This window comes from Mercenaria mercenaria, chromosome 12 (assembly GCF_021730395.1).
Source record: "Mercenaria mercenaria strain notata chromosome 12, MADL_Memer_1, whole genome shotgun sequence".
Taxonomy (NCBI): domain Eukaryota; kingdom Metazoa; phylum Mollusca; class Bivalvia; order Venerida; family Veneridae; genus Mercenaria; species Mercenaria mercenaria.
This window is the reverse complement of record NC_069372.1, coordinates 63,436,494-63,508,582: the sequence shown is the minus strand read 5'-3', so window position 1 is coordinate 63,508,582 and position 72,089 is coordinate 63,436,494. Positions and strand designations below refer to the sequence as shown.

The window sequence follows — 72,089 nt, the reverse complement described above, 5'->3', positions numbered from 1 at the left end:
TTTCGGATAATCGATTATAACTTGAAAATGCTTGAGCATAGGATCATGAAAATTGTTAGGGAGGTTGATTATGACCAGCAGGTGACCCCTTTTGATGTTGAGGCCATTAGGTCACAGGTCTTTAAAACGGTTTTCCGCTAACAACTTCAGAATGCTTGGGACAAGGATCACAAAATTTAGTACAAGGTTGGTCTTGACCAACAGATGACCCGTAATGATTTTGAGTTCCAAAGGTCAGGATGACCCGGAACATTTAAACCTTTTCCATACAACAACTTGAGAACACTTGGGCAGAGGATCATGAAACTTGATATGGAGATTGATCTGGACCAGCAGATGATCTGTATTGAATTTGAGGTCAGTAGGTCATTTGACATTGGCTTAGTTCTGTGGTAAGGCCATATTGTGGGGGTATAATTCGTTACTCCTGTGACAACTCCAGTTTTTTATTTGTTTTTGTTGCAAGAGAAATGGTGCATTGTACAATTCAGATTAAAGCAAGTCACATTTTCTTTATTTTGATAATACTTATTTCAAGCCTGACAAAAGCATCCAGTACTGTTAGAAAAAGTTGTTATTCACAGGTCAGCTTTATTTCATGTATGGATAAAACAAATTATGTGATCTGTGATCATTACAAATGTGTATATAGATAAAACTTAAACATGTGGACAGTTTATTCAATAAATAAAGTGTGGTGCAAGTCTTTGTAATGTGTATATAAAACGAAATTAGGATTTGTTTTATCAAGCATGATACTAAGAGCAAGTAATTTCAGAATTACAATTAACACAAATAGAAAAAAAAAACAAGCCTGCACAAGAAGGCAAATATGTCTGCCTAGTCTGAGCTCTTAACCTGCCGTGATGCAAATAGATTTGCACATGTGTGACTGTCTATTACAATCGTGTTAGCAGTGAGTTGCAATCTAGGAACTTTTCAGTTTGTATAACTTTTAGCTCACCTGAGCACAATGTGAGCTGTTGTGATCGCCCTAAGTCTGTCATTGTGCTTCTTAATAATTTGCCTAACACCCTAGTAGACAGTTTTTAATGTCCCCGAAGGGAGGCATATTAGTTTTCAACTGTCCGTCCATTCGTCATGTATGTTAACTTTTTGCATGAAGGCAACGTTAACATTTTGCATGAAGGCACTTTACTCGTGAACCACTGCACCCAGGACCTTCATTCTTCACATGCTAATAGTACTTATTGAGTTCACGACCCCTATTGACTTTGGGGTCACCAGATCAAAGGTCACTAGGTCAAAGGTCAAGGCGCTGCGGGGTGGGGGGGGAGCATTTGTCACCATTAGTGACAACTCTTGTCTTTTAAATGTTATAGGGACGAGTTGAAGTCTGATCGATTCCCGATTGAGGCATTGCCTTATTTCATATTATTCTCTGTTTATAATAAACCTATACTTAAAAGAGAATGACTGATTTGTCAGGATACGAGTTATATGACCCAGGGGAGTGCTTACGCCTTTAGCATCTTGAATAATGAGATGGGTCAAATCGTTAAGGTGACTATGTCATAGACTAGCTGACAAACAAAGTTGAATGTCATTTGTTATAACGTATAGCTGGTGAGACCAACTATCTCATATATAGAATTTTCCTCTGGCTACCTTGCCTAAATGATTTGTGTATCAATGATTCGGAAATGATTTCAATTATGAGCTAGACAATTTGAGGGATCATTCAATCACTAAATGTTTCAAACTATCAATCTTCAATAGCTGATAATTAGCTCAAACTCCTATAGGCTAGAGACTCTATACTTTACTGGTCTTTTTGTTGAAGTTTCCGTCAGACAATGTCTTTGAATCAACAACATACCAGTTCTATCGCATAGATACCCGGCTTCTGTCCTCTAAACTGAAGTTGCAACTTTACATGATTGCCTTGACTTCAGGATGCTTAGCGCACATGTAGCATTCAACTACCATATAGGTATATCCCTGATGACTTGGCTGAACTTCGCCAATAACGCTGAACCGTCTATAAGCTGGAACTCTTCTATTGTCTCAATAGATAACCAAAATCTGGGTCTCTGTCTCACTTTTCCGATGCTCAGCCTGCATTTGCTATATTCTATAGCATTCAATTACCATTCAGCTAAAATTTCTATGCGCTGGCAATAAAACTTGAATCCATGAATCGGCCACAAATGACACAAAACCTTTTATTAACAGCAATTCAACAATAATTAAGGCATTACAGCATGAAAGGAGAAGAAACTGATTTGCTCGAAGTCCAAGTGGGAGGAAAAAGTAGATCACTAGGTGGTGTTGATGGGTCTTAAAATTCCTAAAAGGTGTGCGCAGGGTTACATTCAATTTCAGTAAAACGGCAACTTTTGTAAAGAAAATCGGATGAAATTCATGAAAGGGTAAACAAAAATTGAACAACTGAAAATGGCAAAAGTATTATCTGTACCTAGGTTGGAACACATTTAGACCAAAGCAGCCAAGCAAATGGGAGCAACGGCTGTAACTTCTGAAGATACGATATGCTCCAGTTTTTTTTTCAAAATACGCATGTAAGGGATATGGGCCTGTAGTTGGCTGGGTCTGACCTGTCGCCCGTCTTGTAAATGGGGGTTACATTTGCATTTTGCCACTGGGAAGGTATAGAACATACATCAATGGATTTCTGAAAGATGATTTCAATGATTGGTGACAGTTCCTTTGAAAATGTTTCAAGAATGACAGACTTGATCTTATATTTTTGATAAGCCTCTTTTATTCTCTTTCGGACTGTATGTCTGAGGTTCAAGAATTATTTTTATTTCATAATTTTGTTCACGCCTTCTGATTATCCTCTTTATAGATTGAGTTACCCAGGAAAGATGGTTCCTAATAGAGGGCATTTTTGACGGAATGAATTCTTCTGATAGGTGTGGATACGAAATTTCTCCGTAGATTTTCCATTGACAGTGTGGAATATTTGACCTTTAACATTTTCTGATGGTACTTATCAGTTGACAGTTTATATCTTTCCCAGCTTGCTTTTCTTTTGTATACTATTAGCTGGAGTTTTCAAGGCTTTTGATAAAAAAAATTGGCGGAAGTGTTTACTTTGACCTCGGCAATGTTTTGGTCGCTGATGTCAGGACAGATGTTAACCTGATTGACCAGAGTTGGATTTGTCGTTAAAAATAGGTCTAAAATGCTGTTTTAACCCTGCAGTCACCCTGAACATTGTAGATGATAAGACAGAATTGTTTATAAACTGTGATTCGATGCAGCTGTATCGGAAAAGTATGCATGACTAAGTACGGACTGGCGATAGGGGAACACCAATAGACATCAAATCATCATATAAAACCTTTCGTGTGAAAAAAAGCTGTTAATAACGTAATGCTAAACAAATTCTAAACTAATTAGCTGAAAAAAATGTAACGATTTTGTAATAATAAAACCATTGCCTTTTTTATAACATTCTTACATGTGAGACATTCTCAAGAAAAATGGCGACAAAAACTCAGTACTGAAATACATTCTAAAAGTGCTACTTACCATCCCGAAATATTACTACATAGCGATTTGTGTCAGTTTATCGCATATCCCCAATTAAGCTAAATCAGGATCTCTTTAAAATGACTACACTAATTTTGCAAAAATGTGGGCGGTGTTGATTTCAGTTTGATTCCTCTCTGTATAAGAAAATTGTACTTGTTTAAAATGTATATCTGAATTTGTTATAACGCTAACAATCTGCTGTTAATACAAGAAATAATATCTCAGTGAAATCTGTATGCAGACTTGATCTGTAGACGTTCAGTTCACACCTGTAACGTGAAATCTTTATACAGACTTGATCTGTAGACATCAACGTGCAATTATAAACAGTTTGGATAAGACATTATACAAACATAAATGGAAAATGAATAAGTAATTGTATAAACCTTTATAAACATTGTATATGGATATTCGATGGAGATGAACAAATTTAAATTTCAACATTTAGAACATTAGAACGTGCACACAATGCTTCTTTCACAAATAAAGCCAAATTAATAAGTTCGGTTCTGTTGGTACTAGTTAACAATTGGATATATTTAAAAACTGATGGTCTAACATGATATTGTCTATTAACATATTTTCGTCTTAAATCTGAATAGTATGGGCATATACATATAAAATGATACTCGTCTTCTAAATCATTTGTATTACAAACTAAACAATGTCGTTCGTGTCTGGGTATACTAGTACCACTACATCTACCAGTTTGTATTCGTAATGGATGCACAGACATACGTAGTCTACAAAAATAAAACCTGAGGCTTCTTGGTAAAATATCAAGATAACATTCATAACCAAATGAGGCTTTAAATTGTCTATACGTCGTCAGCACAGAACTGTTATCTATGGAACTAAACCATTCTTGTCTAAAAGTGTCAATTACTCTACTTTTAAAAACTTGAACAAATGATTTCATGTTTATGGTATTTATATCATCAAATACATGGGCAAAGCCATAAGTATTCAACATATTCTTTACATTAAATATCCAGTTACGATGCACACTGTCACAATCAGCAACTGCTTGTTTATAAATAGTTTTCAAAATAATACTTTCAGTTGACACAAGTTTCGACCAATATTGTAATATGCGGACATATCGTTGAATATAAAGGGGATATCTACCCAATTCGCCATAGACAGCAGCATTACATGTGTTGAATTTAACTCTTAACAATCGTTTACAGAATTTAAGATGAATTCGCTCTATCTCTTTAGATTTAGTGTAGCCCCACACTTCACATCCATAATTTAAAATTGACCCAACAAATGCGTCAAATAATTGACATAACAGTTTTGGTTTTAAGTCATAGTCTTGACATTTACAAAGTAAAACATTCATTGCCTTAAGGGCTTTACCCACTAAATGTTCTTGGTTAAGATTGAATCAACCTGTGTAGTTGAAGACAGTACCCAAGTAATTGAAATCATTAACAACTTCTAATGGATAGGTCCAACGCTCAGTGTGTAATAATCGGCCCCGTTTTCTAAATACCATAATTTTTGTTTTTTCTGTGTTTACCTGTAATCCCCATGTGTTACAATAATTGTATTAGTTATCTAATTGATTCTGCATTTCGTCAGGCGTTTTACCTATAATGGCCATGTCGTCAATTTGCAAGCCACTGTTTACATCATTTTGGAGATATAGCTCAAGGTCTTCAACAAATAAAGAAAATAATAATGGAGACATTACCTCCCCTTGACGTAGACCGACAGCATAAGTGAAATATTCAGAATACGAAGAAAATGACTTAACACATGATTTAACCTTTCTATACATATCACGTACAATTCTTAATAATTTACCTTGTTTACCAGATTTATACATTTTTAACCATAAGCCATTTCTATAAATAGAATCAAAGCACTTTTTCATATCAACAAAAGTCACATATAAACGCTTATTGTTAAATAAGTAATTTTGTATTAAAGATGAGAGAATGAATATGGCATCTACAGTGGAACGCCCCTTTCGGAAACCAAATTGTGCGTCCGAAATAATGTTATGGTTTTCACATACATTTTCAACACGTTTATTTAAGATAGACAAACAACTCACAAGGGTAATACCACGATAATTATTAACATCGGTAATTGAGCCTTTTTTGTGTAATGGTATGATAATACCCTCTGACCATGTATCCGGGTAATACCCAGAATTCAATATCAAATTAAAGAGGTCACACAAATGAGATGATAAGATATCAATAGTTTCTATAAAATATTCATTTAAGGTTACGAAGAAGGCCTTGAGAAACAAAAATCAAACAACACCAAATCATAGAAAGAAAGATGTGTTTGACATGAAAATTGAACAGCATGTAAAACATGTATATTACTTTACGAAACAAGTGTCAGTATACTGATATAAACATTGAATTCCAGAAAATTACTGCCTATAGGGGCCCCACTTCCGGACAGTCAAACGCCTTTAAAAACTCACCATTTTCAAAGACCTGTTACACATGTTCGTTTTGATGCATTTGCAATAGCGTGCGAGTGGTGAAATTTCACATATTAACAAGGTGGAACACAGTTTTCAGCAATTGTTTATCTTTATTTCTTGACAAATGGCATTCATTTTCAAAGGGAAACAACTTTTTCTCGACGATTACTTAAAATAATTGGAAAAAGTTGTCTCCCTTTGAAAATGAATGCCATTTGCACCTAAAGTATTCCGAAAAAGTTGTCTCCCTTTGAAAATGAATACCATTTGTAAAGAAATAAAGATAAACAATTGCTGAAAACTGTGTTCCACATTGTTATGCGAAATTTCAACACTCGCATGCTATTGCAAATGCATCAAAACGAACATGTGTAACTATTCTTTAAATATGGTGAGTTTTTAAAGGCGTTTAACTGTCCGGAAGTGGAGCCCCTTTAGGCAGTCCTTTTCCGAAATTCAATGTTTTTATTAGTATACTGACACTAGTTTCGTAAAGTAATATATATATTTTACATGCTGTTCAATTTTCATGTCAAACAATTCTTTCTTTCTATGATTTGGTGTTGTTTGAGTTTTGTTTCTCAAGGCCTGATTCTCATCCTTAACAAGTTATCAATGCCATATGCTTTATTGCGTTTTAAACAAGTAACTGCTTTAAAAATGTCATCGACAGTAATTGGCGTGTCAAGCTCAGGATACACATTATTAGGGAAGTCATTATCATTTTGTTCATTAAAGATCTCAGATTCGCCGTTAGTACAATTGAAAATATTTCCTCCTATGACCATAAAAAATTATTTAGTTGAGAAGGATGATCGATTAAATATCTGAGAAATACTTGCTTGATACATGTATAATTTGTTCTGAGTATATTTTAGAATTGTTGTTCAACTTCATTTTACGTAACACGATGTAGCTTTACTTACTCAGTTTGAAGATTGATGCAAAAATGTAGACAATGGCATTCCTTCATTTACATACATTTTCTTTTTAATAATAAGTACTCAAAACTGAACGGATAAAAACTTCGATTAAATGAGTTTTATAGAACTATTTTCCTTTCAACGTGTTTTTGTTTGTTTCAGATTACGAGTCTCCGAAAACGAGAAAAGATGGCAAGAAAACCTGTCAGCAAAAAACGTAATCTTGTATTTATTTCATTGTTGATAGCTATATGATGTCGTTTCGACTTTGTAGGCTAGTAGTAGAGCGCCCGCTCCGAGTGCGGGGGGTCATGTGTTCAATCTCTTATCGCATCATACCAAAAACATAAAAATGGTACCCGTCGATTCCTCGCTAAGATGATAGCGCTAGGACTGTTAAGCCGCTTTGCAATATAATTTGATTTGGTGGGATATCATTTCACGTGTCTGCGGCGTGATATTTTAGTGAGGCAGCACGATCAAGTTGGGCATTTTGCCAACTGCTACAAGTAGACAACGTCGTTTATATTGACTGAAAAATTGTTGAAAAAGACGTTAAACCCGAATACACACACAAGCGCATAAGCAAGCGGACACACACACACACGCACACACGCATATACACACATATTTCGACTTTTGGAACAGATCAACCGCTCTAATTCTATTTTTGTAAACAAACTATCAAATGAACATGAATGAAAACAAAATATTTTTTACATTTTACTTGTAGTCCACATACACCTCGACTTATATATATATAAATCAACATGTACTCAGTTTGTCAAATTTATCAGAGTCATTCGTCATATTGCATAAATATAAGTTTGAATCTGCAAAAATAGTTTTGAATATTTTAACTCAGCTGTTAAGTGTATAAACCATTTTGTAACGGCTACATTTGCGAGTTTTTAGACCAGTTACTTTGAACTCGGTATATATATATTCATATGACTCTGAAACTGTCATATGGGAAAATTAGATTCATCGTGAAAGTCACCACAAAAGCCGATATGTTTTGCCATGTAAATCTGCTGTCGGGACTGTTCGCTAGCTTTCGGCCTACTCCATATTTTAGGTCGATGTCTAACAAGCAATCCCTTCTTCGCCAATGTACTGTTATATTAATACTTTTGATCATATGGATTTAAAGAATATTGTCAAGTCTAATTTACAGTGATTGCAAAGAAAAATTAGAAAATAAATTGGAACTAATCGGAACTTAAAAGGTATTTGGTGGATAATTCAGAATACCTTCATAACGGTGTTCTCAACAAACACATTATTATAGAAAGGAAATATCACTTTGCAAAAATAATATCTTATAATCAGATGGAAGCTCGCTTTTATAATACTTTGTTTGATGATCATGATTATGAAACAAGGTTTAGTTTTTTGAATATTCAAATAACTGCACATTTATTATTATGTCGTGAGCGGTGTCCAACTAGCTTAGAATCTTATGCCAGCTCGAAGATCGAAATTCAACTTCATAACTTGTCGAATTTTGATCCCAAACTACCCCTGAAGATCGAAAAACGTCAATTTTCAAAGAAAGAAAAACATTTAATTTCGGGCCAGCTCAATGATCGAAATTCATAATATTCCAAAATCCAAATTTCGAATCTGTATTGAATGAACAGCCTGTTCAAAGACTGATATTGATTTTTTTTAGTCAAATATCGAGCAAGAAATTAGTGTCGAGGCAGCTCGAAAATCGTACTTCAAATTTGGAAAAGGAGAATTTCAGTATAATACTGAAACTACGATCTGCTCAAGATCATGATTCAAATACTAAAAATCGCGCAAGATCGGATATATCGAAATTCAAGATTTTAAAAATCTAAACAGATTATTCCCGGTATTATATTTCAAGCCTGCTGGAATTTTCAAATCAATCTAATTTAAAACTGGGATCGAATGTGAAACTAACTTTTGAAACAGCTGGATTTCCATCTTGCATCAATTTTATTTGCAAGCTCGCTCGACGTTTCGAAAATCTAGCACTGCATGTCGAACAAGTTTGAAAATCAAAGTCAAATTTTCAATCTGAATATCGAGCAGGTATTGAATTAAGAGCCAGTTTAAAGATCGCAATTTAATATTTTTTAAATGCTTATTGACTAGAAAATTCATGCTAGCTCAAAATCTTTAGTTTAGTTTATACTACTTTATTTTAGCTCGATTGTGATGAAACCTATTGTAACCACTCTTGAGTCCGCTTCCTGGAAAAACCAGAACTGGTGTCATATGAGAAGTCATAGTCGTGCCCCAGTGGGGCTCGAACTCACAACAGACACATTATCCACTAGACCACCACTCCCCTCAAAATATTTGAATGTCTATCTTCCTGCAGACTCTAATTTCAATTCTGCTTCGAAATTCGATCATTTCTTTTTATTTTAATTTCGATTTCCGAGTTTGTGCGAAATTCAATGTAAGCGAGATTCAACGTCATCCTTTCGAAAATTTTAATTTCGATCTTCTTCCAATTTGCCCAAAATATGCTGCCTCAAATTTCATCTTTTTGAAACTTTTAAGTTATTTGTCTTCTTAAACGCTCGAGATTTAATTCAAGCTCGAAATAAGTTCCTAAAGATTTCCATTTTCTACAGACTCGATGTTCAATGCTGGCTCGAATAAAACACAGAATATTTCAGGTTCGAGCTTCGAACAAGATCAAAAGTAAAGGGCTCCTTCTTTGCGCTATGTAAAATATTTTCACTCGTGCGAAAAATCAATGGGTCTAAGTTTCTCATATGTATATGATACATAAAAAATTGTCGGCATTCACTCATAGTTTTACCTAGTTCATCTCTGTTCTATACTATGGTTAAGTTTCGAAGATACATTTGGTTATGACTGGTAGTTTGACACTTATTCTGAAATTTTTATGCATTCGCATGGAATGAGATCCGAACAATTTAGGAAATGTTAGCAGACTCACAAAAACTGATATTACTTTCAATATAATACCAGACTTGTGCAGTATAGATGTTTTTACAGAGAGCTATTTCCGTAGCAACGGGAGAAAATTTTCGCGCATGCACACTCTACGTAGGGCAAAAGGACATGACCGCACAATATAAATTACGTTATATTGCATTTCAATCTATTCGATCAATAGTGAGTCTGTTTGAAAGTAAATGTCCACCGCAAGACAAAGGAAAATATATGTAGAATTTTGCAAAACCACAGCTGATATACTTTAACTAATGCGCATTATCATTGATGATTTTGGATTCATAATGAACGGGTAATAAATTATTTTGCAGCAATTTTTATCTCGACAAATTTAGGTTAAGAAAAATAAAAAAAAAAAGAGATATTTTCCGTGAATTAAAAAGGTTTTTGTTTGTAACTTTATCTCACAAAATTTACCACCTGTCGTAATTATCGCATATATGATACTTGTAATATAATCAAAAGTCGAAGTTGAAAATGAAATGTTTTAATGAACAATTTCCAGCCTTTGATTTTGTTTCCAATTACATCAAATAGAGATTTATTCATTCCGTATCAAAAATAAATAAATAAATAAATAAATAAATAAAAAAAATAAATAAACATCCTTAAACTGTTGTTTTTAATTTCTATCGATTTTTTGAATTCTAAAGTTTTTATTTGGTTTAAACATATTTTATTTATAAGTCATTACATGAATAATATACAACAAAAGAAATAAGGGAATTAGACAGAAAGCTAATTAGCTTACGGTTGTCCTTTCCCTGAATCAAGATGTACATAAATAAGCATTCATGGCACGACTGTTTACAAGTAAGCAATGTAATTACATAATGAAGAAATAAAGAAAATTTAGCGGTAAATCAAAGATGAAGTTAAGTAGCAAAGGAAAAAAGGAAATGAAACAGTTAACTAATTTAACTATTATTAATAACCCTTAAATCTATAAAGTTAAATACAAAGGGTCGTATAGTATTTTTGAAGATAAAACCATTAGAGTTGTGGAATTCATATATATGTATATAAAAAACATATGAGCACTGGATATATTGTAAGGGTAACAAATATACCCGAAAGAGATAAAAAAGCAAAAATCTCAAAATTTAAGTGTACATGTATTCATAAAAAACAAAAAGGAAAAAAAAAGGGATAGAAACAGAAGGATGAACAAAAACGCATAGGTAGATTTTGTCTATTTTTGTAACTAATTGTATACTAATTGAGTTTCTAGGCTGAAGTCATGACACTTTAATAACGCACCGGAATGAAGTCTGTTAACTGGCTTAAAAATTACATCATTACGTAAAACGTTTAGACTCTCTAATTTAAGTTTGAACCGCTCTAAATATAGCAACATTGGGTTCTAAGGAAAGCGAATTATTTCCTCGTAGAATGACATCAAGAGTAGGGTTACAATACTGTGATATAGTATTTAGTAGTTCAACTCTGTAGTCTGTATACCTCCGACAAATGAAAAATAATGATATGAATTTTCTACCTCTCCGCATACACAAGAGGGAGAATCAGTTATGTTTTTATCACATAATTCTGAAGACAAAGAGCTGCAGTGGGTGCGGAGTCTTGCATGAAGTATTTGCAATTTGCGATGCCCTGAAAAGAAAAAAGCAGGGACAGTTGGTATATCACTGTTTTTATTTGACAATATCAAAAAGGTTCGGATGGTGAATGCAGCGGTCAAATTGAAATAGAGAGGGGGCGGTTAGCGGGGGTGTTCTACACTTCCATTCTGTATCTGTTGCTAGTCGATGTTTTATTTTCTTTGCGAAATTCAAGTTTATCGTAACTATTATTTTAATTAACGGGTAATGACGTCTGCGCAGTACACACTTTCGATATGAAAATGATCCAGCATGTAAACGTAAGAGATAAAAAAATAAGAGATTTATATTTCGTATTAAGATACTAGATATCACGTAAAACTTCATTTTTTGATTCACAAAACAGTTCCGCTACGTGATATATCATTCCAGAGTGCGTTCTTATTATCGCATTGACGACCGAAGGGCATAACAGTATTTTCCATCAAAGCCATCCTATATGCTTCAGTAATTTTAATGATCCGCTATAAAAAGGGGACATCCTCGAAATTATGTCGGTGTCTTGATTGCTCAGGTGACCTATGTTTTGTCATGTCATTTGCATAATAGTTATTTAATATTTTCCGGTATATTTACAACGCCAGTGACATTGAGTCGCGTCCCCTAAGACTGTAGATGTCGTTCAAGTCGGAGATAAAGTATATGCAACAACTTTTTGAAGTAGCGGAAAAAACTCGATAAAATGAAAGAAAATATGACATTTTTAAATGTTAGGAATAAGTTTTATACTTGTACGGTGTACGGAAATAAACTGGAAATGCTTGCTCCTTTCTGATGAAAATAAGAATAAAGCTGGCTTTTCAGGTAAGATATGATTAAGTTCATACATGTCTGTCATCATAGTAAATTACTTGATTGAAATCGTCTTTATAAAGGCAAAACTATTCGTTATATGATGATAATTTTATGTAGGTTTACTTATTGTTGAGCGGTCTTTCGTCACGCGTAAAGAGCTCTTGCGCGTTAAAATCAAAACATCCAGGAAAAGCATAGCAACCGATAGCTTTTGTAAAAAGGTCATATTACAGTATTCTGCCATTCTGCTGGAGTTATTCTGCTATTCTGCCATTCTGCTGGATGTATTCTGTTATTCTGCTATTCTGCCATTCTGCTGAGGTTATTCTGCTATTCTACCATTCTGTTGAGTTATTCTGCTATTCTGCTAATCTGCCATTTTGCTGGAGTTATTCTTCTATTCTGTTATTCTGCCATTCTGCTTGCTTTATTCTGTTATTCTGCCATTCTGCTGGAGTTATTCTAGTATTCTGGTATTCTGCCATTCGCTGAAACTATTCTGCTATACTGCTATTCTGTCATTCTGCTGGAGTTATTCTGCTATTGTGGTATTCTGCCATTCTGCTGAATTTATTCTGCTATTCTGTTATTCTGCCGTTCTGCTGACGTTACTCTGCTATTCTGTTATTCTGCCATTCTGCTGGAACTTTTCTGCTATTCTGCCATTCTGCTGGAGTTATCTGCTATTCTGCCATTCTGCTGGAGTTATTCTGTTATTCTGCTATTCTGTAGAAGGTATAATGCTGTTCTGCCATTCTGCTGGAGTTATTCTGTTATTCTGCTTTTCTACCATTCTGCTGCCATTCTGCTAGAGGTATTCCGCTGTTCTGCCATTCTGCTGAGTTTTTCTGCTATTCTGCTATTCTGCCAGAGTTATTCTGCTATTCGCCTATTCTGCCATTCTGCTAGAGTTATTATGCTATTCTGCTATTCTGCCATTCTGCTGGAGTTTTTCCGCTATTCTGCTATTCTACCATTCTGCTGCCATTCTGCTGGAGTTATTCCGCTATTCTGCCATTCTGCTGAGTTTTTCTGCTATTTTGCTATTCTGCCATAGTTATTCTGGTATCCTGCCATTCTGTTGGAGTGTTTCTGCTATTCTGCCATTCTGTCATTCTGCTGGAGTTATTCTGCTATTCTGGTATTCTGCCATTCTGTTGAAGTTATTCTGCTATTCTGTTATTTTGCCATTCTGCTGACGTTATTCTGCTATTCTGGTATTCTGCCATTCTGCCATTCTGCTAGAACTTTTCTTCTACTCTGCCATTCTGTTGGTGTTATCTGCTATTCTGCCACTTTGCTGGAGTTATTATGCTATTCTGCTATTCTACTGTTCTGCTGCCATTCTGCTGGAGTTATTCCGTTATTCTGCCATTCTGTTGAGTTTTTCTGCTATTCTGCCTGAGTTATTCTTCTATACTGTTATTCTGCCATTCTGCTGGAGTTATTCTGCTATTCTGCCATTCTGCTGGAGGTATTCTGCTATTCTGCCATTCTGCCGAAGTTATTCTGCTTTTCAGCTATTATGCCATTCTGCTGAGTTTTTCTGCTTAAAATAAAAAGAAAGTGTTTCAAAATTCAAGCATTTGAAATAGCTTTTGTGATCCGATGCTTTGCTTCAATACATTTTGTGTTTTAGATTTTAAAACAGATATTTGTCTGTGCTTCTAGTTTTGCATGTTTAAATAATTGCACAATATGACACTGTTAGGACTATTATATAACTATGTTGAATGAAATTGAATCTTATGTTTTCACACTTCAGGCCAGAATGATGAACCATTACAACATATTCTCACACCGCCTGCCTCGCCAAAGAAATCTGTCAACAGGACAGAATTCCACGAAATGGTAAGCGTCTTTAAAGAACGCCCTTGTCATTTAACTGACAATACAAACTTCAAAAAACACTACTTATGTTAGATATGCTTGCAGTTAACTGCATTCACTTCTTAAATTCATATGTAGATGTTGAAAGTCATAAACAGCATTCGTTATAAAAACACAAGGTGTCTAGCTTAATGGTAATATTCATATGTATATTGCAAATAGTTTTTCATATGTATATTGCAAATAGTTTTATGTCAGTTTTCATGCCCGGTCTATAATTGCCTTATATATATAAATGAGATATTAAAGAAAAAACCTCAACATCAACATCAACATAAAAGCGCTTGGGTTTATAATTAAACTTTTGACACTGTTTGAACATATATATATATATATATATGTTCTTTTCCAAGATTAATTTATCTAACGAAGTCCACTGCATAACGTTTCAAACAGTTTGGTGGGTTTCAAAACAAGCATTTGCAGTCAGCATCTCAAAAGCAGTATTCACAGGATCCAATCAAATACTTTTTATTACATTAAATGTTATATTCAATATTGTTCTTGTATACCGAAGAATTAACATATATCCCGTTGTTCTAGAATGATCAAGAGGAAGTTCAATTGCCACAAGAACCACAACCAGTACCAATAGAAGGTAAATTATTACTGTAGTTGCATCGGATTATTTTCTTCTGCGAATCATGCATTTGTCAAATTGTCTACACTTTTCGACCGGGCATAAATTATAAAAATAATTATTAAATTGAAACATTTTTTCATCTTAACAAATGAACTAGAAAGTTAATGTCTACAATGATGACAGAAAACGATGAATAGCTTGATTCCCCTGCATTAACTTTATGTCTAAATATTTTGTCCTAATTGTTTTAAATACAATTGGAAATGTTGATACAAAGGAAAAGGCATATAAAGAAAAAAATTGAAAAACATGGCACGGATATCGGATTATAGGTTGCGCAGTTGCAAAGACGAATACTTCCAGTCGGAGTAGCAAGCGAATTTATTGATAATTGTTGGTTACTGGTGATAGAATATAAACGGAAACTCAGGGTGACGCTTGAAATTTTAAGCGTCAGACGTCATACTACGTTACGTTCCGTTAATTTAGCTGTTATACACAATTAAACATGTTTCTTGAAATATTTAAAACTGTTCAACCTGATTAAAGTACATCTCAAATCAACGCTACTCTTTGGATCTAAAGACGTGCTATTAATAGACTCCTTCTGATGACCCTTCCGCTAGCCAATCAGAGCCTTGCTTTCAACATTTTGAACGTGAAAGTAGAGGTTTCAATTTTTTTTATTTAGTCTGTTTTTTTTCTGGCTTAATATGACGACCTAACATGACTGTGCCCTCATGTTTTGAGAGGTGTCATATGTCATGGTACGGACTCACGCAATGGGAGAATGTGTTAGCTCAGTCGGTAGAGTACTTGCCCTGTAAGCGAGGGGTCCCGAGTTCGAGCCACAAAATGACTGCACATTTTTCTCACCCCGTGACATTCGACGCTATTTTGATGGTTCAGCCAAATGCTTATTGAAACGAATTGTCTGATTGGTTTAAATTAGAACTGATATGCGAAAATAAATGTAGCAGTATCGGAAATAGATGAATCTGAATAGGTCATCGTCAGACCTTAGTTTAGAATATCAAGTACTTTAGTCAAATTGTACAAATGTTTTACTACTTAAAGATCCTTGCATGGTGACGAAATTGATATACTCTACAGAAAATGTTTATTTCGGTATTGGAAGCAAGCGAGCTTCAACTTTGAAATTGCGTTTAACTGCAAGTTACAACTCATGTACTTAGAACATTTTAATAGTGTATATGTAGTGTAAACCTTCCCTATTTACATTTGATAATTTTCCATATCATGTTGCAGTTAGTTATGTTATACATGCTTTTCACATGCAAGCTTTTTTACGTTTTAATATTTCTGAAATTTTAAATTAAGAAGTTAAGGAAACTCTTCACGCTTTCCAGGATGGCTAATAACTATATAAACATTTCTTAAATAACTCTTTTAGCCTCAGAAAATACAAGGAATGAAAATTTAATCACCAGACAGGCACTAAATGAACTATGGCGTTCGAATAGGACAGAAGAAGTTTTTGCAGAATGTGATAAGATATGTGCTTTTCTGATGCAGACGTCAAAGTCTATTATTCATGTATATCCAACCTACGGCGGAAAAAATAAAGACAATGTAGAATTTGTAGTACTCACTAACAAGAAACTTCGTCGTCCAAAAAATATCAAATATGCTCTCGATATAAGGAAAGTAAAAGAATGTTCAGGTGAAAGTATAGCTATTATGCGGAGTGAAAAATATAGGCGTAACAAATATAGGCTGAACCCAAAGAAGGCAAAAGTTATCAGGGAAATCATTAATGAAAAGGCTAAAGAGCTGATGTCAGATCATAAATATTTGTCCGTGATTACCGGGAGTGGAATACGATCGAAGAATTACGGCGGAAAAGTACACCTTATAAAATCTGAGCCTTGTATTGCTATGTATGTTTGTATAAAAGGTAAAATACCGTTAGCTGAGGAAGAACTACCAAAAGAGCTAAACGGCATTCCAGTTGATGTGAGAGAGGGCTTCTTTCAAAACAGTACTTCAACTGCCGATAAATTTCAGAAGAAACTACGCCTGGGGTGCCAGATAACATCGAACGCAAATGCGAATGTTTGTGGAACACTCGGTGGATTTGTAGACCGAAAAGAATACGGCTTATGTGGTATAACATGCGCTCATGTTGTTCTGAACGAAAGAGAATTATATGATCACATGAGCGTAAAAAGAAAAACATGGGAAGATGGAAATCGATATATATACCAACCAGCAAAAGTTCGACTGAGAAACTGTGTAGGTTCCTTAAAAGAAACCGTCTTTAATTCCGGCAACAAAGACCGCGAAGCTGGTGTTGACCTTGCTCTTTTTAAGATTGAAGACAGACACCCGGATTCAGGTGAATTTTCCGAAACAAATGGTAAGGTATCAATAATCTTTAGTAGTTCTTTTAATATAATATAATATAATATAATATAATATAATATTACAGGGATTGTAGAATAATTGGGAGTTCAAGATGATACAAAATAAGATTTTACTCGGTCTAAAAGAATTTTAACACCAATAGGAAAAATATAGCAATAAAATTTAGCTCTTTCCAAAAAAAATTACCTTATTATTGGTCTCCCCACCCCCAAAAAAGTAACAATGAAAAAGCTGCAGAATTATTTTTTTTATATTCTTATGGAATTAAGGTCCAGATAAAATAAAAAGGGAAGTAATAACATGGGAAAGTGAAAATGGGGGTTTCCGCGTTAATATTAAAAATTTTAATATAGCATTCAAATTAACATGGTTAAGAAGATTTTATAAAAAAAACTCAAAATATTTTGAACTAGTAAAAGAGATATGCTTCTTTGTATCCAATGTTTGTAAACAAGGAAACGAATATATAAAATAAAAGACTTATTTAATACAAAACGAGTTCTTGAGATGTATGGAAGGGGATATTATCACTTATTGAAAAGAAAAAGCTATGAGTTTTTATCTGAACCAGTATGGAATAAGGCAAAATTCAAATAAGGGGATAAAACTGATGAAAATCAGCATATATTGGACAAAGGAGGCTTTCTTGGTTAACGCTTTTATGAAAGTAAATGGAAACTTATACTCTTCTGAAGAATTTCTAGAGGTATAAAATACAAGGACCAATTTTTTGGATTAAAATAACATAATTTTCTCTATCCACTCATATCTACACAACTGTCCCATTCCGCATCAGGGCAGTAACCAAAAAATCCTCTGCAGCCCTTGCCTTAGCAATAATAAACTATTGAGTTAAAGGCTGTATAAAAATTTATGATTCTTTCAATAGCAAAGCCAGCCTTCCTCTCAACGTAAGTGGATACAGGAATTAAATTTAACAAACCCGATCTGGAAAACGTTTTATTAATTGCCTTTTAAGTGCACAAAGGACTCAAAACTGCTGCGGTTTCAGGTTAGGATAAATCACAGAATTTTAGGTACAATTACAAAAAATGAGTATGGTTAATACCGGTAGCAATTTATATTCTTTCTGTGTTCAAGAAATAGAAACATTAGTATACTTATTTTGGGGTTGTGCCATTACGCATGTTATGTTTTTGACTGAATGTGCAATCGTGGATAAATAGATCCTGTGTAAAAGCGACGTTTTGTTAAGTAACATATCTAATCAACCAGTTTTGAATAGCATTGTTTTAACAATCAAATTGTATATTTATCATTGCAAGTTGAATGCTTGTGTTTCTGAATTAAATGTTCAAAAAGAAAAAATACATCATTGCTTCGAACTAAGAAATTTAACGCGGTAAAACAATTTAGAATGGGCAGATTTAATAAAATGTGGAGACATTTTGCAAGGATTGCCAGTACCAATCTGTAGAAACACAGATTGTAAAACTGAGTTAATTTATTAAAAGTTTCAACTTTCACTTGATATGTTTTTCTAAGAAACCACCACCTTACATGTAGATCTACAATATATTTTTTTTTTGTTTTTCAATCTAAGGCGTTTTTTTCTCTCACCCGGATCACTTTGATCATCCAAATTTCTCCTTTTTAACACAGATGTCTTTTTTAAATGTTCTCTATATTTTAATAAAAGGCATCAAAACATTGTCAATTGGATCAAGACAAGTAACGCAAACATCTATTTTACACATTTCAGGCAGAATTATCTTTCAGTGGCACAGCTGAATCTATGCTTATTCCCGTTCATTTCCTAACTTAGCTTATCTTGACGTGAGCCTGTATTTAGAATTCAGATTCAGTATCAGAATATTGTGGGTTGTTTTCACAACGATCATTTCTCGCCGAGATTTTAATTGACTACTAAATGTACTGATTAACGTCGTGCTGGCATTTTTTTTTCTCTTTTTTGTAAACAGACAGTATTTTATATAGAGATGAGACTGTTAAATATAACAGCCAACAGTATAGAACCGGTTCCGACTGCACAGATAAGGAAAAAATTATTGACCATTCATTGTATGCGCTTAGTAAGTGAAATGTGTGGCAATGTGTATCATCACAACACATTAATGTTTACAGGAGTAACTGATGTCTTGCGAATATTACATACATTGTGAAATATGAGAACTGGTAAAATAACTTATATAATAAAAGTTTCTCCGAGACAGTAAACAAATTTGTGAAGCACACATAATCACACATAGATATAACTTACTAGTTTTCAAAGTTCTCAGATAAAACCACTGAATCGCGAATGTTTAACGGCTTAAGTATTTAAAAAGTGACAAATAATATGTGCATCGCTAACATAGCGCTACCATAGCGTCGTTGTCTTTGATAGTCAGAATATCAAAATACTATTGATGCGCATATATCTACTAGTACTTAGTTTTTAATTTCATCAATATAGTATTTTAATGTTACATTTTGACAGTTTCCTATTGTTTGGTTTTCTTTTCTAATTAGAAATTCACATCTTAGACCTCATTACATTTTTTCGGGATTAAGTTAATAAGGCAGGGTCGCCGAAAAAAAAACAACATCCGACGATGTTCTAAAGGTCTTACATAATTTCAGTGAAGAACCGAGTAAATTAAAGTTCAGAATTGCAGTAACTTAATGTTCTTCTTATCCTGCCTCTTCATTTAAAATCATTTATTTTTTAATACTTACACTTTTAACGCGTACGCTCAATGTCATTAATAATAAAAACAGTTTATAAAAGTCTCTGTTTTACCAAAATGTAATTTTTTTTCCATTTAGAAAACGTGCGCTACGATACCGGACGCTTTGTCAGAGAATCTCAGATGAATCTTTACAACAGAAAAGTTCTAAAGTATGGACAAACTACTGGCCGAACAGACGGTTACATAGAGTTTATTGGCACTGCTCTAAAAAGGATTAAATTTAGTCCGAAGAGCACTGTAGAAAGCAATGACTTCGACTATATTCTTTTAGACCAGCTTGAAATACGGCCAGATTTTGCACACGATCGTTTCTCTGACGCTGGAGATTCTGGAGCCTTAGTGTTTTCTGAAACCGTAAATAAAGAGCTTGCTTGCGTTGGAATGATTGTTGGAAACTTAACTTTTAATGATGGGACTACACGTAGAGGAAACAGTATTGTTACGCCCGTGTCAGCAATCATGGATACACTTGGTATTTCTGAACTAAAAAGTTTTGTTTGGAACAGGATTGACAGTATGAAAAAAAGCATTAGCACTATCGACAGGCTTGACAGTATGGAAAAAAGCATTAGCAGTATCGACAGGCGTCTTGGGTTGTTAGAAGACATGGACACGCGCATGAAAAACATTGAAAAAATGCTTCAGGCCAAACGTTAGAATTTTCAAGATCAAGTCCAGAGCAAAAATGCGTAGGATATCGATTGTATAGAAGGTGAAGGCAAGAACAAAGGTTTGCCATGAAACTACGACTTAAAAATAACTGTAGGCATACAGACACTAAATCGGGAAATGACGCGAAAAATGGTAGTCGCATAATGGCGGATACAGATTTGTTGAATTTGTTCTGTAGAGCTATTTTCCATATTTTCTTTGCAAATTTTCTGCTGAAATCGAATGACAGATCTATGCTTGACATGCAGATAGCATTTTCATAATAAAATAACTTCATGGAAACTTAGATCAAACACCACCATTTTAGTTTCGGGTCTCATTTTTTGCTGATTTTGTAGTTTGTGTGTTTGACTAAAAGTATTTTTCTTGCATCGAATATGACCCCACTTTTCTTTTGATTTTTCTTCAGCACTGACAATATTCTTCGAGAAACTATAAGTTGTTGACATCTAAAATGGGTCCTGATGTGTGTTGCGGCCATTGGAAATATGCCAATTCTATATAAAATAAAGAACAGCTATTTAGTGTGTTGTAACCTAAAAGGTGACATTGGCAAAATTAAAAATTGTCCAGATAAGGGTGAAAATGGGCTCTTTTGATTAGAAATTGATAGAAAATTACCAATTAATTAAAAGTTTGTTGTAAATGTAAAATAGAGGTCATGCTGGTCGGCGTCATTTGCATAACATATTTAGGGTTAGGGCGGTAAAGTAATATTTACTGTAACAGTGATGAGTTTGTTGTTGCTTGACGCTCTGAGCTGTCAATTCACCGATACAATGTTTTGGCAGCTGCATTAATACACATAACGAAACATTTAACGCCACCCCCGCCCTCAATACTTTGATTCATACTCCTTATGGTACATGTTTGCAATTCTTAACACATTAAGTTACAGGTACTGTTAATGGCATATTAAAATTTCAGCAAAATTAAATGACGCTGTGGTATCATTTAATTTGTTTTACTGCCTCAACCGAATCTAAAAGGGTCACAAAATATACATAAATATCTAAAAATTAGAAACTAGTCAATATCAATTTTGTTTAATATTTGACCATTTTTCTTTGAAGAGTCAATATCTCTAAACCTCTGTATCCTTATAAATGAAAATGTTGTCAGTAATAGATTGTACAATCCATCTACCATCATGATTTTATATGAAATGTAAGTGTATTACGTTCTATGGTGGCTGATTTCTGCCATTTCGTGTGTAAGTGTCGGTGAGGCAAAATGTCGAAAATAACACAGATACGAAAGTCAAAGGTCGAAAAAATTCTCTTTTTTTTCGTGCAAGCGGGTGGGATTGCCGAAGACACGAAAACACGACACGTCGAAAACTGCTTATATGTCATTTGTTCGCCTTTGTCGTGTACAAATGTGCAATTTCGTCATTTAGTACATTCGCCTACCGGTAGTCATGCGCATAACAATTACACATATGCTGCTGAAATGAAATTTGCTATAAACAATGTCCTTAGAAGTAAGAGTTACATCCTAACTTGGTAATACATACGCTGATAAAAAACTGTATTAAGGCAGACCCTACACGAAACATTGGTCGTTTGTTCGTGTCGGTAGGTCAAAGTAACGAAAAGTCGAAAACAGCTTAATTGTCGTGTGTTCGCCTTTCGCCTTTCTAGGCGAATACACGAAATCACGACAAATAAAGGGTGACAGCAAAAAGCTTAAATACCCGCCGACACGAAAAGTGATTAATACAAAAGTTCGTGTGTTCGCCTCTAAAATTTCGTTATTTCTCCTTTAATGTTTTGTTAATTCGTGCAGAAATCAGCTACCATAACGTTCTAAGCATTGTTTATTATTTATTAATCGATTTTGTTTGTAAATTATAAGCTCTACTTACACGATTTTACATTGCGAGATGTCGGGGAGGGTGCGTGGGGTGGGGGCTGATGGGCTCCACACACTTTAAATGATCGGGAAAGGGAATCGTTATTCCTGCTCTTTGAAGAAATGTTATGCAAAATTAGGAAAATATTGCTCCTGTCATTCTTAGACTGTCCTGTATAGTATGTATGTTGACTTTTCATGTTGCTTAATTGATTTATTAATTTCGAATAAATTATTGTTTCATATATATGGAAAACATAATCGTTTCAATAGTTTAGATATTATAGAAAATTGACAGTTATATTTTGTAAATCATTTACAAACTTGGCTCATTCTAGCAATATCCGTTTTATTTAAGGCAATTAAACACAAAATATTTTTACAATCCTCAATGCCATATTAACATTTGTTATATTTTTACAAAAAGGTGATACATACCTTTATATTGTATAACTATTGTTGAGCTAGTCTAATTCAGTTTTAGCATCTACTCTTATTATTGTTAAGTTATGCAAATTATTTTAAAAAATGTTCGGGGTACATAAATAAGCTATCGCTACAGTATACTCGTATATCCATCTCTAAGTAATAATACTAATAGTAGTAATAATTATGATAATAATGATAAAAAATACTAATAATAAATGTATTTAAAGAGGATAACATATTTGACTGTAGACATTCTAAGATATGGTCTTGTAACATAATAATAACAGCGTTAAAATAATGCCTACATATTGATGTCGAGAATTACAGCCAAGTATTTGTGACTTGAGTGAGTTTCACATTTTGCTAAATGATCTCGTATATTTTTGTGTAAATAAGATTATCAGTCATCTTACTTTAACTTTTTACTTTTCTATGATATTACACAACTGTGTTGTGTTTAGTGATATACATGTATTATAATGAAATGTTTTGAAAAGGCACATTTTTTCTCGTATATTTTTGTGTGATAAGATTATCAGTCATCTTACTTTAACTTTTTACTTTTCTATGATATTAAACAACTGTGTTGTGTTTAGTAATATACATGTATTATAATGAAATGTTTTGAAAAGGCACATTTTTACTCGTATATTTTTGTGTGATAAGATTATCAGTCATCTTACTTTAACTTTTTACTTTTCTATGATATTACACAACTGTGTTGTGTTTAGTAATATACATGTATTATAATTAAATGTTTTGAAAAGGCACATTTTTTTTCTCGTATATTTTTGTGTGATAAGATTATCAGTCATCTTACTTTAACTTTTTACTTTTCTATGATATTACACAACTGTGTTGTGTTTAGTAATGTACATTTATTGTAATGAAATGTTTTGAAAAGGCACATTTTTTCAGGTTTTGCCAAAATTTATACGAATATTGTGTTTATGAAATGGTTGATTACAAGGTTATTTAAGATCCATTAGTACAATTACCAATGTTTATTTTTATAAATCGTTCATCCGTGAAAATGAATTAGGTAGAATCCTACGTGTTTTGATAAATTTAATGTGATATGTGAGTTAAATCAGGTGAATTTCTTTTGTTTCAATTAGCGGACTAGAAAAATACTTTTTGTTTATTTTATTTTATGAGTGGTGATCTTTTTAAAATCAAGGAACACGCCGATTGGTTTACATCACTAGAAATTTCGAAGTAATTCTTTCAATAAAGATCAATTTATAATCATTTTATATTTGTAAAACGATACAGTATATTTCTTTTCTTGTGAAATATTTTAGAATTCCTGTAATTATATCTTCATTTAAAACGGATAACGAAACAGTCTTATGGAGAGCTCTTTGAATAGCACATAAAATAAGTGAAAACATTATGCATAAACATGGGCTGCACTTACCATAAAACAGTTCAATATGCATCGACAGTATGTGTCTCCTGACAAATACACAAAGGTAATAATGCGTTTCCAATGATAACTGATTTCTGCCGTGTCGTTTTGGCGTCTAGCAAGGCGAAAACACAATATAAAATCCAACACATTTTACCAAAAATCACATCGAGAAGGCACCTACACGAAATATGTATTTGTCGAGTTTCCGTTTTGGTGGGTATGAATATATCGTGTTAGTGTCCTCAAATGATGTGCTGTCATATTGTCTTGACATTGCAACATACTTTATTTGTCGCGTTTTTTCTATTAACATGAAAACACGAAAATTATCTTATTTGCAAGATAACAAAGAGGACTGATGATTATCAATATAGCGCACAGTAAGAAAACGGCCAACTTAGCGCTCACCTTCTACACGGTAATGATTAGGAAAATATCTCCCGTTACGACACATTTCTTTTCCTGCAAAAGAGCTCAGACCCTTAAGCTCTACCGGGCTGTTCAAAATGTATCTACCACCATTTAAATTTGAAAACACAAATATCAAAATATAACATTTTACGTATCTGTCTGCATTATTGGAACTTTTTATCATTTTTTTTGTAATACAACATAGATCTTTATGCACAATGTCATGTTAAAAACGTGGACTATGTCGTAATGCAAAAAGATTATTTGATGGAGGTTGAATTACCTTTCGTACTAACAATTGACTGTTTTGGGGTTTTTTGGGTTTTTTTAGGCTCATTATTAGATTTTATCATGCAACTACTATACAAAGTGCTTGATATCACTTGCTTGATATTTTATTTCAGTATTAGGTCATTGACCTGATAGCTCTATCAAAATTAATCTCCTTCCATATTGACTGACTACTTTCCTCATCAATTTCCTTCCACAACGGAATTTTTCTACAGAATACAGTACTAATGTAGCACGACTGTTTTCTAAACAAAATGTGTAATCTCTACTCATTTCCTTAAATATGCTTGTCTCCACTTTTATCACACAGACAATAGCACTTAATGACGTTATCGTGTAATATTCTTCATGCAATCACAATGTTAACATAAATCGATACTTGGAAAGTTTTACAATACACTTGACAATGTATTTATTCCTGAGTAATGCCTAATTAAAGGCATCCATTTTTGTATTAAGTGAAAATGAAAGTGTTTGTGTTAACTTTAATTCTTTGATCAGTGTAAATTTAGTGATTAAACTTTAAAGAATCTCTGACTGAGTCTGGAGACCGGAGACAAATTAAGAACTAGAAGAACGATTCATTCTCAACACATTAGAGACTCATCGGTAAGACAATTACCTGTAAATAGCCATATAGACTTTTGTTGTACAATAGAGCCAAAATTTACTATATTTCCAAATTATACAATGAAACCTAACAGTTTATCAGCTAGATTAACAAAAGAAAAATCCTTTATTGACTGTTTTAAACCGAAATTAAACATGTGGAACATTTCACGTGATACGGATTGATAAATAACGTTATAACATCATTAACTCTCCTGTTTGACATCGAAATTACGTCCCATGTTACATATATTTAGAAACACTGATGAGCTATTCACGGCGAAACTAGTTTGTGAATTTTCTACTAAAATTTAAGAAAAATCTAAGCAAGCGTGTGAAACATTTTATAATGTTACGGTATTTTGTTCCTGTTCCGGGTTCTTTTATATATATATATGAAAAACAAAAAAAAACTAACATGGGCTTGATATTCTTCTGCCTTTATTTTAAAATTGTTTCCAATACTTTTCATTCATGCTATTTACTGTCATATTAGCAAGGTGACAATAGACATTCCCTTTGAACCATAAATGTGTTTCGCTTTTTAGCGGGACTTGACTTTGACGTTTAACAATGTTACATCAGTTCTGGTTTTGTATTGCATATGTTGTTGTATTAAGAACGACATGATAGAGAGAATTACTCTTGATTTGTCATTTTGATAAAGACTTTAAGACCGAAAACGTTAATAAAACAGAGTGAACCTCTTTTTTAACTTGTTTGTAGCAAGTCTAACATATGGTCCTTTAACATAAAAAGAGGATATTTTATATACAGTGTGATAATGAGATATGAAGTCTTTTAAATTACATTTGTTGTTGTTGTTGTGTGTGTTTGTGTGTGTGTGTTTATTTTTCTTTTTTTTTAATTTTTCAAATATGGTATAGAAATAGAAATGAAACTATTTGAACATATTTGTTGTGCTTTATAAGATATCAATATGGAACACTCCGGGTTTCAGATTAATGATAACAAACCAAACACTAATTATTAAATACCTTCAGCCGATGAAAGATTCTAATTTTTTGACAGTATTTAGAAGTATAAAATAATTATACCATTTCCATTTAAGGGAGACATATTGTTTTTGTCTTGGCCGTCTGCATGCTATTCCGTCCGTCATGCGCATTTTGGTTTGTCCGTGTGCATAAGTCATGGCCGGATTTCAATGTTTATGATTAGTTATGCATATCGTCGGAAAAAAGGTCGCTCGGCTTATTTATTGCAGACATTTGGCACCTTAAATTTGTCTGGTCTAATACGGTTGTACTATTGCTAGAATTTTAATGAAACTTCATAGAAAAGGTCAGTTATAAAAATAGTTTAACATATTCTATGAATGTAACGCTTTAGATGGTCCTTTTACGTTCTTCGTAAAGATTACATAGATATTTTTTTGCCGGACGTCATCCCTGGGTGTCAATGAAACATCATAGTAATCAGCCTTGTGATAGAGACCTACCTTAAAATCATTTTCACTCGAGGGATACAACCTATTTATAGAATGTTAATTGATGAGTGTACACCTTTTTTTTTCGATTTTAATCCCCTGCTAGGTATATGAATGCAATGTATACAGGATAACATAGTCATGCATCAGACACTCCGTAGATTGTTCGCTTTGATTTTCGCATATTTATAGACATTTGTCGCTTACTTCGGAGTATAATTGTAGATAGCAGGATTTTCTGTTCCCATTAGTCGCTTTATCAACATAGTTAACCTTGTAAAGTTCTTTGGGTTTACATTGTAATTTCTTTATAAAATGCCCATTCAATCTTAAATTTCACTAATTTCTCCAGTGCAATTCTTGATTTGATACGTTCAAAATCCTGATCACAGACTAATTATGTCTCGACCAAAATCCATCTGTAGTAATTTTAACAGTCGGAAACCGCCTAAAGACGATCATTTCTTACGCATTAAAAGAAGAGGGGATGCAAATAAAAAGGAGCCCAAATGCAAGGTGGAGGAAAGGAGAGGGACAATTGGGATAGTGATGAGCTTCAACAACAAACGAGACTAAATACGTAACACTAAAAACGAGACGGACAGGAAATAAGTTGAAACTAGTGGTACCGCACTGGAATGGTCAGTAGCCTAAGTAAAGGAAACTGGGTGATTTAAACGCGTTTAGGGCATGTCAACCTCGCACGTACCATATTTTTAACAAGTTAGACAAGAGAGTGTAAATAAATTACTTCCCTTTGATAGAGAAAGGCTTTAACATTCGTCACAAAATACCAGATCACACAAAAAATAAAACATAAAAAGAGGGTCAATCTAAGGTATTTTTTACATCAATATTTATACTCTACAACCTCTAAGAAATCAGAGCAACATGAGCCTAACTTTTAAGGGCTGCAAGACAAAATCCCACTCCCTCCGTCCATTTTTTTTGGATAGGATTTAAGAGAAAAGCATCAAGGAGTCTTACTCTTTATTAGCCATCGCACCATCAAAGAGGTTTAAAAGTGTTTTAAGGTTAGAATTTTTATTTTTTAAAGTTCGGACGATCTATACTAAATTTAGTGAAAGCCTTCTGTAGTTTATGATATCGGTAATCTGTTGTGATATTTTTGTGCAAGCTCTTGCAAAACGAATAAGTTGCAAAACATAGACACTATGCGATGTCGCTCGAATGACATCTCCATCAAGGTAGGTGAAGTTGACAGTTTATCAATTGAAATCGTCTCTAAATTATATAATGTATTTTCGTTTCTATATTATAGGCATAGGAAAAAGAGATCAATATAATTGCACTTTTACTAATCCTACCAGGTGTTCTGTATACAAAAGTGCTTCTATTGTGACACTTCGATACAAGCAAAACTGTATTATCTGCACTATAAAATACTTACTGGTATTTCATTTTATTATCGGCTTGTTAAAAGTTAATTTTTACCATAATTAAGTTGACAAAATCATAGGAACCAGTGGTTCAGGGGTAAATCAAACACATAGTAATAAATCCTTAACGATTTTGTTGTGCAAATATGTATAATAATGTGTATTAAACCGTTTTCGTTTTCTACTCTATTGTGTAACTGCAAGGGAAGTAAACTAATAGATATCTCTGCTTTAAAGTACTAGCACAAGGCAAGAGTTGACATTCTTTGCGGATCACAACTTTGAATTAAATCTTAAAATTTCTGTTACTGATATTAGCAAAATTATCATACATTGCACATTTGTGAAATCATATTTGTTAATTTCAAGGACTTGGAAATTAATTTCTATACTTTATTTTATCGTATTTCTATCAATGAAAATGTTAGGGTCTATCTCTATATATTACTATTCACTTTGTTGAATTTGAGTCCGAAAAATGACGCTTCTGAATATAAGGCATTAGCTTTAACTCTTTTGGATAAATGTGTTTCGTTTCAACATTTCTGAGAAAAAATATAGATTGTTCATATTAGAAATATCATCAAGGTACATCAAAATTCCATTAAAAGCTATAATGATATCGCATTGTGTCTCAGATGAAAAACTGAGCATGAAATATTGTTCATTTTAGTATAAGAATGAATCAACAATGAGTTGGGCGCAGTTAGTCCCCATCAGGATACCAATTATTTGTCTATAAGTTTTATTGTCAAATTCGATAAAAATGTTATCTAATAGAAATCTTAGAGCTTCGCAAACCTGATCACAACTCCAAAGGGTGCGTCTCTTACATTTCCTGTTAGGAAACATGCCTAGTTTCATTACAGGTTCTATCATTTACGTTTTCTCTTGCATTTTTTTTTCAATTGAATTGAACAGTTTTTTTTTTATTTCATGTGATTATGGGTTCAATTAATATAAAGAGTATAAAAATCATAAGTATTTATAGTCGAACATTTGTAGTGTTTGTTAATTAACTTTTTGATATTTTGATGGACCAAAACAAATTAACCCACGAGTTCTCATATACCTTGGAGCAATACTTCTGTAAGTGGTCTTGTTTTGTAGCGCATAAGGTTAACAAAGCAAAAACTGCATTTAAATATTGTGTTTAATAACTACACAATCAACGGCTAACAAATAGTAGCAAAACTTTTCGAGCCACTCCGTTAGTTCGTTGAATGACAGGAGGCTTGCTTTGATTAATGTTTACCGCACAAACACAAGCTGACGTAAACAACCGAGAAATATATAAAAGTTTATTTCAAATATTCCAATAGACCAAAAGGCCTATGAGGATTTACAATCAATATAATGGCGTGACAAATAAATCATTGATACAAACATTTAAACGGAGCAGGTTGTACGGAACTAAATCATACATACATTTATGTACTAAATTTTATCCTGTCAGCATTTACTGAATAACAGAAACGGCATATTAGCCTAATCATCAGCTGCCAGTCCGAAAAATGACGCTTCTGAATATAAGGCATTAGCTTTGACTCTTTTGGATAAATGTGTTTCAATATTTCTGAGAAAACAATATAGATTGTCCATATTAGAAATATCATCAAGGTACATCAAAATTCCATTAAAAGCTATAATAATATCGCATTTTGTCTCAGATGAAAAACTGAGCATGAAATCTTGTTCATTATAGTATAAGAATGAATCAACAATGAGTTTGGCGCAGTTAGTCCCCATCAGGATACCAATTATTTGTATATAAGTTTTATTGTCAAATTCGATAAAAATGTTATCAAATAGAAATCTTAGAGCTTCGCAAACCTGATCACAACTCCAAAGGGTGCGTCTCTTACATTTCCTTTAGAAAACATGCCTAGTTTCATTACAGGCCCAGTCATTTACGTTTTCTCTTGCATTTTTTTTTCAATTAAATTGAACAGTTTTTATTTCATGTCATTATGGGTTCAATTAATATAAAGAGTCTAAAAATCATAAGTATTTATAGTCGAACATTTGTAATGTTTGTTAATTAGCTTTTTGATATTTTGATGGACCAACACAAAAAAACCCACGAGTTCTCATATACCTTGGAGCAATACTTCTGTAAGTGGTCATTTTTTTTGTAGCGCATAAGGTTAACAAAGCAAAAACTGCACTTAAATATTGTGTTTAATAACTACACAATCAACGGCTAACAAATAGTGGCAAAACTTTTCGAGCCACTCCGTTAGTTCGTTGAATGACAGGAGGCTTGCTTTGATTAATGTTTACCGCACAAACACAAGCTGACGTAAATAACCGAGAAATATATATAAAAGTTTATTTCAAATATTCCAATAGGCCAAAAGGCCTATGAGGATTTACAATCAATATAATGGCATGACAAATAAATCATTGATACAAACATTGAAACAGAGCAGGTTGTACGGAACTAAATCATACATACATTTATGTACTAAATTTTGTCCTGTCAACATTTACTGAATAACAGAAACTGCATATTAGCTTAATTATCAGCTGGTGTTACGTAGCAAACCGTGTTTACATGAAACTTATGGTGGCATATTTCTGCCAACCACATATCCACTAATTTATGTAGACAGTTTTCTCAAAAAATGTCACATATCCAGTTATTATCTGGCAAGTGGCAAAATTGCGTGTTAATCAGATTATTATATAAACAGGACAAAACTGCCTGTTAGTGCCCACTTCTGCAATCCACATATTCACATATATAAATGGTTATTGTGAAAGTTTTCTTGATATTCAGTTGATATTCGTACCCAAATAGAAGATTAATGGTTAGACTTTTCGTCCCATATACGGTATACGGAATGAATGCGTGTATGTCACTTTATCTAATTTCATTCATTCCGTTTTGATAGGGGACGATTACTGGATATTGCCAATCATAACTGACTAAGTGACAAAAATCAAGATATCTAGTTTGTCTCCATTGTATTATCGTGATTTCACAATTTCATATCATACTATCGCATTATCATCATCGTACTGTCGCGTTATCACCATCGTTCTGTCGCGTTATCACCATCGTACTGTTGCGTTATCATCATTGTACTGTCGTGTTATCACCATTCTCATGCATGTGGCCTCTTTGTGGTTAATTGCCCACATGTCTGCCAGTTATCTATATACTTCAACACCATAGATCTAAGAAACAAGAGACATGTTCCTGGGAACACTTGGAACACTTGTTTCACCTACACTCAAGCAGCTATCATAAAAAGGGTCATATCCAAGCTTCAAACCTCGACATTACTGACCATGATCTTCAGCCAGCATGGTTTGTTTTGGGGTTCTGTACATAGCCTTCAGGACGAGAGCATATCAGCCAAGTTTCATGGTAATACTTCCAAGCGTGTATAGAAAATAGAGCAGACCTTTTACCTTTTACCTTCACTGATGACCTTGACCCTGAGTGCCCGTAGTCGGTGTACAAGTTGATGGAGCGGACATGACATCAAAGGCTCGAACCTTTGACCTTACCTTGTGACCTTGTTCTGGTAAAATTACGATGATCCTTATAAAATGACATTGTGCATCTTTCGTATTTTTCCACTCCAAACCTTTTCCATTACTAACCATGTAACTATAATAATAACTACAAGATTATCAAATCTGAACCATTTTTATATTAAAACACAACAACACTTAAATTGCAAGTATTCTTACGGACAAAGATCCGTAATGGGGCGCAGTGGAACCCTAAAAATGCGTCACTTTTGCCTAAGCCAACTGTGCCGGTAGCATACATAATACGATGCATCCGTATCCTTGAAAAAATGATCTTTAAACACCGCATAAAGGAGACCCGCCATGGCTTACATTTCAACTGGTTCGGCAATCTGCATGCACTACAATATTAAATGGGTATTAATGCTGAGAACATTTGTCTCTATAACATGTTATATGTTTTTGCTATAATAGCCACAAACGACCGTCAAAGGTATTTTGCAACCTTTTTACTAATAAATCCCTTAAAGGAAGGTAACTCGACTTAAGAACCGACGACGGTCGTAACACACCTTGGAGGTAGTCATCATATACTGTATGATGACTTAACGTTCTTTCCCACATTCATATGTGGCACATCCCGGACGATCCCCCGTCTTACGTATAAAGATCCGCAACGGGGCGCAGTGTATGCTCATTTCCAGAACCCGAGAATACGGCACCCTTAATCCCTTAATGAGAGGTACTTCATCTTAAGAACAGAAGACGGCCGTAACAGTATTTATACTTCAAAAGTTAACTCATTATCGTATCAGCCTATTATTTTCACAAATAACAAATCACTATTTCTGGTTCAGTCTTTAATGGTGCTATATCTTGGACACATGTATGCCTTTTATTTGAAGATTTATCCATATTATAAAACATTTTTCAGGTTTTCAAATTACAATCCTCATCTATCATTTCGGATATTTAGTCGTATTTTACCCGTAGCGTTATCAATAAATCAGATGTCGATCTTCATCAATATCCACTATTAAATAATACGATGATGATAACACGACAGTAGATTGATAACGAGACAGCACGATGAAAATAACGCGACAGTACGATAACGAAATTGCGATAACACGATATTACGTTGGTGAAAACGCGACAGTACGACGGTGAACGCACGATAGTATATCGCTTAATCATCATCGTACAAACGTATTATCGCGTTTTTGTTATCGTAGTATCGCGTTATCATCATCATGGTATCGCATTTTTGTTATAGAGTGTCGTGATTTCGAGTTTTTATCATCGTACTATCGAGTATCGCGCTCAGTTAGATCAACACATTCAAAGGCGATGTCTCTAATGGAATTTCGTAACCAAACGGGGAGCGGTGGTCCAGTGGATAAGATGTCGGCCTCTCAATCCAGTGGTCGTTGGTTCGAGCCCCACTGGGGTCACGACCATGACTTCTCACATGACACCAGTACATGTTTTTCCAGGAAGCTTTCATCACAATCAAGCTATAACAAATTAGTATAAACTAAACGATAGTACGCAAATATATTATTATTTTTGAAAACTTTGGTATAACTACTATGTTGTATACAGATTTGTCATGCTGTATATGACTCGTGTATAGCTTGAAAAGAAGGATAAGCAAAAGGTACTACTAATTCTAAAGGCAACAAAGGGAGTTAACTTAATAATGTATTTCAAAGGATATAATTCCTCATGAAAAAAGTGTTCGGCACTGTAAGAGATAAAGAGAAACATGCCACTGATAATTTTCAGTAGTTCAGCAGTTACTGTAATAAGTGAAAGACATGAATTGAAATAACGTATAATGAACAAATTAATCTTTATCGTGCCCGCCCGCTTAGCTCAATAGGGAGAGCGTTGGTCTACGGATCACAGATCATGAGAAATATATCACTGATAATTTTCAGTAGTTACAGTTACTGTAAACTAAAATGTAATATACATTTGTAGTTAGCACAGTTAACATTATTCTTTGTCTTTCGTTTCCGACCCTCGGACGAGTAACATATCAGAATTCACGTTTAAGTAGAACGGACCGGGAACGTCATCACCCAATATAAGCCACGAGACACTAGGCGAGTAAGGCACAGAGAGGTTGCAATTGTTAGACGAGATGGAGAGACCGTCATGTAGCGGTAATCGTTAGAAAAAAATCATTGATTTTGAAAAGATTCACAATAAATGATACATGTATAAGCACTAATAGTTTAGTTAGATAGACATATTCAGAAATGGTGATTAGTGGTAGGGATCGTTTATCTATGTATGCACGAACAAAAATAAAATAAAATAACAATATGTCAATCTTGCTATGTTGCTAAATGGTGGTGTCAAATTGTCCCAGATTGAGGATGAATGTATTTTGACACTTAGTGATGAAGGTCATTTGCAAACTTGTAATCGTTGGAAAACGTACAAAAATGAATTCAACCGAATGCTGGACTGATCTAAATTTGATTTATAGCAGTATATACCTTCCTGCTCATCCTGAAAGTATTGAAGACATTTTAAGATAGGTGTTGGTAATACGAGAAGATGCACAAAAACAAACTGGTTTTAGCTGGCGTACATACGATGAGCAATGTAGATTAAGACAAGACGTGAATTTACAATCATGCAGCAAAATAAATACAGACATGTGGTTCTAAATTAAATGCTTTCCATTTTCTCAGTGGCACTCAGTGGCTAAAACGGTAGTATCTACAGCGAGCCCAAACAGTCAGATATGTATGGATTTTCAGTGGCCTAACTGTAGATATACAAAAAAGTGCAAAATCTGTTTTTAATCCCCCGCCACAAGTGGTGGGGGTTATAGCAATGGTCACCGTCCGTCCTTCCATCCGTCCATCCGTCTGTCCTTCCGTCTGTCCATAACACCTTCGTGTCCGCTCCGTATTTCCTAAACCCCTTGAAGGATTTTCATGAAACTTGGGTCAAATGATCACCTCATCAAGACGATGTGCAGAACCCATAAGCCAGCCTTGTCGGCTCAAGGTCAAGGTCACAACTCAAGGTCAAATGTTTGAGCCTTCCATTTTGTGTCCGCTCTATATCTCCTAAACCCCTTGAAGGAATTTTATAAAACTTAGGTCAAATGATCACCTCATCAAGACGATGTGCAGAACCGATAAGTCAGCCATGCTGGCTCAAGGTCAATGTCACAACTGAGTGTGAAATGTTTGAGCCTTCTATTTTATGTCCGCTCTATATCTCCTAAACCACTTGAAGGATTTTCATCAAACTTGGGTCAAATAATCACCTCATCAAGGCGATGTGAAGAACTTATGAGTCAGCCATGCCGACTCAAGGTCAAGGTCACAACTGAAGGTCAAAGGTTTGATCCTTCCATTTTGTGTCTGCTCTGTATCTCCTAATTCCCTTAAAGGATTCATATGAAACTTGGGTCAAATGATTACCTTATCAAGGCGATGTGCAGAACTTATAAGTCAGCCATGCCGTCAAGGTCACAACTCAGTGTCAAAGGTTTTAGCCTTCCATTTCGTGTCCGCTCTCTATCTCCTAAACCCCTTAAAGGAAATTTATAAAACTTAGGTCAAGTGATCACCTCATCAAAACTATGTGCAGAACTTATGAGTCAGCCATGCTGGCTCAAGGTCAAGGTCACAACTTAGGGTCCAAGGTTTGAGCCTTCCATTTTGTGTCCACTCTTTATCTCCTAAACCCCTTGAAGGATTTTCATCAAACTTGGGTCAAATGATCACCTTATCAAGAACTCATGAGTCAGCCATGTCAACTCAAGGTCAAAGGTTTGAGCTCTGTATCTCCTAAACCCCTTCAAGAATTTTCATGAAACTTGAGTCAAATGATCATCTCATCAAGACGTTGCGCAGAAGTTATGAGTCAGCCATGTCAGTTCAAGGTTCAGGTCACAGCTAAAGGTCAAGGGTTTACCCTTTCACTATCCATAGCAGTGGCGGGGAATTTAGCTATCTTTCAGACTGCCTTGTTCATATTATCATGGCAAGTTTAATTGCCCGCATGCTGGGTTAAATGCAAGTAATCAGATTCAGAATATCCAAAAAGTAAGAAGGGATAGGGTGCCTTTTCGTGGATCCTTTCGTGGAAATAGGGGCACAATCTTATCCCAGAAGCTCTGTATGAGGACTTTTTACAAAGTAAAGAAGGTCAGCAATATTTACCAATTAGCTATTTCATCTGTATCTTGAACAACCTGAAGTAAAACAGTAAGGAAGAACCAGAATTTCCTTTAAATGGTTTTAAAAACGGATTTTCATTAAATTATGAAGGGTCGCGGGAGCCAGTCGAATGATTCAGGAGTTGGGAAAAAAAGATATGAACTTTTCAAATTAGATATCGAATTGGTGTTCCGTTTATTGCCTATTGCAGTTACAGACTTTCACATTTTCACATTTGATGGTAAATATTATTTTGATAAATGCATGCCGTTATGATGTTTGATGAGCTGTAGTACATTCGAGAAACTTGATACATTTTTAGAATTTGGGGGGCACAGAAACGCTCGGAGTAAACATTTAATTCACTATTTGGATGATTTCTTAAGAGGTGGTAAATCCGACACGGACGAATGTCTCTATCTTAGGCGCACATTTTACGGTTTTCAAACAGTGTTCGTATTGGCGAACTGGCACCTCATCCAGACGGTGTGCCAAACTTATGAGTCAGCCTTGTCGACTCAAGGCCAAGGTCACAATTCAAAGTCAAAGATTTTTGCCTTCCATTTTGTGTCCGCTCTGTTTCTCCTAAACCCCTTGAAGAAATTTTATACAACTTGGGTCAAATGATCACCTTATCAAAACAAATGTGCAGAACTCATGAGTCAGCCATGCCGGCTAAAGGTCACAACTTAGGGTCAAAGGTTTGAGCCTTCCATTTTGTGTCAGCTCTGCATCTCTTTAACCCCTTGAAGGATTTTCTTGAAACTCGGGTCAATTAATTACTTCAAGACAATGTGCAGAACTGATGAGTCAGCCATGTTGGCTCAAGATCAATGTCACAACTTAATGCCAAAGGTTTGAGCCTTTCATTTTGTGCCCGCTCTGCATCTCCTAATCCCCTTGGAGGATTCATATGAAACCTGGAACAAATGATCACCTCATGAAGACGATGTGCAGAACTCATGAGTCAGCCATGCGGCTCAAGATCAATGTCACATCTTAGAATCAAAGGTTAGAGCCTTCCATTTTGTGTTCTGACTCTGTATCTCCTAAACTCCTTGAAGGATTTTCATCAAACTTGGGTCAAATGGTCACCTCATCAAGAACTCATAATTCAGCTATGTCAAGTCAAGTTGAAGGTCAAAACTCAAGGTCAAAGGTTTAAGCTTTGTATCTCCTAAACCCCTTGAAGGATTTTCATGAAACTTTGGTCAAATGATTACCTCATCAAGACAATGTTCAGAATTTATGAGTCTGCCATGTCATTTCAAGGTCAAGGTCACAGCTCAAGGTCAAACATTTACCCTTCCACTATCCATAAGACTGGCGGCGGATTTAGCTGTATTTCAGACTGCCTTGTATGAATTTGCATTGCGTTTTAATGCTCAGTGTTTCCTAGTATAGCTTTTGATTTGTTATTCTAGTCAGAATCAATAAAGAGTTTCTTATCAGAGTAGTCGGTATCACTGGTATCATTTTCGCAAGTGTCAATATTTTGTGCTTTGATGGACAAAAAGAACATGTCATGGCAAAGTGATATCTTCACAGCTATTACATATTTCCTTACTGTAGGATTCTGTAACCTTTATGGTTAACTTTGCCTGTACCTACTTGTCTGTGAACAGTTACTTTTGAAGATTTTTTTTCGGAACTTTCTATGGATGTTTAGACCTTACTACTCAAACACTACCGTCACTTCTTTGTTTACTTTTAGAATTTAATTCTTTCATCTTTACTTTCGTGCTTTCCGCAAATCTAAATCTTGTTCACGAAGTAACCGTGCACAATCAGCACTGTCACTGATTCCACAACTAATTCTGTCACGTATTAAAGAATCAGTCAGATCCTCAGACTCATAGGTTTTTGCTCTAGTATGCAGCTCATTCACGTTAGCGTCTACTTTTTCTCCAGGCCTCTGAACATAGGCATAAATTTATATAGTTTATGATTTCGACCACTTCTTTCATAACACTTAGATGCTTATTCAAACCAGCCAAGTAGTTTGCTTCCAATGTGTCTATAAATGTTTGAAATTAAATGAAACATTGTTATCGAGTTGATTTTAAGGCCAACAAACCATGCATGCAATTTTGACAAATGATAGTATTCGAAATATAGCAGTAAAATCAATTTGTATTATTTGTTTACAAGAGACTTAATTGGCCAGTCATTGGCATATATAACTTGTTATATTAAATATTCCACTGAATGTTTAGATAGTGTTGCCCTCATAAACTAGTTACTTAAAAATTGATAAATTATCGAAGATGTAGAAGGAGAACAATAGTTTAAACAAAGTGTTACAAAATCAAAAATGACGCACTTGCAAGTTTACCCCTTACCCTTCTGAATTGCTATAATGAATTTGGTCACCTTTCAATTTTGACAGTGCCATAAACTGTTCAAAGGAATGCAAACGAAAAGATACTGAATGAATGTGCAGGCTGGCCATGATCTGCAATGGCCGCAAAGGCAGAGTCAATCGTGTCCAGCATGATAAGGGCTAAAATACAAAATTAATATATATTTTTTTCTGAATTAAAACATTAATGTTAGACTCATAAATATTGAAACTCTCGGCCGTTGTTCATTCTACCATTGCTATAATTATTGTTGAATTGCTGTAAATTATAGGATTTGTGTCACTCACGGCTGAATTTGGTTGATTACAGTGATAGCTGATTTTCCAGTATCACATATTATGTTATATATAATAATTAAAAGGAACCAACTATTCGTTAGAACAAGTACTCGTTGTAAATACTATGTACGAATCTGGACTAATCAGAAATAAATTCTATAAAAAGCACCAATCATAGCGCACCTCTGCTAGGGTATAAAAAGGTAGACGGATGACATGTAATTCATTCTGTATCCAGCGATTGATGTAGACAAATCGATTATTCAACCTATAATTTATTCCAGTACCTTGATAAGACAGCTATTGCAGCTACGCTTTCAGGAGGGTAAATATCTAAAAAAGATAGTTCACCTTCGTCAATGTTCATAGACTGATAAAGAGTTCCAGCATTGTAACTATGTTTCGAGTTTTAAGGCCAGCGCATGGAAAAGTCTGAATGTCGTTATGTTGTTCCATACAACAAGTGCAAAACATTCAAAGCGTCTGTACTATTGATCCAAACCTTTGGAATGAACTGCCGTTAGAACTACGCAAAAGTGAATCACATGACACATTAAAAAAAATCTTGTGACACTGTATTTCAGAGATTTTGCGGCATTGTTTTAAATGTTTTGATCTGTTAATTATGCGAAAACAGCAGGTGATAGTTCTTAAATTTTTGTAAAAGGTTAACATTTCAACATTTACATTTCCAAGGCTTGTTAAATTAAGGTACTTCCGTCACTTTAAATTCAGAGTAACCTATATTTGTGGTGTGAAAATATATTGAACCAAAACTTTCAAATGCCGCTGTTCCATAGCACAAAAACAGCTCAGTTTGTAAGACCTTAACTAAAAGCAGGTTATAAAAAGTAAAACTGAAATTTGGAAATAAACAAAGTAGACATTATACCTGTAGTTTTCCAAATTTTTCGTTTCATTTATAAATTCTTTTCGATTACTTTATTAAAATTAATAAAGGGCAAAAGTTAGACCAAAGTTTTAATTAATGCATAACGGAATTGTCTTACTGAATAGAACTAAACTTATTACTAAATTTGTTTTCAGTTCTGAGTACTGCATGTATTAAAACGAAATTTGCGCAAAAACCTGGTGATTAAAATCAGAAATATCTCAGAAGTAACTTTTTTTGTATCTTGCCTCTTCGTGAAAGAATGATTTTTTAACACTTTCATAGATTTGAAACTGATAATAAATGTGTATTGCAATCCAGGCAGAGAAATGGACACTGACTTTACATTACCGAGGTGTTGACAGCGGAAGCAGCGGTACAGTACATAAGACTGTCTACGAAAAAATATTTAAATTGCTTCGTTTATTTCTCACGAAAACGATCGGACAGTTTTTGATATTGGAATAATTATAGAACATAATTATATGCTTTTAAAGTTGAGAGTTGATTGTCTTCTACAGGACGTAAAACTGAAACAAGTTAGCACTTTTACTTTTTCAGCAATTTCCCTCAGGTGAACTTTGACATTGTTAACAAAGAAAAATCAGTTTTGTGTCATCTTGAAATGCGTTGTTCGGCTGATATATTTAGTTCCTGGAAAACTTCTAAAATGGTTTATTTTTGGGATTTTTGTTTTATTTATATAATCAACGCAATTTGCAATATTTCCAGGGTTGGAAAATGATTGGAATTAAACTTTATTTTAGAAAAAGTTTCGATCTTTCATTAATATTTTGCTAGCATATGCTTACAAATTTTAAGTGAAACGGCTTTCTTGTCCAAGATAGGTGAGTAAAGCGAAAAACTTTGTTTGCACATTGAGTTTATTCTTTAAATGTAAAGGATCGGTAAACGGATAAAGGAGATCGGACAGTAAAACTATACTAAATGGATATCTGTAACCATGAATAAGGAAACATTTATATTTCAGTAAGGAAATCTGAGGTAAAAGAAAAGGTAAATTCCCTGAAATAAACATGGCGGCGAAATATTTGAGAAAAGCTGTCCACGTGTTTAGCACATTAGAATGATTAAAGCCCTGCTCCACGGCTATTCAAATTCTATTGTGTGTATGCAACCCATGATTACAATAGGTAACAGTTAACGGCCACGCGCCACACTTTAGCACGCAAAACCACAGGTATTTTATATAGAATTTTATATAAAATAGACACTATTTTGACAGGCGTCACTGTTCATAATCAGGATTTTCATACTTTTTCTGTGACAATTTAAGGTTAAAAGGTAGGACTGGAGCAGGTCTTTAACGACATTTCCTTGAAAAAGGAGCGCTCGTATGCACTAATTTGGCATTTCTTTGATTTGAAAGTACATATTTTGTAGCAGTTTTGGTTGCATACGATACAAAACTTTTACGCCAAAAATTTCCACTTATTTTCGTTCAATTTACTGTGGAGATAGGGTTCAGCGTAGCTTTCATGCTCGCAAATTTACCTACAGATATATCACTTAAACTTTAATCATTTATTTTTTTGTGTCCTTGCATTTCACAAGCTGTTTCGAGAATTCTGATTTTTCACATGATTTTCTTATTTCAATGTGCAGAAGGACCGTAAACGCCTTTGTTGGTAAGGCTTTACGGGTAGGGTAGTGTGTAATATTTCCTTCTTAATTAGAATATGATAGCACCATTAACCGGGGGTGGGGGGGGGGGGGGTTAAACCTTTATATGCAGCCCGTCTGGGCGTACCATGTGATGCTTTAAGCACTGGTATTCGCAAAAGAGGTAAAATGACCTCAAGGGGAGAGGTGCGGTCTTGACTGTTTGTTACAATAAGGCTGTTATTATTATTATTATTATTATCATTATTAATATTGTTATAATTATAATTATTATTATTATTACAACGCCATTGAATATATCATTATATAAAAATAGGCGTTTAATCAGATTATTCATTTTCAGTTTCAGTTAACAGTTTCAAAAGTTAAACCTTTACCGGATAGTCGCATGCTATCAGTAGCACATGGAAAGCCGAGACAGAGACATATAGTTTGGCAGTCTACTGAGACAGTAGGAGAGTTACAGCTTACAGACGAGGTTCAGCATTTTTTGGCGAAGTACATCCGAGGCATCGGGTTTATACCTATATGGTAGTTGAATGCTATATGTGATAGCATGTAGGCGCTGAATATTTAATAGTTTGGGCGAACACAATGAGTTGCAGATACAGTTTAGAAGAAATAGGCTCTCTTGATTCCACAACTGAGAATATCGCATATGGCGGACGTAGACAGTGACTACTAGCAGAGTGTCTTGTTTAGATCACTTATACAAGCGGAGAAATGGTTTTATTCAGGTGGGCCGGTGGTCTGGTGGTAACACGCTTGACTGTCAATCCAGCAGTCTTGGGTTGAATCTCGGTCCAGGCAGTGAAAATTTCTTAGATGCTCTTGAGTGTCTCCCTACTAACTAAGAGGCCTGTACTGGCGCTTTCCAGGAAAAACGGCTTCGTGTATGCTTAACACCTGGCACCTTAAAAAACCATACTGTCTATTCGGAAAGAGCTAGGCTAAGTTAGCCGGATAAGCTTGTATTTAAAAATGATTTCTGTCTTTCTGTTCTATGGGCTTTATCTAACTCTATCGCTCTGGTCAGATCGCTCTTTGTCTGTACTAGTAGAGGATGATTTTTGCGCACCCGTGTGGCTGCGTTAAAAAGGGTATATCAACTAATTATATTTATTACGTTTCCCTAGTGATGTGTATAATAAATATAACATAAACAACACCTCTTCAAAAACAGGGTAATTTCGCTTGACTATGTGCTTTATTTATCCCCCGCCAAAGGCGAAGGGGATATTAGAAATGCTCTCCGTCCGTGCGTGCGTGCGTGCGTGCGTCCGCAACGATCTTTGTCCGGAGCATAACTCCAAAAGTACTGGAGGGATTTTCTTCAAATTTTATACACTGATAGAACACATTGGGAGGAAGTGCATTGTGCAAGAACAATAACTCTACCTTGCCTTATTTTTGAGTTATTCCCCTTTATCATATTTTCTTAAAAAATTTTGTCCGGAGCATAACTCCAAAAGTACTGGAGGGATTTTCTTCAAACTTCATACACTGATAGAACACATTAGGAGGAAGTGCAGTGTGCAAGAACAATAACTCTGCCTTGCCTATTTTTTGAGTTATTCCCCTTTATCATATTTTCTTAAAAAAATTTGTCCGGAGCATAACTCCAAAAGTACTGGAGGGATTTTCTTCAAACTTCATACACTGATAGAACACATTGGGAGGAAGTGCAGTGTGCAAGAACAATAACTCTACCTTGCCTATTTTTTGAGTTATTCCCCTATATCATATTTTCTTAAAACAATTTGTCCGGAGCATATCTTCTTCATGCATGGAGGGATTTTGATATATATTGGCACAAATGTTTACCATCATGAGTTGGAGTGTCATGCGCAAGATCCAGGTCACTAGGTCTAAGGTCAAGGTCACACTTAGAGGCCAAATGTCAGATACAAGAATGACTTTGTCCGAAGCATTTCTTCTTCATGCATGGAGGGATTTTGATGTAACTTGGCACAATTAATTATACACCATCATGAGACAAAGTGTCATGCGCAGTTCCCTTCTTTAGAATTACTTCCCTTTGTTGTTACTATAAATAGCTTTTATTGTAACTTTTTCATTACTAGTCGTAGGGAAAAATCGAGACCACTTTTCTGTAGTACAACATGCATCCTATATCCAATTTTGAGGTGTATTTTGACCAATTTCTACCTGATAAAGATTTTTGTGTGGACTTGCATTTTTTTTTATTTTTTTTTTATTTTTTTATTTTTTTTTTTAAGATTAACTTTAAAACCCCTGATGCGGACCACAACTAAATCGTTCTTCAAAGCTTTCCCCAAAATTAATACTTTCAGACACTAACTTGCCAGGAACTTTAGCCTTCAATTATAATATGCCCGGCGGGGGGATTAGCCATGTCTAACATGGCTCTTGTTTTTATTTTTTTTAATTAAGTGTCCTTAAGCTTAAGTATTTGCTAGACTTTTAACATGTTAATTCGTATACTTATCACAATTTTTGGATCGACTTATTTTTGTCATTTTAAAAAGATAAAAATCAGACATGTTTCTTCTTTTCAAACGCGATTAGGGCGTGCTCGTAGGTGAAGGAATCATTATTAAACGCTACTTCTATAAGGTCTTTCATGGTGATTTACTATTACATAGCAGCAATGACATCCTCTATCAAAATAGTTATGATGTATAAAGCTCCAATACCTAATATGATATCACATAAATCCTTACCGTTATCTATCACAAACAATACGAAGAATCGATATTAAACATTACTATAAAGTATTACATGATCTATAACCTTGTGGTATAAATCGATGTTGAGGTCAGATTGCCGTATTCTAGTTTACAAGTTTTGTTTGGCATGGTCTCAAGCGTACTTTGCCCCTACGATAATCATAACTATGAATACATTGTAATGAAGTGTGAGGAATTTAATATTTTTGTTACTTATCAACCAGCTAATCAGCTCAGAGATTAAGCATACGGATTATGTTTAACAGAGCTTTTGTCCGCGTTGAAAACTCAGCGACGGCAACCAGTTGCGCAAAAAATCTTTCCATTTCTTTTTTTTTGTGTTCATTACTTTCACAAAAAATAAATAATAATGATAATATAATAATATAATATATTTGATAATAATTAAACATAAAAAATGGAATAGTAAAGCGAAAATATGTTATCAATATACATATATGTAAATACAAATCATCAAAAGAGAAACGTAAAATATGGTAAGAGAAAGAAAACCGAATAGGAAAAACAAAAATAAAATCACCTTGAAAGGTCTTCATGAGGATTCGACTCTCATACAAAGTGATTTTGCTATACTGGTATTTACATTTTACCCGACATAGTTATTCTTCCACATACCTGTTGGGCAATTTAATGAAAGAAATACTGATATTTAGAAAAGAAAGAAATATTGCGTCATCGTCTTGATTTGGTTAAGTTCTTATATCTCAGCTTGTGGGCATTAATTGAAAATTCAAACAATTATTCAATGTGATAAACTGACTTACATTACAAAGGTTCCATAACTCTGTTTTTTTCTATTTTGCAAAATTATCCCACCTTTTCAATTCAGATTGTTTTTTTTTTTGTTTTTTGTTAAAGTTTTATATGTAAGCTGGTATCTCAGTACTCACTGATGGGAATGAATTGAAACTTCACAATCTTGTACACTGTGATGAATCTGACATATTGTGCACAGGTTCCATAACTCTACTTTGCTTTGTTACAAAATTATGCCCCTCTTTGACGTATCAGTTTTTGGTTAAGTCTGTAAGAAGGTATCTCAGTACACACTAATGAGAATAGATTGAAACTTAATACAAGTGTATACTGTCATGATCATACATACGATCCATAACTTTGCATTTGTTATACAAAATCATTCCCTTTTTTGACTTAGCAGTTTTTTCCCCTTTTATTGTATGTAAATTGGTATCTTAGTACCCACTTTTAGGAATGGATTGAAACTTCACACAATTGTCCACTGTCATAAGGTCAGGTTACATAACCCGGTTTTGCAATTTTACAAATTATGCCCCTCATCTGACTTTGATATTCATTCAATTGACAAGACTGTCGAATTGTCGAGCATTGCTGTCCTCTGATAGCACTTGTTAAGTTTATTTAGTCACAGATAGATTCAACATTTCAGGACAGCATTTATTTTCAGCTAGTCACAGATAGATTCGCAGTTTCCTCATCATTTTTTAATTTATGCTTTTTAACTTTATGTAAGTAACCTTTTATAAGGATTTTCATAGTTTTATGTCGGTGACTTAGTCATCTGACTTAATACTAGGTTTTAGAATACAATTTTGTGTAAATGTATATAAATTTAAATGGTCTCTTTTATTTCTTTACAGAAAGGCATACGTATTTTTAAAATATTGTAGCATTGTAATGTTTTATAGTACTGCACGTATGAAGAGACATAAATAAACTATTTGATTTGACTTAACTTGACTTGATTTGACTGGACTTGACTTGACTGATATGCACATGTTAACAATGTACAAATAACCAGTTATCATGTAATAGAGGTGTCCCCGCGTTTACACGGGAATTATGTTTTCTTCACACTGGACTGGCGTTTCAGGTGATTTTGCCCATGTCGGCCAAACCCCAACCTCCGCACGGGAATATTGTACGATAAGGGGAGGTAACACTGTGTTGGAGTTTGGCAAAATCCATCTGGCAGATGACTCTCGTGCTGTTAATGACAACTATTGGTTCATGCACTGATAATATGTTGTTTATGTAAAATACGAAAAAAGCAGGTACCTTGATGGTTTCTCTCCGATACTAATAGCATATTTCCCGATTCAAAATACGTTAGTTTACCATAAGAACATAACATTACGCTACAAATGATAAAACTAAAATGGAACTTTGTTCTTGTGCGTAACGAAAACATCATGACGTCACGTCTGCTTACGGACGTTAATTTCCCGCGTTTTCTTTCTCACTAAAAGAAAGAGTGCTGCGTAAGAATTTCTACCTGTTGTTTGTAAAAAACGGTGTGCAGGAAAATTAATCTGCCAGAATTAAATGTAAATATGTATACGAAATGCAAGAAAAGTATCAGTCATGTGTTTAAGCCTCATTTCCGCCCAATGCACAGGTGCCTTTGGGGCAGATATTTCTATTCATTTTGTAAACACATGATAGATATGATTTTTGTGGGGGGGGGGGGCGGGGGCGGGGGGATAAGTAACAAATTGTACGATAGACAGACAATTAACAGAGCCAAAACTTCAAACGCTGCTTTGCTGTTTATCACGCAGAAAGAAAACCACATCACTGATTTTAAATATGCCAACAGTCTACTCTTGTTAACGTACATACTTGTATCGTAAAAGTACATGGTATTTACATCATGGTGCAGGACTTAAAGTACCTATCCAAAATGTATACTTGAAGTATTTTTCACGTCAGGTTAGCATTCAACTGTTGCTAATTACTTAAGTTGGAAGACTCGCAGGTTTGACCCGAAGTTGTTAGCTATGATTAACGTATCGCTTTTCCATTCATAACACATGGCTGTATGATAATTCAGGCCGTTTATTTGTTTTACAACCTGTCCTACTTTTTTACCCGTTTGTCCTATTTGTGTAACATTGTCTGATGCATACCCTAAAACAAGTACGTTATGGAACATTTCGTCTAAAAAAATTCCAGTTGCATCAGAACACGTTGTATCTTCGAAAGCCCACAGCAATGCCCCATCTTTATTTTTTGCAATAACTCCATTATCTCTATCTGCTACATAGATTCTGTCGCCTGCCTTGTTCACAGCAAGAGCCCAAACGTCAGAAAATAGATCTTTTCCGTTTTGATCCTTTGAGTATCGCCGTAATATGTCCCCTGATATTGAATGAACAATCACAGAGCCATGTTCATCAGAAACATATAATTCCTTCATAGAAAAGGCAATGGCAAAGCACTAGTATCCAATATGAATGAATCCTGTGGGTTTAATTTGACCGTCTGCTTCAATTATCATAACTCTTTTAGCACGTGGCAGAGAAACGATTGATTTGATACCTTCTAAAATGCACACAGACCATGCCGTTGTTTCAAGCGTGCAAGTATCTACAACTTTTTGTGCAGCTCTGTCCAGCAATTTAATATTGGAATTATTACTGTCTACAGAGAGGATATGTCCAAGACGTGTTATATATGCACTTCTTATAGAACAGTCTTTCGAATCTTCTTCTGTGCGAACAGATATATCTTGAGCGCTTTTAATCTCCCAAAGTGGTGCCGGTTTGTCTATACTTTTATAGTCAATAGATCAAGTTTTTGAACGAATATGTCACATTCTGAATCCAAAACTGCCACAGTTGACACTTCCAGTTCTTTAAGTTTCTTCTTCATCTCTCTTCGAAATTTTTTAATGGAATGTTTTGCATTTTCATGTTTTGTTTGAACAGACTTTTTGTCTGTCTCTCGTCGTTTAAATGCGAGTAACAATCTCTCCCGCAATTCAATTGCTTCTTGTTTAACAATTTCTGCTTTATCTCAACTTGCTTGTGAAAGCTGTCCAATATTCTCGGGTATATACAATTTTTTGCAATGCCTGAAATAATACAATTAAATTACTTTGAAGGATATTTTTGAACATAATTATGTTTCATTTTTTTGTTGCTAAATGACTTTAGATATCTTACACGAGGATAAAACCAAACTTACCCATGTCCTAGAGACAGACACGTGTGACAACCAACAGTATCATGATCAATGCAATACATATCAACAGTGTTCGTCCGATTGGCTCGACATCGCTCCGTCGGAATAGAGGGTAGTAGTAAGCGCCCAGATCTAGTTGTAAAATCTTTTTTCTCAGTCAATTGATGATTTGATAAAGCTGGTATTTCCTCGTGAAGCGTTACACACACATAACAATAATAATCGTGACATTCAATACAATACTTTTCTGCACAATTCGCAAGATTCTTTTTGGTGCAAACAGAACATCTCCTTTCTTCTGAAACAGTTGTAGCATTCTTGTTGTCTGTCTTTTTCTGTCCATCCACCTGTTCATTTGAAGACATTTTGCTGAGGAATGAATTTAATCACAACCGCTTTTTATGTAACGCTTAAAATGTCTGGTCTGTTTAATTGCAAGATCAAGTTCTTGCGATATTATATTGCCAAATATCTATAGATTTTTAAAACCCCTTATAGATACCACGCAATGAACGCTGGCTAGCTCCAGTATTTATACACGTCAAGCTATATCTTTCATTTATTTTTTTAAAGGCGCATAACTCAAATTATAAGACATAACATTATCTTTTGTCGAGTCAAAGAAGTATAAAATACATTTTATAGCTCGTTGGTCGAGTTAAACGTCACTATAATGATATTATATCCTACGGCGACTTTCCAGCTTTAAAGGCCTAGATCATGGCAGTTGGCCAAGGGATTTTTGTCTTCATTAGCACAGTTGGTGGCTAATGACTATCACAGTACGGTTTCAATAAACAAGGGTCATTGTTTATTTGAGAGTCAATCTACCTTACAAGTATATCAATCAGTACCAATTAGTGAGAAGTAGAAACTGTGTATTTTTTTAATAAACGCGTGGTAACTTTAAACATTATACCTATATTTGGCATTTTTTATGGAAAGGAAAATATTTGTTGATCAAACATAATAATAAAATAGTAAGAAAAAACTTATTGAGGAATATGTTACAGATTTCATTTTGTTTTACGAAAAAAAAAGCTTATGTATTTTTTTTTACAAGTTCTGTCTGGAGATGCGCACAAATTCCAATTTGATATTTTTGAAAAATGTGACACTCACTCAAACTAAAAGTTTTGTTTAAATGCTTGCCGAATGTGCGTATCAGTGTTATAAAGTAAAGCATGAAAAAAGTACACGTTAGGCAACTTATGCATGAAATCGAAAATTCAGTATAGATAGAACACAATACAATTTGATTTTATCGGATATATTATATTCCAATAAAGGTGATTGCATGTATATGAGAAAATCAGTTTCCCATTCTTATTATAAGTTTTCTATGTATTATAATGGAAGGATAAGTTCATCGGTATGATGTTTTCTATTATAATTATGGCATTATAAAATATTGTAAAAATGTCAACACAAAAAACTCGGTGAGTTTTCACTATTCCCGAGTCTTATCATCATTATTATTTCTAAAATCATTACTGCATCTTTCATTATTTTATTTATAATAATAATGATAATAATAATAATAATGATAATAATAATAATTTTTTTCTTCTTCTTTTATTCAACTATTCCTTTATTTCAACCCAGGTACATTTACATATACAGCAAGGGCATAAAACAAAACACATTCTATTTAATATACTGACAGTGGTTCCGAAACAAGATAGATATAAATTTCGTATTTAGAGAGAAATTATATGTTCCACAATGGATAACTATAACAAGAAAATACGTTGTTCTTTGGAGGTGGAGAGACTTAAAATTTTGAATCCAGCTACGCTCGTGATCAATTGGGTTTTCCAAAAGTAGTTCCTGTTCTAAATAAAGAACTGAAAGTAGTTCTGTTCTAATTATGGTAAAGGTCAAACTAAATATAGCCAACATGTACAATGTAAAAGTTGAAATGGATTTTTAGAAGAAATATTTGTAAGTACAATATGATATTCTGAGTTTACCTTTAAACGTTTTGGAAAATAATTTACAATTTGTTTTAATATACGGAAAAAATATGTCAATGGGACTGGATTAAAACAGATTCATTTTACGAGTTAAGACCATGAGCATCATAAGTAATAATATACGTATAGATACATTGCATTATTTTAAACAACAGGAATTTATCCATCGATTAGAGTACTTTCAATTCAAAGTACATCGTAAGAAATCGGATGTAGCAGATAAATATTAAACTACAGTTGAATGCTGGCGGTTACGTACATGAAAATTAATATCAGTTGGCGGTTAATAAACAAAATAAACATTATAACAATGGTATCAAGTAAGAATTATTATTATCATTCCACATATTATTATCATTCCACATTAATTAAAGAAAAAAGTAATTTCTTTCAACTCCACTGCACACATCTACATAGTCAAATTGGGACCCCTGCTGTGTTAATTGCCCTCTAAATAAATACTGTTACATAATAGCTAATTAGCAGCAGACAAGATGGAAGTTGTATATTGGATTTAGGGAGACACTTATAATGTAGTTGATCTAGGCCTTTAAATAATACAGAATGACATCAGGTACCCTTTATTGGCATTATTGCATCACGGATGGACATCTTGGTTAGGAGCATCGACCTTCCCTAATCCAGCTGGGTGACTTCGTCACATGTAGAATTCAAAATCCTGAGCGAGGCTCGCACCCACATCGATGAGGATGCGATCAAAGATCAGCGACCGTAACAATTCAGCAACTGAGGCCCTCATAGTCAAATAATTCTATAAGGTGTTTTTTTATTTTCAACGCACTCAACCTTATCACACACTTTCAAGGTTTTAAATGACACATAATCTTGAGGAGCGTATTCTGTTTATTTTCAATAAAAGTAGCCGGTTTCATTTATTTACAAATGCCATACACATAGCGATAAGGCTTATGAGAAATTTAATTAAATTAACAAATATACTTCCATATGACATTTACGTAACTGTATAACAGAATAGCATAAATATAAATGTCTACAAGAAATAACAGGAATAAAAGTACACTGTTTCAGTTAGCTACTCCATATATTTCAACAGTACGGGTTAGTAGGTTTAAACTAGATATTACTATGTAATATCTTAGGTATAGCAAGCAAGGAAACAAACGTTGTACATTGATTTTCGATTTCATGTTTATCAAACGTTACATAGATAGTCTCATTCGTAAAATTTAAACATTTAAATTTGAAATTAGACCTGTAAATAATCAATTTGCGAAAACATTCTTTTCAAGCAAACCTGTACTAATGACATTTTACATTATCAAACAAACAAACACTTAAAATAAAGCGCACGCCATACATAAAGGTACATGAGTATAAAAACAATTTCAATTTTACAATTAAATTAGTTTTGTTTCTACCTCATCTTAGCTTGACTGTTATGAAGATATCAAGCTTATTTGTTTCACTCTCGAGTTTATTCTCTGGAAAAACTAGTACTCGTCCCAAATGAAAATATATGATCGTGACTCAAGTTGGGCTCAAACCCACGACCTCGGGGAGAGTGAGACTTATATGTATAGCAAGCAATAAACTCTAACAAGAAACGTACAGTCATTCTACATGTAAAATTAAGTCAGGTATAGTTACTATAGTATTTCCTTAATGTTATAATTGTCATACAGGACCTCAATACTGATCACAAAAATCAGCGATAACAAAAGCATTTATAATTTAATTGTAGGGGAACGATTTGAATAGGTTGGATAGATATTTGAATCGTATTTGGTTTATAACCGTGTTTACAAAGTATCATTGTTGATCGGCGAAATTAGATAAAAATATCTAAATACGCGTATAATCAGTAATATAATCCAATACAGCAATATAAAGAAAGGAAGTTTAACCTAATTTGCTTTCGTAGAAAAAAATAGCGCATGCGCCTAAGGCAATATCACGATAGCAATTTTGTGAATAGCGTGAGCTGAACTTTTGGTGAGAAAAGGAAATATGTAAATATAATATTTTATATTATCCTGTTGTATTCATATTAAATGTCTATAACACATTTACCAATACTAGAAAAATTTTCATTTGCAGGCCAGTTAAATAAAAGTGTACAGCTCATGGCAACAGCTCTGAGTGCTTCAGATAAATTTTATACCAAAATTTGAATAGTATAATAAATATTTTCAGTGCGATTTTACATTGTACAAACATGTTCTGAAACTAATAACAAATCAAGAACTGTATTTATATGTATAAATATTTACCTTAATGGCTCAACATGGCTACACGAGAAATGGTTAGAAGATGAGTAAAATACCGGTCTGTTGATAAGAAATGTCTTTCCTTTGTACTTTTTATCTGAAGATAAGTCAATCACTTCGGCAGTTTGTATATATAATGTAGTGTAATCAATTGAAAAGCAATTATTATAAACTTTTCAACATATATAGAAATGACAATTGTGATGATAATAGGAAAAATATGGTACATGCTAGAAGTGAATATAAAAAGACAGTAAGAAAAAAGAAATATATATATGATAAAAATCAAACACAAAAACTTGAATCAGCTAAATTGTCAAATGCAAAACGGTATTTGTATTTGTTAAAAGGATCTGTTGTAAAAAGTAAGACATCTCTAACTGCAAAAGATTTTTTAGAGTATTTTAAATCTATTAATGACACAGACTCTGTGTTTTTTTCAACCGGATGAGGATTTTATATATTTCATATAAAATATATTTGAATGGAGAATTAGAAGTAATGTTTAATGAGCTAAATATACCATTTTCACAAACTGAAATTATTACAGCTTGTAAAAACTTAAATACAGGTAATCTGGTTGACCTGATTATGTTTTAAATGAATTTTTTAAGTATGGCATAATGTGTGACAGTTTTCTGACTATCATATGTTCATTTTTTAACAAATTGTTTGACGCTGGGTATTTTCCTGAAGCATGGACTGAAGGTTTTGTAGTATCTTTACATAAAAAAGGTGACATTGATACAGCTAGTAATTACAGAGGTATAACATTACTAAGTACATTTGGTAAATTATTTACAAAGGTTATAAATAACAGATTGAATACTTGGGCTGAATATTATCATGTGTATATTGAAGCACATACAGGTTTTAGACAAAAAAATGGGAACTATCGATAATATTTTTGTTTTGCATGGCCTTATAAATCATTTATTGAATAATAATAAAAGAATGTATGCGGTGTTTGTAGACTTTACCACAGCTTGTGATTTTTTAGTGTGAGATATTATTTGGTATAAACTCATAAAAATAGGTATTAGAGGTAAAATGTTTGATATTGTTAAATCTATATATTGCAATGTAAGATCAAGAATAAAGTACAATAATAAGATAAGTCATGAAGATTTTTCATGTTTGCTAGGGGTAAGACAGGGTGAATCGCTATCTCCTTTTTTATTTTCGATTTATTTGAATGATATTGAAGAACACTTTATGATACACGGGTTTAATGGAATAGATACTGGAATGTTAAAAATGTTTTTACTTTTATATGCTGATGATATCGTTATTATGGCAGAATCGGAAGAAGAACTAAGAAAGGGTTTATTTTTGTTAGAAGATTATTGTGATAGATGGAAACTAAGTATAAATTCAACAAAGACAAAATTATGATATTTAAGAAAGGTGGACAGTTAAAAAATGATCTACATTTTTTGTTTAAAGGGAAGGTTTTAGATATTGTCAATAATTTTACATATTTAGGAATAGTTTTTACCAATGGTGGCTCATTTAAAATGACATATGATACCTTAGCAGGACAGGCTACAAAGGCAATGTATAAACTGAAATCAGCTCTTGTTAAATACCCAGGTATGCCAAAAATAAAGTCAGTTGGAATTATTTGATAAGCTTATTTTACCTATTTTAAACTATGGGTCAGAAATTTGAGGAATAAACGAATCTATGGTGCTAGAAAGGGTACATTCTAGCTTTTGTAAAAGATTACTTGGCGTCAAAATCCAAACACAAAATAACTTTATATACGGTGAGCTTGGTAGGACATCGCTGTCAACAAGAAGAGCTGTGGGTGTTATTAAATATTGGTTGAAAATTATACAAATGGAGAATGAAAAATATGTAAAGGCTGTTTATGATTTGATGTGCAGACAATTAGAAGTAAAACCAAATAGTAACTCCTGGGCAAAATCTGTGAAAAATCTATTACAATCCCTTGGATTTTATGATGTGTGGTTATTTCAGGGAGTTGGTGATAATGATGTATTTATATCTGAACTAAAAACTAGATTAACTGATGTATTTATTCAAAACTGGAGGGCGGATATTAATGATTCAACAAGAGCAAACAGTTATGCTTTGTTTTCAAGTTTCAAGCTTCAACCATATTTAAAATTAGTAAACTTAAGTAAGTTTAGAAATGCACTTTGTAGATTACGAGTTTCATCTCACAGACTAGAACTTGAAACAGGCATAAACCGGTTCCAATCCCTTATAATGAAAGAAAATGTCACTATTGTAATAGCTTAGAAGATGAATTTCATTTTGTTTTAGAATGCTCACTTTATAATGATCTGAGAAAAAAGTATATAAAGAAATATTACTGGTCAAGACCAAATATACCAAGATTTATTGAATTAATGACTGCAGAAAATGTTAATATTAATAAGAACTTAGCGATGTATGTACATAAAGCTTTTGACATTAGAAATCAATTTTGTTATTATTTCAATTGATAGAAAACCTCTCTTTCCTCACGCTGTATACATGATACATCATATATGAAATAATATGTATATGATATTATATTGCAGTTCCTATTATTGATGTGCTACTGATACTTACAACATATTCTTTTAACTGATAATTGACAATGTAACTATTTGTTAATATATATTTATGTTTGCATGTATGCTCAGGGACCTATGGTCCAATGCATGAATGAATAAACTCTAAAAACTCTATATTGTAACCATCACCAACAGGATTTTAGTACAGCTGTCTTCACATACAATTTAATTTTTAGTCTTATTTATTAGTTTGTGGGTATTGAGTGATTTAATCTAACTTCTATGCAAAAACACATTAAGTACGACCTTAACACATCTATATTAAACAACTATGAGTCTATATACACTAAGGTCTTTAAAGCGTCCACACGGAGTGGAAAACATTTTCGTAACTTTATAATTTAAACTACCTTTTTTTATAAACATTGTTTTTAATTCTTTTTGGATTTTTATGTTTTCAATTATTTGGGAACAGAGTTTGGTCAGAGCCACATTCCTGTTTGGGTATACTACATCTTTAAATATTATTTGAACATATTCAAGCTGTTAGATCCTTATGGTATATATCCTCAATTTTGTCATAATTTCTTATTTACTTCGAGTTAGTTTTTCATCATGCATATATACGCTAGGGTATTAGATTACAGTTCTGCACAATAACGGTATAAATACTACGGACATATATTTTGTAATATCAACTAGTTATGCTGATATTTTTAAAAAAAACTGAATGGCCGTCTTAAACATATTGTGTGGCTAAACAGAGACAAAGTTGTACATGCATTTCTGTATATTTAAACACGTGCAAAGATTAATATAAACAACTGTGAATAAAGACCGCCTGCATGTAATAACAAATATTTTCTTAATGAGAACAGTCGTTATACACAGGCTTAGTAGTATCTACTTTATACTCCGATATTCAAAAAGGTACTAGTTGAATACCTCTGTGCAGAAAGCTATTTCAACAACGCCAATGATGATTGTGCACAATTATATTGACATTATCAAGTTTATTTAGTCCCAATAAATATGTTGATACTGCCTGTTACAACATGCAGTCCAAATGTGTATACATGATACATAATCAACTAAATCAAAAATTAGAAAAAGGAAGTTTAACCTTCTTTGGTTTCGTGGAATTCTTTCATGTTTAAATGATTTATAAAATCGAATAACGCATGCGCCCTTTGAATGATCGCTGTAGGGTTTGTAGCGTTGAGCCGGAGGAAATTTTGTGAATAAAGGAAAAATGTAAATATGACATTTTCTTAATCTCTTAATATAGTCATGTATTATATGTAATAGGTAATGCTCATAGATTATATATACTATTTTTTTCAAATTAGAAGAGTTTCATTCGAATGTTATTTAAGGAGTATGACTACATTTTTTGTAAACGAATATTTTCAGTAGGAATGAGTCTCATCTAGTATTATGATTAAGGTAAAAGCTGACTACGATTTAAGATTTTCATTATTTCTTTATTGTTTGTGTGACAATTTGGACGAGCATTGGTAACGGAGTTCTGAGCAAACTTGCACGGGTTTCAAGTCGATTTCTCTGCTATTTATTGAAAACCAAAGTAGGTTGGCCTTTCATGGAATTGATATTTCTGTTCAATATATTACTTAGTTATGATAATATAGTGTTATTTTACTAAAACGTGACGATCATTGAACAGGTTTTGTAAATAGCAAAAATAAATAAACAAAAAAAAAAAAAAAAAAAAGAAAAAAAAAGAAAAACCCCAAACAAACAAACAATGGCTGGCTATGAGTGCACGTGTGTGCTTGCTGCAGAACAATGCACCAAACTGTAAGGTAAACTATTAACGTCTGCCCGGATCCATAGCCAGTAGAGAAGTAGCTTATCGGATGGTCGAACGAAAGAGTTATGTATACGTATAGATATAATGTGAATTGGAAGGAAAGTAAATTACCAGCTTCATATGCAAGTGTGTCATAGTATCATAATTTATACTTAATAAGTATTACTTTGCGGATTTAAAAACTCACTAAAATATTTGGCTGCAGAAAGTTCCCCATTCGTGGAACTTGTTGTTACATTTTCTGGTCATTTGGTATCATGCAGTACATTTCATTTCCTCTCATGAACCGAGTCTGCTATTATTTCCTCGGTTGCGTTCAATACTTCAAAAGGCTTTTCTTACATTTTTTTATAAAAAATACAGCTAATGTTTGCTCATTTTCTTTGGATGACAGAAGCCATGCCAAGTGAAACGATAACATATCACTACGCTTAATATTCAAGCTATATTTCACACATGTAGGATACTTAATCGAAACTGTTTAAAATGTCAAGGGCGTTGTAGAAGAATAACAAATTACTTTACAAATATTAAAGATTTTAGATACTTTGAAGATTATGGGATACAAATCCAAAAAATATACAAAAGGATGTTATTGTCTTCGGATAAATTTCCCACAATAAAGTTAGTTTCAAGGCTATATCTATTACAAGTTTGAATTTAAATAAAATCATACAAAAACAAATAAATTAACAAAAGGTAACGCCAATAATCTATGCTTCGTTGATTTTAAAGAGATAAGATGAACTGCAACGAAACGGATTCCGTTTAATTTCCGGAACTGATAGAAGACAATGCTTCTTAAGTCTTTGTTCGCCCGGTGAAGCTGTAAATTACTTGCGGAGTAAGATTAAGCAGACAGGGACGGGGAGACTGAAATACCAATAATTACCGCATAATATCTATTAATCTTTTGCCACTTTGTACATATTACAGACATGTAAAATGAAAAAAGTGGAAAACCACAGGTCCCCCCAACAAGACATAAACGAAATTTGCAGGCTCGGTTGCAGCCTGTACATGGACGGCAGTGGAAATGCAAGCTAGCTACCGTCCACGCCCTCTGGCCCCGGGTTGAGCAGAACGCAACATTTACACATGTTATAAATACCAGAATATAATTTAGAGTCATCCGCAGATGTATTCATACGGCGTTGAACACGGAACCTTCAATGATGCACACAGTGCAATTCCATGAAAGGCGGTATATGGTCCCTAGATAAAATAATATAAGCCATAATCCACAAAGTCTATTCCTTAAATCTATATTTTGTATAGAAAATAAATCGATTTTACATAAACAGGTTTTGGAATTCTTTTGTCTGAGTTATGCGCTACGCTGCACTCATTATTTTGTTAAGAGATAATGAAAGCGTATAATTATGTGGAAAAGATATAACTTCGTCAGAAAAGGAAGGATATCATATTTCTTATACAGACAATGTTTTCTAAAGCAGTGATTCCCCGTATATAATATCTTACAATCTTACAGTGCTATGACCTTTTTACGCGTGATACAAAAAAAAAAAAAAAAAAAAAAAATTACGCAGAAAGTTTTGTTACTGTAATACTTAGTCCTAATAGTTTTGGATCCATGTTGCTATTGTAACAAATAAAACTACACTTAAGGATTTTAAAATTTAAAACGCCACATCTAAGCATTTGGAAAACTTGATCCAAGATGATTTTCGTAATGCATATATAAACGAAATACACAGAATAGGGAAGACTATTAATGTGGCATTTTTTTCTGTGCTAAACGAAGCATGACTACCACTCATGAAGCTCACATTCGGATTAATAACATTCGGATATACAGATATTCGGTTGTGGTCATCAGAAAATAATATCGACTATCCGTAGTCACATCGGTAATCAATAAATAAATTGACCAGGTTTTCAAATGATTTTCGTTGTCGGAAGTTAAAACGTTGAGCCTGAACATTATAGTTTGGGTGACTGTCTCACACTAATGACAGCATGGTGGTTGATATCCCTGTAAAGGATTTCAATAAAATATAAAATATTTTGAGGAACGCCAACGTTTTAGAAGAATAAGTTAGTAATGGTTTTAATGAATAGACCTTTAATTCGAGAAAAGTCGAAACATTTTGGGGGAAAAAAAACTGTTGTTATGAGTTTGTGATTATGTTAAATTGTGTTGAATACTTTATTGTAAAATTATAAGAATCTTTCACTGGTTAATGGTAAAGATAAATAAGTGATGTAGTCTTTTATTTTATTCTTCAGCTAAAAGAAGAAATAAAATTAATGATTTTCTTTTCAATACTGTCTGAGTACTACCGCTACCTATAGCGTATAAAATACAATCATTCATAATCTTGAGCACGAGAGTTATCTTACATCCAGCACCGGCAAAAAAGCACTGGAAAATCCTGTCTGGCATGCAAGAAACTACCACCTCACACTGAAACAATAATCATGTTTTTACTATCTATCTAACACAAAGGTTTATTTTGCCATCATGTAGTGTAACCTTTTAGGTTTTTAATTCTTTTTAATGAATATCAAAGTGTGGATGCCTTTGCATATATTGCATGATTAGGTTTCATTTTAAATGTTGTAGTAAATACATAGAACCTATTATTCTTGTACAAATATCGCTAATATTCATACAACTATTGTTTCAAATGTACGTGCATTATCTTCTATTTACTTCCCTACTGCATAACATTCGAACACAAACACATTAGTCGAAATATTCAACACAAACAAAATACCTGTTATTTAAGTATACTTTGCGAAAAGAAACATTTATCTATAAATATTAAAATCATTATCTTTGAATACAAAAGTACATATCATTTTGCAATATATACATATTTTAATTTTATCCTAACTTTATGTGAAATAAAAGGCAAAATCGAGGAGCATAATAAATTTTGCTTTATTAGGTCAGTGATGAAATAAAACTTTGTCGGACATTTTGACCTAGCTTGTGTTTGTAAATCAAAACGGCACCATCTTTAAAATAAAATAAAATAAAATAAAAAAGATATCATTATACAACGATAATTTATCCAGTATGTGAGATAGTAATGTATGTACTTGCAATTACTACAAGAGACATATTTATAACAGAACCGCTCTAAAGCGGAAGTTAACACAGGTTTTGCCTTGTCGGGAACTTGAATAGTGGAATATTTGATCTGGAAAGAACAGTTACTGATAGTCAGATCATCGAGGAAATAATATCTACTAGTATTTTCTTAATCCAGTGGCGTTATGGACTTCATACTAACGTTTGCTTGATAAGGATGGGCATCCGATTTGTAATGGAACTTCGAATAAAACTTCACTTTTGCAGAAAATATGATTATGTTTAACCCTACATAGCGTACGCCTTAGTTTTTCTGCCTTTATCATGAAATGTTATGGATTATAACTATTCAATTCAAATTATAACCAATCAGGCCTATAAAGGCTTACTATTAACAAAACATGAAGTGCTTGGAACGGACGACAATTGATTACATAGCTATTAAGTTGGTCAAATAGCTTTTCTTGAACATTTACACATTTGGAAGTTAACATTGTGTTAAACATTGCACCATTTGGGGGTAAAGTTGTCAACATTATTCGAAGGAGCATGCTCCCAGACCCCCATACGAACACTGCACCTCTTAAGTGTATGTTACAAGTGCCTTTGATGCATCAGAATGTTATTTCAAGCCCAGGGTTCGAATCACGGCCTTGGTGCAATATTTTCTGAACTAGTAGCCTAATAAAAGTCCGACTAATTTGACGTTTAGGATAGCATTATAAGTTTTGGATTGTCGTTGTCCATCACGTCTCAGAGATCACACTATCCCGAAACGGCCTATCATTTGGACTAAGGGATACAGTGACCCATTGAAAGAATTTGCATAATATATCAATCATGCTCACAAATCTTTCACAGTTATTCCACGCACCTTCCTAAATAATGCCAAAATTGTCGAGCTCGGAGTCGGATTTTTGTCACTACGGACGCGATAACAGTGACAGTTCGCTGGCCAGATGTGAAGTAAACACATGATGTGACCTGCAAAACTAATTTAATGTTTCTAATGAGCTGCAAAATGTACGCAACACGGATTAAATCAGCTTTCTGTTTGTTTACAGAAGACTTTCTTCTGTTACTAAATAAAGATAGACAAGTACTTTCATTACTAGATATGGGCTAACCTTGTTTTCAAGTTGTAAATATTACAAAACTGACGCTCAACGAATAGTGAATATTAAAGACTGGAAATTACGTGTCATTGTACATTTTTATTACTTTCATTGAAAAGACTCAATCTCACCAAGATTGTATCATTTCGTTGGGTGGATCTTTGTAGATTTATTTCAATGTTTATCCGTAAAAGCACGATGTAGCTCTAGGGTTTACGTGAAGTTAAGAAGTGAAAGTAGAACTTGTAATATAGTGACACTATCGACACATGGCATAGGTCACGATTACTGTGTGCATATATATATTTAAAATTATTGAAATTGCTCTTAAGGTCCGTTGCAATCATACAAATAAATATTTTATTGGAAAGTACGCCTACATGTAAGGAATGGCTGTATGGGACATAACCAAAAGGACCAAATAAATCAAAGGTGCTGACGATACACGAGTTATAATAACTGCACATTTCAACTGAATGAAATAGTTTTCATACTTAAAATTACTAAACAATCTGCGAGTTTGTCATATAAGTTTAAAACATTTATGCAAAGTAATAACGTAAATTGTTTCCGGTATATGTCGGCGGTGTCATGAAGGTGATAGCATAACAGGGGATAAGAACGATTCTAAGGCAAAACTAAATAATCAATAGTTAGTTTATACTAATTTGTTTTTAGCTCGATTGTGATGAAAGTTTCAAGCTTATTGTAACCTATTGTAACCACTCTCGAGATCGCTTCCTGGAAAAACCAGTACTGTTGTCATATGAGAAGTCATGGTCGTGACCCCAGTGGGGCTCGAACCCACGAACCCTGGACAGAGCAGCCGACACCTTATCCATTAGACCACTGCTCCCCTTAAAATCAATAGCTAGCTCTGTAAAAAGCATTTTTATCATGAAGTGTTATTAAAATCCTATATTTATGTAGTACTTGTATTTTGTGGATATGTGGAGGATCAGCTAATTAATAGAAAACATCAGTACAAAATTCGAATATTATTTCAACTTTGTTTTTTCAAGAAATATAGTCGGTGCTCGCGTAAAACACTGTCTGATACGTGAAACGATGTCCGTTTTGCATCTTGTGGTGCTTTGTGAGGACGCATAGAGCTTACAGCGCATAGAACTTGCATGTGATCTGTATGCGTCAAGCCGTGACGCATAGAGCTTACATGCAAGATAAGCTCTATGCGTTAAAAAGGCATGGTCGTCACGTGTAGAGCTTACTTATGGATGATGATGCGCTATGTGAAATTATTAGTAGGTAATATGGCATGAATGATCTCATTGAGAGGAATCAGGGAGCCTCGAAGTTACGTCCGCCCGTCTGTATGTCCGGAGATTTTTTCAGGCGTGTTTCCTCCACAGGAAACTTCGATATCACAAGTATATGCGAATATTTCAGGCCCACAGGAACGAGGGACTAGGCACGCGATTGCCCTGCCCCACTGCCAACCCAACGTTTGCTACATACAAGATTACTAAGGAAATTACCGTTACATCGAACTGATAAAGAGCGGATCTGTGGTCCAATCGTTAACACACTGGACTTTCATTCAAGGGGACACGACTTCGATCCCCCGCGAAGATAATTGTCAGTTCGATCAGTAAAAAGATATAGACATAGTTGTGCCAATGTATGATCATAGTGTCATAGAGATGTCTTCATAAATACAGGGTCTTAGTGAGTTTTCTGTCCTATTTTTATTTAAAAGGACTGGCAGATATGGGTTCAAACCCATGAGATTCAGTTGCCATGCATGTTGTGCCAACCCTAACGGTAACACATACCTCCAAGATCATGACTAAAGAATAATATGATAGCGATACAAGGCGTGAAGCTAGAGGACAATTCACATTACGCTAAATCGGTGCCTTTATGAATCCACATTCGGGAAAAGTTAACTTGGCATGGTCGTCCACTTCCGGCTTAGGTGGGGTTTGGAATGAGTACTAGTATCTCTCCTGAGAATGTCTAAGATCTTTTTGGGGTCCCCTTTGGGGACAATTAGATTTGTTCTTTTCGGTCCGTCCATCCGTCCGTGCGTCCGCACGAACGTCCGTATGTCCAGAAAGTTTGTGATTCGCGTTCAGCAAAGAGTATTCCACATACGGACATGCAACATTACAGGAATATGCATCAGCATGTAAATTTGTGCACCTGGGTTTTTTCGTCCGGCTCTGCCCAGGGAAAGCAGAGTTATGGCCGTTGACTATTCCATCTTAGGTATGAAACATTACAGAAATATTTGTCAGCATGTGAAGTTGCGCAACTGGGGTTTTACTTCCCAGACCACTCAATGAAAGCGGAGTTATGTCCCTTGATTTATTGAAAAATAAAAACGCTATATTTATGCTAAGCAAAAACTATTCAATCTTCGGTTATGAAACATTACAGAAATATTTATCATCATGTGAAGTTGCGCACATGGGGCATTACGTCCCAGACCACTTCATGAAAGCGGAGTTACGTCGCGTGATTTATTGAAAACAGCTATATTTTGGATTGTGATGTGCCGCCCACACCCCCACCCCCAACCCCCACAAAAAAAGACCGATAATGGTAATTATCTTAGCAAGTTTTTGACAGCGAGTCAATTTAAGCTGATTTTCATAAAGTGTGTCCCCCCGCCACCCCCAATCTGAAAATGCTTCCTATGGTCCTGATCTCCATTTCGACGCTAAGATAGACAATAAGATAAATCACAGACTTGGTCTTATTGTGTAGACCTGCTATTGAGTAGTAATGAAGAGTGCAACCCTTCTCAACCCCGTCACCCACCTCAAGCAGAGGTTTAAGCAGAATTCTATTTTAGTATTTAGTATGTTGAGATCAATGATCCCGAAGGACAAAAAGTATACGATCGCTGAGATATATGTTTATTTATTCTCAAACTTAAATTTATAAAATTATTAATAAGTTGACGATTTTTGAAACTGAATATGTAAAACAGAAGTGTTTAAAATAACCATCTACATGTAAACTGTTTAGAATCTACAAATTACTCTTATACATCCCCACTCATATAACTGTGATACAAAACCACAAACCCACCCCTCGTCTATCAAAAAAGTAAATTAGACTTTAGTTAGATTTAACAGACAATTAATGTTTAAGCTCTGTGCGAGAGAAAGGCACATCTCTGACTTATAGAGCTCACGTAATGCGCCATTTTTTTGACACATAGAGCTTATTTTAACTCTATGCGTCAAGCCGTGACGCATAGAGCTCACGTGTAAGCTCTATGCGCCGTAAGCTCTACGCGTCATTACAGTGCTTCTGTCAAGGACTAATGTCTTTCTTTTAAAAAGTAATGTGACTGTTTGCAACATACACACTCTCCTATTGGGGTTAGAAATACCTCAGTTTGGAAATCAGCACGGTTTCTTGTATATAACATTGGTACAACAATACATCTAATAATACATGCTAGCATGAAATTAGGGCGTTTCAGAATGCATTAAGAAAATCACTCAGTCTACATCAACTTAAGATTTACTCTAGTGAAACATGTAAGCCGGCCTTCGGAAACTTGCCTAATAATCCACACAGGTTTGCCATGATGTGTTTTTGTATTACTTTACAGACGGATGGATCCGTTAGTTGTAGTAGCCATAGATTTTGGGACAACGTACTCGGGATGGGCGTTTTCATTCAGACATGAATATGAGAGGGATCCTATTAAAGTGTCTTCAAAGATCTGGCAAGGTGGAACTTTAGTCTCACAAAAAGGTATGAAAAATTATTCGACGTCTATATACCATGTCTTCTCTTACCATTACATGTGTAAGGGATTCAACTGACGGGGATAATTGTTAGATACATTTTCCTGTAACTGTTGACCATGAAGGGTGTTTAAGAGTGAGTGATTTTTTTGTGAATATGTTAAAGATAAAATAAGGTTATTATAATAGTAGCTCGATCTGGGATGCCGTATTCGGCTCGAGTGGATTTTGCTAGATCGGATCTCACGAGGTGCGCAAGCACCGGGTGTGATCCGTCCTTGCAAAATCCACGAGAAAGTATACAAAATTCCAGATCTAGCTACTGTTATAATGACCCTTTATCACATACATCCACCTTTTTCGTTTGTCGTTTTGTTTTCAAGCGAAATCTTTAATGTTTGTCGATGTTAGAAGTTTTTGTGTGCGCTGTTTATAGAAATTTGTCAGGTCATGCGTATTAAATGAAAGCAGTCCGGCAACATACAATACAAAAGGTACAATACGGATTTTTTTCTGCCTGGTCTTATTTACTTGTGAAATAAAAGCTGTATTTTTGACAGAAATTATATACTGCAGTAGGTATATAATAAAACATATAGATTGCTATAGATTGTGGTTTACTTTGCAGGGCTGTGTTGTTCTTGAAAAGTGATTGTCATGGTGGATATTGTTTCTGAAAACAGAAATGTTAATTCTTGCATAAAAACTACTTTTTTCACTGGATCCGCTCATGTATTAACGGGAGCAAAATCGTGTACAAACAAGGCAATTCACGTGCTGTTAATACATGATTTTTATTTTTTAAATGCTTTGCCAGGGACATATGTATGTATTTTTGCGCACACCGATATTTGGCATCTGCGTCTTGTTTCTTCCATAACAACCTCTTCTTGTAGCATTAAAGATACAATGTAATCCATAATATGTTTAGCTGCATCAGTTTCCAACCCCAAACGTACTGCCCCCATCAATGTACGCACTAGCTTCTCTAAGAGTTCACTCCCTTTACAAAGCGTCTGTTCAGTTATTTTAAATAACTGTGAATAAATAAGTATCGCGTGTAACTTGTGCTGTTGCTCGTTTTTAGGTATTATATTTATGATTTTTGTTAGTATCAGTCGGTATGTTTTTTTACCTGATTTTTCGCAGAATTCATATAATAAACCTTGAAAGCTAGTCACTACCCTCGTACTCATCCGTACTCTAAATGTGTTCGTACTCAAAATAATTCGAATGTAAATTTATTATTCTTTAAATTGTGTTCCTGTTAATAAAATTTTTAAGTTATATGCAAAATTATGGGTAATATAACGTTTGTAATAACTAGAAATAAAAATAAGGTGCTCAAAAACCTTCAAATCACGCTTTTGGTAGTGTTGTTGATATGTGTGCCCTGGTTATGGATACTTAAAACATGTTTACCGTTTCCAAGAACAACCGAATGGTAACTAGAATGTACCGGAATCGTAAAGTCATAACATATGAAAGCAATGCATTAAGTCGTCGGGTAATGTTTTTTTATGCAAGAATAGCGACAATACACGTTTGTTTTGTGTATTAACGTCTGCAGAAGCCCTTGGGATATGTTTGTGACCGAGACCGAAGACCCTTGGGATATGTTTGTGACCGAGACCGAAGACCGACGGTCTCGGTCACAAACATATCCCAAGGGCTTCTGCAGACGGTCTCGGTCACAAACATATCCCAAGGGCTTCTGCAGATGTTAATACACAAAAAACGGGTATTATCCCTACATTGATCATGTTTGTTATAATTTATTTAAATGAAAGTTCCAAGGGTATGATTATACTTTTTATTCGATATCTTTACATAAGAGTTTCATCATCCATTCATTCTTAAATAGCGTATAGGATATTATTTAATATTATACATTTGATAAAATGTTATTGTTCAGAAAGATAAAAACCAAGAACTTTATGACAGTTACCTTTCTTACTATTCAAAAAAGAATAGTTATCCATCTTATGATTTTCACTTACTATAGCTAAAAATAGTCAAATAATTGGAGTCTAGGTATTGCTTGAATAATGCTTATATAAGTATTATTGGCAAAAGTGTCTTTTTATTTGTGTTTAGCTATCTTGAAATAAAACAGAATAAATACACGTACTTATATAGATATTATTGTATGGTATATTGTATAATATAGATAATTGTGTTCTATAATGTGAAAATGTATATATTTGTATCTGTTATATATTATGTATATTATTTTACCATTTATCTTTCCTATATGCTTTGTGGCTGTAAATGGACAAAGGCAATTCGTATTGCTGAAATGCCACTAAATTTGAAACCTTGATTTAAAAGGTGATACGTTTATCATTTGTTGAATTAGTCCAATGACTATATATTATAGTACTTTAAGGGATACACTCGCTTGTGCGACGACTACACCCAATTTATGTAATTTCATAAATAGACTATATTTTCAAATGCAGTCATTACCATATGAAAGTAATTACCTGGATTTCAATCAATGTTTCCGTATTTACATGATGACATTAAAGTTTTATAACTGCAAGGATTGACTTTTGATGGATTTAACGTCGCACCAACACAATTATTGGTCATATGGCGACTTTCCAGCTTTGAGGGTGGAGGACGACCCCAGGTCATCATGAGCGGGCACCTAAGTAGAACCACCAACCTTCCGTAAGCCGGCTGGATGGCTTCCTCACATAATGAATTCAACGCGCAGGGTGAGGCTCGAACCCACATCGTTGAGAGACAAGTGATCTAAAGTCAGCGCTCTTAACCACTCGGCCACGGAGGCCCCGTAAGGATTAAAACTGCGTTTTATCCGTTAAACTGTTTTTTTCTTCTTCGGGTGAAGAAACTTATTACATGTCAGGTTTGATTAATAAGCTTATTTCGCTTTTTAACTCAGCTATAGAAGACGCAACTTGACCGCGATGGTTGACCTTAGGCTGATTATTCATATCGGTTATTTCATTATAGAAATCAAGGGTGTTTAGGATAGCCGTGTATATTTATATGGAATTAGTTTGTATACAGTGCAGTAAAAAGAAGTATATATACTTTCATTTGATCAATTAAAACTTTCCAATACACTAATTTATATTTACACAAAATTATGTTTCCTTTTTACCGTGCAGCTCGTGTTTTACGTACACTCCTTTTCAATAATAGGTTGTGCCTTATTATGTATTATAATGCAAAGGTCAACCATCGGGGTCAAGTTGCGTCCACTATAATATGACCGAACAGCAGTCTGGGTTTAAACGTTTATAAACGCTCAGTTTATAAACAATGTCCTTGAATTCATCAGCATAATACGTCTTTATACGACTGCGCAGAAGAAAAGGTGTTTTGGTTAAACAGTGCAAGTATAAAGCTCGTATTTTCTTGTAGATACATTTGAGTATATGCCTAAAATATAATGAGAAAAATCAATGTATATGATAAAAACCAAGTCAGTTTAAAAAAAGATTTATAAAGTAGTCTCTAAATAATGTACATATATTCTAGGGCCAACCTGTATTTTGATTAAATCCGATGGAAAAACAACCGACTCATTTGGCTATGATGCAGAAAGTAAATATGCTGAAAAGGTTGAAGAAAACGAGCAAGATCAATGGTTCTTCTTCAAAAGATTTAAAATGTTGTTATTTAAAGACAAGGTTTGTATTTGATAGTTGATGTTGACATTAAAGCTATTTTCATGAATATACAAGTCCAAACTTATTGATGTCAAGTAAATAAACCTAAATTACTTACCACCATCTCACAAGTCAGTATATCATGTGCATAAATGCTGTAACAACATATCTATAAAAGTATATCATACTTACTTCATTTTGTCATTCATAAAGGGCATGAAAAGAAATGCTACACTTGAAGATGAAAGTGGCAAAAAGCTTCCAGCAATGACGGTATTTTCACTATCTATTGAATACCTCAAAAAGAATGCTTTAGACACATTGAACAAACAAGTAGACACAAGACTTGATGTTGATGATATACACTGGGTGCTTACTGTCCCTGCAATATGGAATGACGCAGCTAAACAGTTCATGAGGGAAGCAGCCCAGAAGGTTAAGTTCTTAACAGTTGAAACAATAGCATAATAGCAAAGAATACAAATGTACTAGCTAAATAGATAAATAATTTAAATCTCGACAGTATATATGCGCTTCTTCTGCTACGTTGTAAAACCGTTCATGATTATCTAAAGAATTATATATAAAAGTATTGTTTGTACCAACTAGGTTGGAATATCAGGGAAGAAACTGAGAATTTGTCTTGAGCCAGAAGCCGCTTCAATTTACTGTCGGCATCTTCCGGTGTCGAAATCATCTGCTAAAGGAGAGAAATCATCCTTTGCTCAATTTTCAACTGGGACAAAGTATCTCGTGCTTGACGCCGGAGGTAAATGCAGAACGAATTAACTATCATTGTGGATAGTACGAGATTAAAACCTTTATGCCTATATCGATCGTTTCTATATAATGTCTCATGCATGCGTTACCACTTTGGTAAAAAAGTAATATAGACGTTACATATTTTGAATTTCTGTAATAACTAAATTACAATATATTTGATATAAAGTGGTAAATCATAAAAAAAACAAGGAGTTGGTATAGCTAGCGCTTTGACAAATAATTACATTATAGAATCTCACATGTTGCGCAGTTTGTACACACTGTCCTTGACACATTTCTGATATCACTGATATGATATCGAAGTCAGCTAAAAGTTGATATAGTTGAATATTATAAATCATTTTACAATTCGATTAGGCGGAACTGTTGACATCACTGTTCATGAAGTCACTACAAGTGGTGAGTTAAAGGAACTACACAAGGCAAGTGGAGGTGCATGGGGAGGAACTAAAGTAGACCAGGCTTATGAGGAGTTTCTCACAAGCTTTGTTGGTAGGCATTTCGTGTTTTTAGCACACTTGAACACGAAGTGCTCATAGTGATCTTTTAAGATCGTTGTAGGTCCGTCGTCTGTCCGTCGATCGTCCGTCGTTTGTGTTCTTCTGTTGTCTACAATGACTTTAAAATGATCTCCTTTCAAGTCACCATCATGCCAGTTTCAAAAACATTTAAAAATCTTCCCACCAGGAACATCTGGCCCGATTTTGAATTAATTTCAAAGCAATGATTCTTCCTCTATTCAATTCCTTTCCTTCAAAACATTCTATTTTGTTGAAATACATGGCCGCCAGGGCGCGGGGCTAGTTTTCCCTATATGGCTAAACGAAAAATAATGAAAGTGTCTAAATAATTCCTAGCTCTTTGAAAATACTGACAGTAATTTTTCGTGTGTGACATTCTACTAAATTACTTCCAGTAATTTGTTTTCGTTAAAAACACATGACCGCCAAGTGACGAGACTAGTTTTCGCTATATGGCTATATGAAAAACCTTGAAAACCTTTTTCTCTGAAATTGCCTGTCTGATTTATAAATATGTTCACAGCAACATTCCTTAAGGGAATCTCTACCAAATTCCTCCAAACATTCCGTTAAGTTTAAAACACATGGCCGCATAATGACGGGACTAATTTTCCTTATATGGCTTTATGGAAATTAAACCTGAAAAAATCTTCTCCTCTGAAATAGTTGGCTCGAATGGAAACTAATTTGTCTGTAATTATCATCTGTCATCATCCTACTCTTTCTGCAAGCACACACACACTTGACCTGTTCGTATATATTGGAAACGTTTCTTTTTTCCTCGCCAGAAAATATTGACTCTATTTCAAAGATTTTCACAGATATGTACTCCAGAACTGTTCAAGCAAGCTGTGAAACTAAGGCGAGCGATCTAGGACCCCCATGACCCTCTTTTTGTGTGTTTTACAGTTTTTGTAAAATGCAATCGAACCTGGTGGTTTGTTATAAGCATAATGTACACGTGTTATCTACATGAATTTCATAGATTGCAATGTCCACTGAATATGACAAATTATATATCTCTATAGTATTACTAACAATTTGAAAGGCAAATTGCACCTATTTGTTAAAACAAATCTGAATAGATACTTGCATATTGAAATTGTCCATATTCTTTCCTTCCCCTGTGTAACTGGACCGACAAAGAGTTAATATATACCAAAACGCATGTTCACTGCTATTATATTCACATAAAAAAGACAGAAATCATAACTGCAGATTAGAATGCAAGTGTCAATATAAAATAACTCTACCCGAACTGAAATGTTTTATAGGTTCTGAGGTCATAATGAAATTCAAGAATAAGCATATGGATGACTACATCGAAGTCTTCCGCGATTTCGAAATAAAGAAACGACAAATTTCACCGACCAATCAAGTAAAGGTTACAATCCGTATGCCTGCTAGTCTTTCAACACTATGCAGTGAAATGAGAAGCAGTGATTTGAAAAGCTTAATCCTACAGTCACGTTTTGGCGGCAAAGTGAAAGTTTTGAGCGATAAATTGAGGATAGATGCTGATGTAGTCAGAGAATTCTTCAGGCCAACTGTCCGAAACATAATCGATCATGTTGCCACTCTACTGAAAGAACCTTCAGTCCATGGTTGTGCTGCTATTCTAATGGTCGGTGGGTTCTCGGCATCACCAATGTTGCAAGAGAACGTGCAGGCAACTTTTCCAGAACTCCGAATAATTGTTCCTGATGATGCCGGCTTAGCAGTTTTGAAAGGAGCTGTCATCTTTGGCCATGAACCTACAGCAATCTCTGAAAGGGTCTGCAAGTACACATATGGAACCAATACATCCCACAGGCAGACCAGTAGATGCAAACATCCTCAAGGAAGAGTTGAAAAGGACAAGAATGGCGATCTTCGATGTTACGATATATTTCGCATCCATGCTAAAGCCGGTCAGTCCGTCAAACTTCATGAAGAACAACAGGAACAAATATATACGCCTGTAACTGACAACCAAACTGTCATTGGCTTCAAGATATATTCGTCATCGGCAACGTGTCCCTATCTTATTACCGAGAAAGGATGCAACCTTATTGGTGAATTAGCGATTCCAATTTCCGACAAAAGTTTGGGAAGAAAGCATGAATTTGGTACGAGTTTTATTTTTGGAGGGACAGAAATAGTCGTTAAAGTTGTTGACAAGGTAACAAGCGACGTTACGTATGAATCGGTTGATTTTCTTGGATGAACATACGCAGTCACATTATAAATAAGTATTTGTCATCATTTTGAAATAACCAATTTGACTAAGTCTTGCTAACCATATCGGATTAGTCCGTTATTCGGCTATAACATAAATGTGTCTATTTTCTGTTTGTTGCAGAATCATACTTGATAAAGTGTTTGTTGTGTTTATTAGGATTATGTCTTTAACAAGTTACATGCTAAGTCATGATGTAATATGTTTATTGTAGGTCATGTGTTTCTTTGCCATTAATAGAATGACACATCAGTATATCATTAAAATACCGCCTATAATAAATATATTTGCATAGATGTCTGCACTAGCGTGTTTTATAATTACATTATAATGTATATATCTTAAAATATGTTATAGTATTTAAAAAGTTAACTCCCCTGTTATGGACATATTTTCATTTTGGAATGAAGAAGTCTTATATTGGGTAAAAAGGGTGAACAAATTTGATTTTATAATAGGTTTCATATATTATATATTAATGATGCGTGTGTGTGTGCGCGCGTATGTGTGTGTGTGTGC

General features: G+C 34.1%; 1 protein-coding gene across 2 annotated transcripts; it reads left to right on the top strand.

The window, feature by feature from the left end:
• The first annotated feature begins 51,762 nt into the window (after window positions 1–51,762).
• On the top strand, window positions 51,763–71,709 carry LOC123534437 (heat shock 70 kDa protein 12A-like). Of its 2 annotated transcripts, none has more exons than XM_053518880.1 (7): window positions 51,763–51,883; window positions 64,266–64,411; window positions 67,918–68,069; window positions 68,262–68,483; window positions 68,658–68,817; window positions 69,189–69,323; window positions 70,627–71,709. In XM_053518880.1, the coding sequence occupies exons 2-7, from the start codon at window positions 64,270–64,272 to the stop codon at window positions 71,556–71,558; spliced, it is 1,743 nt and encodes a 580-aa protein (XP_053374855.1). In that variant the 5' UTR covers window positions 51,763–51,883; window positions 64,266–64,269; the 3' UTR covers window positions 71,559–71,709. The 2 variants fall into 2 exon arrangements, with proteins under 2 accessions (XP_053374855.1, XP_053374853.1); XM_053518878.1 differs by lacking the exon at window positions 51,763–51,883 and adding an exon at window positions 55,808–55,923 and having other exon boundaries at window positions 70,627–71,708.
• Window positions 71,710–72,089: the final 380 nt, after the last annotated feature.

What these genes read in the sequence shown, in the direction of transcription:
- LOC123534437 (XM_053518880.1), top strand. Translation starts at nt 64,270, where the DNA reads ATGGATCCGTTAGTTGTAGTAGCCATAGATTTTGGGACAACGTACTCG. An exon ending in TCTCGTGCTTGACGCCGGAG is followed by an intron (nt 68,818 to 69,188) that starts GTAAATGCAGAA and finishes CAATTCGATTAG; the next exon opens with GCGGAACTGTTGACATCACT. An exon ending in GTTTCTCACAAGCTTTGTTG is followed by an intron (nt 69,324 to 70,626) that starts GTAGGCATTTCG and finishes AATGTTTTATAG; the next exon opens with GTTCTGAGGTCATAATGAAA.